Source organism: Vicugna pacos, chromosome 36 (genome assembly GCF_048564905.1).
Source record: "Vicugna pacos chromosome 36, VicPac4, whole genome shotgun sequence".
Taxonomy (NCBI): Eukaryota; Metazoa; Chordata; class Mammalia; order Artiodactyla; family Camelidae; genus Vicugna; species Vicugna pacos.
Window position 1 is genome coordinate 4,991,993 of NC_133022.1, and position 70,946 is coordinate 5,062,938.

A 70,946-nucleotide genomic window follows, 5' to 3' on the forward strand; every position below is an offset into this window, starting at 1 on the left:
GGAGCACTTGGGCAGCTCCCCCGCAGGACTCCGGGGTGCCCAGCTCCCCAGTTCACGTTGCGCCCAGGGGAAGCCCCTGCAGGTCGGAGGAGATTACTTGGTTTGGGGGGAAGGAGAGGGCCAGGCAGGGTCCTGGAGGCAGAGCGGTGACCCAGGTGCGGCTCTGATTGCACGTGTGGAGGACGAGCTTTTCACGTCCGTCCCTTCTGCGTGTTCCTGGTCCGCGCCGGGCCAGCTCCCGTGGAGCTGGGGTGGTGGCGAGGAGGGCTGTCCTGCCCAAAGGGGCTGCCTGTTGTGAAGGCGCTGCTTTTGTCAGAGTGCTGGAAGCTCTGTGTGCATCGTCGCAGGCAGGACCCTTGGCTTCGTCCACTTGGAGACACCGGCGACGTCGTGCGGCGCCATTGTTGCCCCCCGTGTCCTGCTGCGCGGCCCGGGCTGCCGGCTGCAGGCCCCAGAGGGCTGGGTGGAGCGTGGGGCACTGTGCTGCTGGGTGGGCACCCGGCGGGGTGTGGGGAGGGTGCCCGGTGCCGACAGCTGATGCGTTGGGTTTCGGCTTTTGTCGGTGGTCGCTCCGTTTCTGTCGCCTGACACGGCTCTCCCTTCTGCCCTGCAGGTTACCTTGCAGCGTCCCGGCATTTGCAGGGACCGGCCCGTTTTGCCACCAGCACCTGGGCCCCCCTTGGGCCCTGTGCAGCCTCGCTCACCAGTACCGGATGCTCCACTGGGTAAGATGAAAGCGTCCATTCCTCTGTTTGTTCCTTGCGTCACTGCAGGAGAAGGGCAGATCGCTCTCCAGGTCCCTCCCAGGGCATGGGCCACCCTGACTGGGCTGTCGGCCGTGCTCCCCTGGTCCCTTAGCGGACGCAATTGATGGACCGCGTCTTCCCCTCCCCCATCCTGCCCTGGGGAGGAGGTGTCTCTTGTAGAGTGCTACGGAGTAAGAGGCCTGTGACAGAAGGCAGGCGTGTCAGTTCTGCACACGGGGCTTCAACAGGGAGCACGTTCCGGGCTCCCCGAAGGAGAAGCCCACCCCTGCCATTGTCTGCAGCGTGTGGAGCCCTGACCTTCCACGGCCGTTGATCGGCTATGGAAGAGACACCTGAACCCGTGGCCTGTGGTGTCTCCCTCAGGGTCACGAGACCTGTCTCCCACTCGGTCTGATGCGGGGACGAGTGGGATACGGGGAAGGAAGGCTCACCAGGTTTTGTGTGGCTTCAGCAAAGTCTTCGCAGGCGAGCCTAATCCTCCATCCCTTCTGTGGTTTTCAGCCCACGTAGGACCTGGCCCGGCCCCGGCATTGGCCGGCAGCTCCCGCCCGCCTGCGGCGGCCCCGGAGGCCCAGGTAAGTGGGGTGGCCGTGCTCCGTTGGACGTCGTCCTGGGAAAGGTGAGCTTCCTGTTTTCCCGGAAGCCATTCCCGCCCTCATCTCCAGACTGTGTGTCCTGTGACGGGTCTGGCATGTCGTTCGCTTTCCAATTCAGTCTCCCCAGGGGCCAGTGGGCTGCTTGTCCCTGGAGCCCGTCACCTTGGCTGGTGCCTGCAGAAGCCATGAGGGAGTGCTCAGAAGCCGAGGACCGCAGACTTTGGCTGTGGGTTTGTCGAGATAGCGTGCGGAGGGTGAGCCCTCGCTCCACACTGGCTTCTCCTGGCTCTGCTGACTCCTTCCTGCCGACCTGCACCTGGGGTTGCTCCTGGGTCACTGAGGCAGAGTCCTGTGTCGTCACTCGTTTGACTTGTTTCCTTGCTGAGGCCAGGTGATTCTCCTGTTTAGCATGGCCATTGAAATGCTCGTAACTGAGAAAGGGGCAAAGCCCTCCCTCCAGCTTTGTCCTGTGTGCTTTGTGCAGCTTTGAGTCTACCTGTTTGGTGTGGGGTAAATGTCAGAACCCGTGACCGTCTGTTCTCGGGACGGAGATGTGCCTGGCCCGCTGCGTCCAGTTGTACTCTGGGTAGATGTTGCTTTTGTAGTAAGAAATAGAGGCTTGAAGGGAAAGAGCCCGCAGTGAAGAGGCCTACTTCCCTGCAGGGAATTGCGACGCGCAGCAGCGTCCTCCCATCGTGCTCCCCACCCCTGCGCCGGGTCGGGCCTGCCCCGGAAGCTGTCAGAGCTGCTCCTGGGCGTCAGCACGACACGTCGCGGGAGTTTGCGCACGGGCCTGTAGGGTCCTTTTGGTGTCAGTTGTGGGATCCAGACATCCCACTTGAGTTTGCCGAAGGACACAAGTAGTGCGCGCTTCGTAGCGCACTGAAAACCCAGACGTCCCTGAGGATAGCGGTGATTGTAGCGGAGCCTGACTACCTCCCGTGGGCAGCGTTGTCCCCTCAGGAGCACTTGGGCAGCTCCCCCGCAGGACTCCGGGGTGCCCAGCTCCCCAGTGCACGTTGCGCCCAGGGGAAGCCCCTGCAGGTCGGAGGAGATTACTTGGTTTGGGGGGAAGGAGAGGGCCAGGCAGGGTCCTGGAGGCAGAGCGGTGACCCAGGTGCGGCTCTGATTGCACGTGTGGAGGACGAGCTTTTCACGTCCGTCCCTTCTGGTGTTCCTGGTCCGCGCCGGGCCAGCTCCCGTGGAGCTGGGGTGGTGGCGAGGAGGGCTGTCCTGCCCAAAGGGGCTGCCTGTTGTGAAGGCGCTGCTTTTGTCAGAGTGCTGGAAGCTCTGTGTGCATCCTCGCAGGCAGGACCCTTGGCTTCGTCCACTTGGAGACACCGGCGACGTCGTGTGGCGCCATTGTTGTCCCCCCGTGTCCTGCTGCGTGGCCCGGGCTGCGGGCTGCAGGCCCCAGAGGGCTGGGTGGAGCGTGGGGCACTGTGCTGCTGGGTGGGCACCCGGCGGGGTGTGGGGAGGGTGCCCAGTGCCGACAGCTGATGCGTTGGGTTTCGGTTTTTGTCGGTGGTCGCTCCGTTTCTGTCGCCTGACATGGCTCTCCCTTCTGCCCTGCAGGTTACCTTGCAGCGTCACGGCGTTTGCAGGGACCGGCCCGTGTTGCCACCAGCACCTGGGTCCCCCTTGGGCCCTGTGCAGCCTCGCTCACCAGTACCGGATGCTCCACTGGGTAAGATGAAAGCGTCCATTCCTCTGTTTGTTCCTTGCGTCACTGCAGGAGAAGGGCAGATCGCTCTCCAGGTCCCTCCCAGGGCATGGGCCATCCTGACTGGGCTGTCGGCAGTGCTCCCCTGGTCCCTTAGCGGACGCAATTGATGGACCGCTTCTTCCCCTCCCCCATCCTGCCCTGGGGAGGAGGTGTCTCTTGTAGAGTGCTACGGAGTAAGAGGCCTGTGACAGAAGGCGGGCGTGTCAGTTCTGCACACGGGGCTTCAACAGGGAGCACGTTCCGGGCTCCCCGAAGGAGAAGCCCACCCCTGCCATTGTCTGCAGCGTGTGGAGCCCTGACCTTCCACGGCCGTTGATCGGCTATGGAAGAGACACCTGAACCCATTGCCTGTGGTGTCTCCCTCAGGGTCACGAGACCTGTCTCCCACTCGGTCTGATGCGGGGACGAGTGGGATACGGGGAAGGAAGGCTCACCAGGTTTTGTGTGGCTTCAGCAAAGTCTTCGCAGGCGAGCCTAATCCTCCATCCCTTCTGTGGTTTTCAGCCCACGTAGGACCTGGCCCGGCCCCGGCATTGGCCGGCAGCTCCCGCCCGCCTGCGGCGGCCCCGGAGGCCCAGGTAAGTGGGGTGGCCGTGCTCCGTTGGACGTCGTCCTGGGAAAGGTGAGCTTCCTGTTTTCCCGGAAGCCATTCCCGCCCTCATCTCCAGACTGTGTGTCCTGTGACGGGTCTGGCATGTCGTTCGCTTTCCAATTCAGTCTCCCCAGGGGCCAGTGGGCTGCTTGTCCCTGGAGCCCGTCACCTTGGCTGGTGCCTGCAGAAGCCATGAGGGAGTGCTCAGAAGCCGAGGACCGCAGACTTTGGCTGTGGGTTTGTCGAGATAGCGTGCGGAGGGTGAGCCCTCGCTCCACACTGGCTTCTCCTGGCTCTGCTGACTCCTTCCTGCCGACCTGCACCTGGGGTTGCTCCTGGGTCACTGAGGCAGAGTCCTGTGTCGTCACTCGTTTGACTTGTTTCCTTGCTGAGGCCAGGTGATTCTCCTGTTTAGCATGGCCATTGAAATGCTCGTAACTGAGAAAGGGGCAAAGCCCTCCCTCCAGCTTTGTCCTGTGTGCTTTGTGCAGCTTTGAGTCTACCTGTTTGGTGTGGGGTAAATGTCAGAACCCGTGACCGTCTGTTCTCGGGACGGAGATGTGCCTGGCCCGCTGCGTCCAGTTGTACTCTGGGTAGATGTTGCTTTTGTAGTAAGAAATAGAGGCTTGAAGGGAAAGAGCCCGCAGTGAAGAGGCCTACTTCCCTGCAGGGAATTGCGACGCGCAGCAGCGTCCTCCCATCGTGCTCCCCACCCCTGCGCCGGGTCGGGCCTGCCCCGGAAGCTGTCAGAGCTGCTCCTGGGCGTCAGCACGACACGTCGCGGGAGTTTGCGCACGGGCCTGTAGGGTCCTTTTGGTGTCAGTTGTGGGATCCAGACATCCCACTTGAGTTTGCCGAAGGACACAAGTAGTGCGCGCTTCGTAGCGCACTGAAAACCCAGACGTCCCTGAGGATAGCGGTGATTGTAGCGGAGCCTGACTACCTCCCGTGGGCAGCGTTGTCCCCTCAGGAGCACTTGGGCAGCTCCCCCGCAGGACTCCGGGGTGCCCAGCTCCCCAGTGCACGTTGCGCCCAGGGGAAGCCCCTGCAGGTCGGAGGAGATTACCTGGTTTGGGGGGAAGGAGAGGGCCAGGCAGGGTCCTGGAGGCAGAGCGGTGACCCAGGTGCGGCTCTGATTGCACGTGTGGAGGACGAGCTTTTCACGTCCGTCCCTTCTGCGTGTTCCTGGTCCGCGCCGGGCCAGCTCCCGTGGAGCTGGGGTGGTGGCGAGGAGGGCTGTCCTGCCCAAAGGGGCTGCCTGTTGTGAAGGCGCTGCTTTTGTCAGAGTGCTGGAAGCTCTGTGTGCATCCTCGCAGGCAGGACCCTTGGCTTCGTCCACTTGGAGACACCGGCGACGTCGTGTGGCGCCATTGTTGTCCCCCTGTGTCCTGCTGCGCGGCCCGGGCTGCCGGCTGCAGGCCCCAGAGGGCTGGGTGGAGCGTGGGGCACTGTGCTGCTGGGTGGGCACCCGGCGGGGTGTGGGGAGGGTGCCCGGTGCCGACAGCTGATGCGTTGGGTTTCGGCTTTTGTCGGTGGTCGCTCCGTTTCTGTCGCCTGACACGGCTCTCCCTTCTGCCCTGCAGGTTACCTTGCAGCGTCCCGGCATTTGCAGGGACCGGCCCGTGTTTCCACCAGCACCTGGGCCCCCCTTGGGCCCTGTGCAGCCTCGCTCACCAGTACCGGATGCTCCACTTGGTAAGATGAAAGCGTCCATTCCTCTGTTTGTTCCTTGCGTCACTGCAGGAGAAGGGCAGATCGCTCTCCAGGTCCCTCCCAGGGCATGGGCCACCCTGACTGGGCTGTCGGCCGTGCTCCCCTGGTCCCTTAGCGGACGCAATTGATGGACCGCGTCTTCCCCTCCCCCATCCTGCCCTGGGGAGGAGGTGTCTCTTGTAGAGTGCTACGGAGTAAGAGGCCTGTGACAGAAGGCAGGCGTGTCAGTTCTGCACACGGGGCTTCAACAGGGAGCACGTTCCGGGCTCCCCGAAGGAGAAGCCCACCCCTGCCATTGTCTGCAGCGTGTGGAGCCCTGACCTTCCACGGCCGTTGATCGGCTATGGAAGAGACACCTGAACCCGTGGCCTGTGGTGTCTCCCTCAGGGTCACGAGACCTGTCTCCCACTCGGTCTGATGCGGGGACGAGTGGGATACGGGGAAGGAAGGCTCACCAGGTTTTGTGTGGCTTCAGCAAAGTCTTCGCAGGCGAGCCTAATCCTCCATCCCTTCTGTGGTTTTCAGCCCACGTAGGACCTGGCCCGGCCCCGGCATTGGCCGGCAGCTCCCGCCCGCCTGCGGCGGCCCCGGAGGCCCAGGTAAGTGGGGTGGCCGTGCTCCGTTGGACGTCGTCCTGGGAAAGGTGAGCTTCCTGTTTTCCCGGAAGCCATTCCCGCCCTCATCTCCAGACTGTGTGTCCTGTGACGGGTCTGGCATGTCATTCGCTTTCCAATTCAGTCTCCCCAGGGGCCAGTGGGCTGCTTGTCCCTGGAGCCCGTCACCTTGGCTGGTGCCTGCAGAAGCCATGAGGGAGTGCTCAGAAGCCGAGGACCGCAGACTTTGGCTGTGGGTTTGTCGAGATAGCGTGCGGAGGGTGAGCCCTCGCTCCACACTGGCTTCTCCTGGCTCTGCTGACTCCTTCCTGCCGACCTGCACCTGGGGTTGCTCCTGGGTCACTGAGGCAGAGTCCTGTGTCGTCACTCGTTTGACTTGTTTCCTTGCTGAGGCCAGGTGATTCTCCTGTTTAGCATGGCCATTGAAATGCTCGTAACTGAGAAAGGGGCAAAGCCCTCCCTCCAGCTTTGTCCTGTGTGCTTTGTGCAGCTTTGAGTCTACCTGTTTGGTGTGGGGTAAATGTCAGAACCCGTGACCGTCTGTTCTCGGGACGGAGATGTGCCTGGCCCGCTGCGTCCAGTTGTACTCTGGGTAGATGTTGCTTTTGTAGTAAGAAATAGAGGCTTGAAGGGAAAGAGCCCGCAGTGAAGAGGCCTACTTCCCTGCAGGGAATTGCGACGCGCAGCAGCGTCCTCCCATCGTGCTCCCCACCCCTGCGCCGGGTCGGGCCTGCCCCGGAAGCTGTCAGAGCTGCTCCTGGGCGTCAGCACGACACGTCGCGGGAGTTTGCGCACGGGCCTGTAGGGTCCTTTTGGTGTCAGTTGTGGGATCCAGACATCCCACTTGAGTTTGCCGAAGGACACAAGTAGTGCGCGCTTCGTAGCGCACTGAAAACCCAGACGTCCCTGAGGATAGCGGTGATTGTAGCGGAGCCTGACTACCTCCCGTGGGCAGCGTTGTCCCCTCAGGAGCACTTGGGCAGCTCCCCCGCAGGACTCCGGGGTGCCCAGCTCCCCAGTGCACGTTGCGCCCAGGGGAAGCCCCTGCAGGTCGGAGGAGATTACTTGGTTTGGGGGGAAGGAGAGGGCCAGGCAGGGTCCTGGAGGCAGAGCGGTGACCCAGGTGCGGCTCTGATTGCACGTGTGGAGGACGAGCTTTTCACGTCCGTCCCTTCTGCGTGTTCCTGGTCCGCGCCGGGCCAGCTCCCGTGGAGCTGGGGTGGTGGCGAGGAGGGCTGTCCTGCCCAAAGGGGCTGCCTGTTGTGAAGGCGCTGCTTTTGTCAGAGTGCTGGAAGCTCTGTGTGCATCGTCGCAGGCAGGACCCTTGGCTTCGTCCACTTGGAGACACCGGCGACGTCGTGTGGCGCCATTGTTGTCCCCCCGTGTCCTGCTGCGCGGCCCGGGCTGCCGGCTGCAGGCCCCAGAGGGCTGGGTGGAGCGTGGGGCACTGTGCTGCTGGGTGGGCACCCGGCGGGGTGTGGGGAGGGTGCCCGGTGCCGACAGCTGATGCGTTGGGTTTCGGCTTTTGTCGGTGGTCGCTCCGTTTCTGTCGCCTGACACGGCTCTCCCTTCTGCCCTGCAGGTTACCTTGCAGCGTCCCGGCGTTTGCAGGGACCGGCCCGTGTTTCCACCAGCACCTGGGCCCCCCTTGGGCCCTGTGCAGCCTCGCTCACCAGTACCGGATGCTCCACTGGGTAAGATGAAAGCGTCCATTCCTCTGTTTGTTCCTTGCGTCACTGCAGGAGAAGGGCAGATCGCTCTCCAGGTCCCTCCCAGGGCATGGGCCACCCTGACTGGGCTGTCGGCCGTGCTCCCCTGGTCCCTTAGCGGACGCAATTGATGGACCGCGTCTTCCCCTCCCCCATCCTGCCCTGGGGAGGAGGTGTCTCTTGTAGAGTGCTACGGAGTAAGAGGCCTGTGACAGAAGGCAGGCGTGTCAGTTCTGCACACGGGGCTTCAACAGGGAGCACGTTCCGGGCTCCCCGAAGGAGAAGCCCACCCCTGCCATTGTCTGCAGCGTGTGGAGCCCTGACCTTCCACGGCCGTTGATCGGCTATGGAAGAGACACCTGAACCCGTGGCCTGTGGTGTCTCCCTCAGGGTCACGAGACCTGTCTCCCACTCGGTCTGATGCGGGGACGAGTGGGATACGGGGAAGGAAGGCTCACCAGGTTTTGTGTGGCTTCAGCAAAGTCTTCGCAGGCGAGCCTAATCCTCCATCCCTTCTGTGGTTTTCAGCCCACGTAGGACCTGGCCCGGCCCCGGCATTGGCCGGCAGCTCCCGCCCGCCTGCGGCGGCCCCGGAGGCCCAGGTAAGTGGGGTGGCCGTGCTCCGTTGGACGTCGTCCTGGGAAAGGTGAGCTTCCTGTTTTCCCGGAAGCCATTCCCGCCCTCATCTCCAGACTGTGTGTCCTGTGACGGGTCTGGCATGTCGTTCGCTTTCCAATTCAGTCTCCCCAGGGGCCAGTGGGCTGCTTGTCCCTGGAGCCCGTCACCTTGGCTGGTGCCTGCAGAAGCCATGAGGGAGTGCTCAGAAGCCGAGGACCGCAGACTTTGGCTGTGGGTTTGTCGAGATAGCGTGCGGAGGGTGAGCCCTCGCTCCACACTGGCTTCTCCTGGCTCTGCTGACTCCTTCCTGCCGACCTGCACCTGGGGTTGCTCCTGGGTCACTGAGGCAGAGTCCTGTGTCGTCACTCGTTTGACTTGTTTCCTTGCTGAGGCCAGGTGATTCTCCTGTTTAGCATGGCCATTGAAATGCTCGTAACTGAGAAAGGGGCAAAGCCCTCCCTCCAGCTTTGTCCTGTGTGCTTTGTGCAGCTTTGAGTCTACCTGTTTGGTGTGGGGTAAATGTCAGAACCCGTGACCGTCTGTTCTCGGGACGGAGATGTGCCTGGCCCGCTGCGTCCAGTTGTACTCTGGGTAGATGTTGCTTTTGTAGTAAGAAATAGAGGCTTGAAGGGAAAGAGCCCGCAGTGAAGAGGCCTACTTCCCTGCAGGGAATTGCGACGCGCAGCAGCGTCCTCCCATCGTGCTCCCCACCCCTGCGCCGGGTCGGGCCTGCCCCGGAAGCTGTCAGAGCTGCTCCTGGGCGTCAGCACGACACGTCGCGGGAGTTTGCGCACGGGCCTGTAGGGTCCTTTTGGTGTCAGTTGTGGGATCCAGACATCCCACTTGAGTTTGCCGAAGGACACAAGTAGTGCGCGCTTCGTAGCGCACTGAAAACCCAGACGTCCCTGAGGATAGCGGTGATTGTAGCGGAGCCTGACTACCTCCCGTGGGCAGCGTTGTCCCCTCAGGAGCACTTGGGCAGCTCCCCCGCAGGACTCCGGGGTGCCCAGCTCCCCAGTGCACGTTGCGCCGAGGGGAAGCCCCTGCAGGTCGGAGGAGATTACTTGGTTTGGGGGGAAGGAGAGGGCCAGGCAGGGTCCTGGAGGCAGAGCGGTGACCCAGGTGCGGCTCTGATTGCACGTGTGGAGGACGAGCTTTTCACGTCCGTCCCTTCTGGTGTTCCTGGTCCGCGCCGGGCCAGCTCCCGTGGAGCTGGGGTGGTGGCGAGGAGGGCTGTCCTGCCCAAAGGGGCTGCCTGTTGTGAAGGCGCTGCTTTTGTCAGAGTGCTGGAAGCTCTGTGTGCATCCTCGCAGGCAGGACCCTTGGCTTCGTCCACTTGGAGACACCGGCGACGTCGTGTGGCGCCATTGTTGTCCCCCCGTGTCCTGCTGCGTGGCCCGGGCTGCGGGCTGCAGGCCCCAGAGGGCTGGGTGGAGCGTGGGGCACTGTGCTGCTGGGTGGGCACCCGGCGGGGTGTGGGGAGGGTGCCCGGTGCCGACAGCTGATGCGTTGGGTTTCGGTTTTTGTCGGTGGTCGCTCCGTTTCTGTCGCCTGACATGGCTCTCCCTTCTGCCCTGCAGGTTACCTTGCAGCGTCCCGGCGTTTGCAGGGACCGGCCCGTGTTGCCACCAGCACCTGGGCCCCCCTTGGGCCCTGTGCAGCCTCGCTCACCAGTACCGGATGCTCCACTGGGTAAGATGAAAGCGTCCATTCCTCTGTTTGTTCCTTGCGTCACTGCAGGAGAAGGGCAGATCGCTCTCCAGGTCCCTCCCAGGGCATGGGCCACCCTGACTGGGCTGTCGGCAGTGCTCCCCTGGTCCCTTAGCGGACGCAATTGATGGACCGCTTCTTCCCCTCCCCCATCCTGCCCTGGGGAGGAGGTGTCTCTTGTAGAGTGCTACGGAGTAAGAGGCCTGTGACAGAAGGCGGGCGTGTCAGTTCTGCACACGGGGCTTCAACAGGGAGCACGTTCCGGGCTCCCCGAAGGAGAAGCCCACCCCTGCCATTGTCTGCAGCGTGTGGAGCCCTGACCTTCCACGGCCGTTGATCGGCTATGGAAGAGACACCTGAACCCATGGCCTGTGGTGTCTCCCTCAGGGTCACGAGACCTGTCTCCCACTCGGTCTGATGCGGGGACGAGTGGGATACGGGGAAGGAAGGCTCACCAGGTTTTGTGTGGCTTCAGCAAAGTCTTCGCAGGCGAGCCTAATCCTCCATCCCTTCTGTGGTTTTCAGCCCACGTAGGACCTGGCCCGGCCCCGGCATTGGCCGGCAGCTCCCGCCCGCCTGCGGCGGCCCCGGAGGCCCAGGTAAGTGGGGTGGCCGTGCTCCGTTGGACGTCGTCCTGGGAAAGGTGAGCTTCCTGTTTTCCCGGAAGCCATTCCCGCCCTCATCTCCAGACTGTGTGTCCTGTGACGGGTCTGGCATGTCGTTCGCTTTCCAATTCAGTCTCCCCAGGGGCCAGTGGGCTGCTTGTCCCTGGAGCCCGTCACCTTGGCTGGTGCCTGCAGAAGCCATGAGGGAGTGCTCAGAAGCCGAGGACCGCAGACTTTGGCTGTGGGTTTGTCGAGATAGCGTGCGGAGGGTGAGCCCTCGCTCCACACTGGCTTCTCCTGGCTCTGCTGACTCCTTCCTGCCGACCTGCACCTGGGGTTGCTCCTGGGTCACTGAGGCAGAGTCCTGTGTCGTCACTCGTTTGACTTGTTTCCTTGCTGAGGCCAGGTGATTCTCCTGTTTAGCATGGCCATTGAAATGCTCGTAACTGAGAAAGGGGCAAAGCCCTCCCTCCAGCTTTGTCCTGTGTGCTTTGTGCAGCTTTGAGTCTACCTGTTTGGTGTGGGGTAAATGTCAGAACCCGTGACCGTCTGTTCTCGGGACGGAGATGTGCCTGGCCCGCTGCGTCCAGTTGTACTCTGGGTAGATGTTGCTTTTGTAGTAAGAAATAGAGGCTTGAAGGGAAAGAGCCCGCAGTGAAGAGGCCTACTTCCCTGCAGGGAATTGCGACGCGCAGCAGCGTCCTCCCATCGTGCTCCCCACCCCTGCGCCGGGTCGGGCCTGCCCCGGAAGCTGTCAGAGCTGCCCCTGGGCGTCAGCACGACACGTCGCGGGAGTTTGCGCACGGGCCTGTAGGGTCCTTTTGGTGTCAGTTGTGGGATCCAGACATCCCACTTGAGTTTGCCGAAGGACACAAGTAGTGCGCGCTTCGTAGCGCACTGAAAACCCAGACGTCCCTGAGGATAGCGGTGATTGTAGCGGAGCCTGACTTCCTCCCGTGGGCAGCGTTGTCCCCTCAGGAGCACTTGGGCAGCTCCCCCGCAGGACTCCGGGGTGCCCAGCTCCCCAGTGCACGTTGCGCCCAGGGGAAGCCCCTGCAGGTCGGAGGAGATTACTTGGTTTGGGGGGAAGGAGAGGGCCAGGCAGGGTCCTGGAGGCAGAGCGGTGACCCAGGTGCAGCTCTGATTGCACGTGTGGAGGACGAGCTTTTCACGTCCGTCCCTTCTGGTGTTCCTGGTCCGCGCCGGGCCAGCTCCCGTGGAGCTGGGGTGGTGGCGAGGAGGGCTGTCCTGCCCAAAGGGGCTGCCTGTTGTGAAGGCGCTGCTTTTGTCAGAGTGCTGGAAGCTCTGTGTGCATCCTCGCAGGCAGGACCCTTGGCTTCGTCCACTTGGAGACACCGGCGACGTCGTGTGGCGCCATTGTTGTCCCCCCGTGTCCTGCTGCGCGGCCCGGGCTGCCGGCTGCAGGCCCCAGAGGGCTTGGTGGAGCGTGGGGCACTGTGCTGCTGGGTGGGCACCCGGCGGGGTGTGGGGAGGGTGCCCGGTGCCGACAGCTGATGCGTTGGGTTTCGGCTTTTGTCGGTGGTCGCTCCGTTTCTGTCGCCTGACACGGCTCTCCCTTCTGCCCTGCAGGTTACCTTGCAGCGTCCCGGCGTTTGCAGGGACCGGCCCGTGTTTCCACCAGCACCTGGGCCCCCATTGGGCCCTGTGCAGCCTCGCTCACCAGTACCGGATGCTCCACTGGGTAAGATGAAAGCGTCCATTCCTCTGTTTGTTCCTTGCGTCACTGCAGGAGAAGGGCAGATCGCTCTCCAGGTCCCTCCCAGGGCATGGGCCACCCTGACTGGGCTGTCGGCCGTGCTCCCCTGGTCCCTTAGCGGACGCAATTGATGGACCGCGTCTTCCCCTCCCCCATCCTGCCCTGGGGAGGAGGTGTCTCTTGTAGAGTGCTACGGAGTAAGAGGCCTGTGACAGAAGGCAGGCGTGTCAGTTCTGCACACGGGGCTTCAACAGGGAGCACGTTCCGGGCTCCCCGAAGGAGAAGCCCACCCCTGCCATTGTCTGCAGCGTGTGGAGCCCTGACCTTCCACGGCCGTTGATCGGCTATGGAAGAGACACCTGAACCCGTGGCCTGTGGTGTCTCCCTCAGGGTCACGAGACCTGTCTCCCACTCGGTCTGATGCGGGGACGAGTGGGATACGGGGAAGGAAGGCTCACCAGGTTTTGTGTGGCTTCAGCAAAGTCTTCGCAGGCGAGCCTAATCCTCCATCCCTTCTGTGGTTTTCAGCCCACGTAGGACCTGGCCCGGCCCCGGCATTGGCCGGCAGCTCCCGCCCGCCTGCGGCGGCCCCGGAGGCCCAGGTAAGTGGGGTGGCCGTGCTCCGTTGGACGTCGTCCTGGGAAAGGTGAGCTTCCTGTTTTCCCGGAAGCCATTCCCGCCCTCATCTCCAGACTGTGTGTCCTGTGACGGGTCTGGCATGTCGTTCGCTTTCCAATTCAGTCTCCCCAGGGGCCAGTGGGCTGCTTGTCCCTGGAGCCCGTCACCTTGGCTGGTGCCTGCAGAAGCCATGAGGGAGTGCTCAGAAGCCGAGGACCGCAGACTTTGGCTGTGGGTTTGTCGAGATAGCGTGCGGAGGGTGAGCCCTCGCTCCACACTGGCTTCTCCTGGCTCTGCTGACTCCTTCCTGCCGACCTGCACCTGGGGTTGCTCCTGGGTCACTGAGGCAGAGTCCTGTGTCGTCACTCGTTTGACTTGTTTCCTTGCTGAGGCCAGGTGATTCTCCTGTTTAGCATGGCCATTGAAATGCTCGTAACTGAGAAAGGGGCAAAGCCCTCCCTCCAGCTTTGTCCTGTGTGCTTTGTGCAGCTTTGAGTCTACCTGTTTGGTGTGGGGTAAATGTCAGAACCCGTGACCGTCTGTTCTCGGGACGGAGATGTGCCTGGCCCGCTGCGTCCAGTTGTACTCTGGGTAGATGTTGCTTTTGTAGTAAGAAATAGAGGCTTGAAGGGAAAGAGCCCGCAGTGAAGAGGCCTACTTCCCTGCAGGGAATTGCGACGCGCAGCAGCGTCCTCCCATCGTGCTCCCCACCCCTGCGCCGGGTCGGGCCTGCCCCGGAAGCTGTCAGAGCTGCTCCTGGGCGTCAGCACGACACGTCGCGGGAGTTTGCGCACGGGCCTGTAGGGTCCTTTTGGTGTCAGTTGTGGGATCCAGACATCCCACTTGAGTTTGCCGAAGGACACAAGTAGTGCGCGCTTCGTAGCGCACTGAAAACCCAGACGTCCCTGAGGATAGCGGTGATTGTAGCGGAGCCTGACTACCTCCCGTGGGCAGCGTTGTCCCCTCAGGAGCACTTGGGCAGCTCCCCCGCAGGACTCCGGGGTGCCCAGCTCCCCAGTGCACGTTGCGCCCAGGGGAAGCCCCTGCAGGTCGGAGGAGATTACTTGGTTTGGGGGGAAGGAGAGGGCCAGGCAGGGTCCTGGAGGCAGAGCGGTGACCCAGGTGCGGCTCTGATTGCACGTGTGGAGGACGAGATTTTCACGTCCGTCCCTTCTGCGTGTTCCTGGTCCGCGCCGGGCCAGCTCCCGTGGAGCTGGGGTGGTGGCGAGGAGGGCTGTCCTGCCCAAAGGGGCTGCCTGTTGTGAAGGCGCTGCTTTTGTCAGAGTGCTGGAAGCTCTGTGTGCATCCTCGCAGGCAGGACCCTTGGCTTCGTCCACTTGGAGACACCGGCGACGTCGTGCGGTGCCATTGTTGTCCCCCCGTGTCCTGCTGCGCGGCCCGGGCTGCCGGCTGCAGGCCCCAGAGGGCTGGGTGGAGCGTGGGGCACTGTGCTGCTGGGTGGGCACCCGGCGGGGTGTGGGGAGGGTGCCCGGTGCCGACAGCTGATGCGTTGGGTTTCGGCTTTTGTCGGTGGTCGCTCCGTTTCTGTCGCCTGACACGGCTCTCCCTTCTGCCCTGCAGGTTACCTTGCAGCGTCCCGGCGTTTGCAGGGACCGGCCCGTGTTGCCACCAGCACCTGGGCCCCCCTTGGGCCCTGTGCAGCCTCGCTCACCAGTACCGGATGCTCCACTGGGTAAGATGAAAGCGTCCATTCCTCTGTTTGTTCCTTGCGTCACTGCAGGAGAAGGGCAGATCGCTCTCCAGGTCCCTCCCAGGGCATGGGCCACCCTGACTGGGCTGTCGGCCGTGCTCCCCTGGTCCCTTAGCGGACGCAATTGATGGACCGCGTCTTCCCCTCCCCCATCCTGCCCTGGGGAGGAGGTGTCTCTTGTAGAGTGCTACGGAGTAAGAGGCCTGTGACAGAAGGCAGGCGTGTCAGTTCTGCACACGGGACTTCAACAGGGAGCACGTTCCGGGCTCCCCGAAGGAGAAGCCCACCCCTGCCATTGTCTGCAGCGTGTGGAGCCCTGACCTTCCACGGCCGTTGATCGGCTATGGAAGAGACACCTGAACCCGTGGCCTGTGGTGTCTCCCTCAGGGTCACGAGACCTGTCTCCCACTCGGTCTGATGCGGGGACGAGTGGGATACGGGGAAGGAAGGCTCACCAGGTTTTGTGTGGCTTCAGCAAAGTCTTCGCAGGCGAGCCTAATCCTCCATCCCTTCTGTGGTTTTCAGCCCACGTAGGACCTGGCCCGGCCCCGGCATTGGCCGGCAGCTCCCGCCCGCCTGCGGCGGCCCCGGAGGCCCAGGTAAGTGGGGTGGCCGTGCTCCGTTGGACGTCGTCCTGGGAAAGGTGAGCTTCCTGTTTTCCCGGAAGCCATTCCCGCCCTCATCTCCAGACTGTGTGTCCTGTGACGGGTCTGGCATGTCGTTCGCTTTCCAATTCAGTCTCCCCAGGGGCCAGTGGGCTGCTTGTCCCTGGAGCCCGTCACCTTGGCTGGTGCCTGCAGAAGCCATGAGGGAGTGCTCAGAAGCCGAGGACCGCAGACTTTGGCTGTGGGTTTGTCGAGATAGCGTGCGGAGGGTGAGCCCTCGCTCCACACTGGCTTCTCCTGGCTCTGCTGACTCCTTCCTGCCGACCTGCACCTGGGGTTGCTCCTGGGTCACTGAGGCAGAGTCCTGTGTCGTCACTCGTTTGACTTGTTTCCTTGCTGAGGCCAGGTGATTCTCCTGTTTAGCATGGCCATTGAAATGCTCGTAACTGAGAAAGGGGCAAAGCCCTCCCTCCAGCTTTGTCCTGTGTGCTTTGTGCAGCTTTGAGTCTACCTGTTTGGTGTGGGGTAAATGTCAGAACCCGTGACCGTCTGTTCTCGGGACGGAGATGTGCCTGGCCCGCTGCGTCCAGTTGTACTCTGGGTAGATGTTGCTTTTGTAGTAAGAAATAGAGGCTTGAAGGGAAAGAGCCCGCAGTGAAGAGGCCTACTTCCCTGCAGGGAATTGCGACGCGCAGCAGCGTCCTCCCATCGTGCTCCCCACCCCTGCGCCGGGTCGGGCCTGCCCCGGAAGCTGTCAGAGCTGCTCCTGGGCGTCAGCACGACACGTCGCGGGAGTTTGCGCACGGGCCTGTAGGGTCCTTTTGGTGTCAGTTGTGGGATCCAGACATCCCACTTGAGTTTGCCGAAGGACACAAGTAGTGCGCGCTTCGTAGCGCACTGAAAACCCAGACGTCCCTGAGGATAGCGGTGATTGTAGCGGAGCCTGACTACCTCCCGTGGGCAGCGTTGTCCCCTCAGGAGCACTTGGGCAGCTCCCCCGCAGGACTCCGGGGTGCCCAGCTCCCCAGTGCACGTTGCGCCCAGGGGAAGCCCCTGCAGGTCGGAGGAGATTACTTGGTTTGGGGGGAAGGAGAGGGCCAGGCAGGGTCCTGGAGGCAGAGCGGTGACCCAGGTGCGGCTCTGATTGCACGTGTGGAGGACGAGATTTTCACGTCCGTCCCTTCTGCGTGTTCCTGGTCCGCGCCGGGCCAGCTCCCGTGGAGCTGGGGTGGTGGCGAGGAGGGCTGTCCTGCCCAAAGGGGCTGCCTGTTGTGAAGGCGCTGCTTTTGTCAGAGTGCTGGAAGCTCTGTGTGCATCCTCGCAGGCAGGACCCTTGGCTTCGTCCACTTGGAGACACCGGCGACGTCGTGCGGTGCCATTGTTGTCCCCCCGTGTCCTGCTGCGCGGCCCGGGCTGCCGGCTGCAGGCCCCAGAGGGCTGGGTGGAGCGTGGGGCACTGTGCTGCTGGGTGGGCACCCGGCGGGGTGTGGGGAGGGTGCCCGGTGCCGACAGCTGATGCGTTGGGTTTCGGCTTTTGTCGGTGGTCGCTCCGTTTCTGTCGCCTGACACGGCTCTCCCTTCTGCCCTGCAGGTTACCTTGCAGCGTCCCGGCGTTTGCAGGGACCGGCCCGTGTTGCCACCAGCACCTGGGCCCCCCTTGGGCCCTGTGCAGCCTCGCTCACCAGTACCGGATGCTCCACTGGGTAAGATGAAAGCGTCCATTCCTCTGTTTGTTCCTTGCGTCACTGCAGGAGAAGGGCAGATCGCTCTCCAGGTCCCTCCCAGGGCATGGGCCACCCTGACTGGGCTGTCGGCCGTGCTCCCCTGGTCCCTTAGCGGACGCAATTGATGGACCGCGTCTTCCCCTCCCCCATCCTGCCCTGGGGAGGAGGTGTCTCTTGTAGAGTGCTACGGAGTAAGAGGCCTGTGACAGAAGGCAGGCGTGTCAGTTCTGCACACGGGGCTTCAACAGGGAGCACGTTCCGGGCTCCCCGAAGGAGAAGCCCACCCCTGCCATTGTCTGCAGCGTGTGGAGCCCTGACCTTCCACGGCCGTTGATCGGCTATGGAAGAGACACCTGAACCCGTGGCCTGTGGTGTCTCCCTCAGGGTCACGAGACCTGTCTCCCACTCGGTCTGATGCGGGGACGAGTGGGATACGGGGAAGGAAGGCTCACCAGGTTTTGTGTGGCTTCAGCAAAGTCTTCGCAGGCGAGCCTAATCCTCCATCCCTTCTGTGGTTTTCAGCCCACGTAGGACCTGGCCCGGCCCCGGCATTGGCCGGCAGCTCCCGCCCGCCTGCGGCGGCCCCGGAGGCCCAGGTAAGTGGGGTGGCCGTGCTCCGTTGGACGTCGTCCTGGGAAAGGTGAGCTTCCTGTTTTCCCGGAAGCCATTCCCGCCCTCATCTCCAGACTGTGTGTCCTGTGACGGGTCTGGCATGTCGTTCGCTTTCCAATTCAGTCTCCCCAGGGGCCAGTGGGCTGCTTGTCCCTGGAGCCCGTCACCTTGGCTGGTGCCTGCAGAAGCCATGAGGGAGTGCTCAGAAGCCGAGGACCACAGACTTTGGCTGTGGGTTTGTCGAGATAGCGTGCGGAGGGTGAGCCCTCGCTCCACACTGGCTTCTCCTGGCTCTGCTGACTCCTTCCTGCCGACCTGCACCTGGGGTTGCTCCTGGGTCACTGAGGCAGAGTCCTGTGTCGTCACTCGTTTGACTTGTTTCCTTGCTGAGGCCAGGTGATTCTCCTGTTTAGCATGGCCATTGAAATGCTCGTAACTGAGAAAGGGGCAAAGCCCTCCCTCCAGCTTTGTCCTGTGTGCTTTGTGCAGCTTTGAGTCTACCTGTTTGGTGTGGGGTAAATGTCAGAACCCGTGACCGTCTGTTCTCGGGACGGAGATGTGCCTGGCCCGCTGCGTCCAGTTGTACTCTGGGTAGATGTTGCTTTTGTAGTAAGAAATAGAGGCTTGAAGGGAAAGAGCCCGCAGTGAAGAGGCCTACTTCCCTGCAGGGAATTGCGACGCGCAGCAGCGTCCTCCCATCGTGCTCCCCACCCCTGCGCCGGGTCGGGCCTGCCCCGGAAGCTGTCAGAGCTGCTCCTGGGCGTCAGCACGACACGTCGCGGGAGTTTGCGCACGGGCCTGTAGGGTCCTTTTGGTGTCAGTTGTGGGATCCAGACATCCCACTTGAGTTTGCCGAAGGACACAAGTAGTGCGCGCTTCGTAGCGCACTGAAAACCCAGACGTCCCTGAGGATAGCGGTGATTGTAGCGGAGCCTGACTACCTCCCGTGGGCAGCGTTGTCCCCTCAGGAGCACTTGGGCAGCTCCCCCGCAGGACTCCGGGGTGCCCAGCTCCCCAGTGCATGTTGCGCCCAGGGGAAGCCCCTGCAGGTCGGAGGAGATTACTTGGTTTGGGGGGAAGGAGAGGGCCAGGCAGGGTCCTGGAGGCAGAGCGGTGACCCAGGTGCGGCTCTGATTGCACGTGTGGAGGACGAGCTTTTCACGTCCGTCCCTTCTGGTGTTCCTGGTCCGCGCCGGGCCAGCTCCCGTGGAGCTGGGGTGGTGGCGAGGAGGGCTGTCCTGCCCAAAGGGGCTGCCTGTTGTGAAGGCGCTGCTTTTGTCAGAGTGCTGGAAGCTCTGTGTGCATCCTCGCAGGCAGGACCCTTGGCTTCGTCCACTTGGAGACACCGGCGACGTCGTGTGGCGCCATTGTTGTCCCCCCGTGTCCTGCTGCGTGGCCCGGGCTGCCGGCTGCAGGCCCCAGAGGGCTGGGTGGAGCGTGGGGCACTGTGCTGCTGGGTGGGCACCCGGCGGGGTGTGGGGAGGGTGCCCGGTGCCGACAGCTGATGCGTTGGGTTTCGGTTTTTGTCGGTGGTCGCTCCGTTTCTGTCGCCTGACACGGCTCTCCCTTCTGCCCTGCAGGTTACCTTGCAGCGTCCCGGCGTTTGCAGGGACCGGCCCGTGTTGCCACCAGCACCTGGGCCCCCCTTGGGCCCTGTGCAGCCTCGCTCACCAGTACCGGATGCTCCACTGGGTAAGATGAAAGCGTCCATTCCTCTGTTTGTTCCTTGCGTCACTGCAGGAGAAGGGCAGATCGCTCTCCAGGTCCCTCCCAGGGCATGGGCCACCCTGACTGGGCTGTCGGCCGTGCTCCCCTGGTCCCTTAGCGGACGCAATTGATGGACCGCGTCTTCCCCTCCCCCATCCTGCCCTGGGGAGGAGGTGTCTCTTGTAGAGTGCTACGGAGTAAGAGGCCTGTGACAGAAGGCAGGCGTGTCAGTTCTGCACACGGGGCTTCAACAGGGAGCACGTTCCGGGCTCCCCGAAGGAGAAGCCCACCCCTGCCATTGTCTGCAGCGTGTGGAGCCCTGACCTTCCACGGCCGTTGATCGGCTATGGAAGAGACACCTGAACCCGTGGCCTGTGGTGTCTCCCTCAGGGTCACGAGACCTGTCTCCCACTCGGTCTGATGCGGGGACGAGTGGGATACGGGGAAGGAAGGCTCACCAGGTTTTGTGTGGCTTCAGCAAAGTCTTCGCAGGCGAGCCTAATCCTCCATCCCTTCTGTGGTTTTCAGCCCACGTAGGACCTGGCCCGGCCCCGGCATTGGCCGGCAGCTCCCGCCCGCCTGCGGCGGCCCCGGAGGCCCAGGTAAGTGGGGTGGCCGTGCTCCGTTGGACGTCGTCCTGGGAAAGGTGAGCTTCCTGTTTTCCCGGAAGCCATTCCCGCCCTCATCTCCAGACTGTGTGTCCTGTGACGGGTCTGGCATGTCGTTCGCTTTCCAATTCAGTCTCCCCAGGGGCCAGTGGGCTGCTTGTCCCTGGAGCCCGTCACCTTGGCTGGTGCCTGCAGAAGCCATGAGGGAGTGCTCAGAAGCCGAGGACCGCAGACTTTGGCTGTGGGTTTGTCGAGATAGCGTGCGGAGGGTGAGCCCTCGCTCCACACTGGCTTCTCCTGGCTCTGCTGACTCCTTCCTGCCGACCTGCACCTGGGGTTGCTCCTGGGTCACTGAGGCAGAGTCCTGTGTCGTCACTCGTTTGACTTGTTTCCTTGCTGAGGCCAGGTGATTCTCCTGTTTAGCATGGCCATTGAAATGCTCGTAACTGAGAAAGGGGCAAAGCCCTCCCTCCAGCTTTGTCCTGTGTGCTTTGTGCAGCTTTGAGTCTACCTGTTTGGTGTGGGGTAAATGTCAGAACCCGTGACCGTCTGTTCTCGGGACGGAGATGTGCCTGGCCCGCTGCGTCCAGTTGTACTCTGGGTAGATGTTGCTTTTGTAGTAAGAAATAGAGGCTTGAAGGGAAAGAGCCCGCAGTGAAGAGGCCTACTTCCCTGCAGGGAATTGCGACGCGCAGCAGCGTCCTCCCATCGTGCTCCCCACCCCTGCGCCGGGTCGGGCCTGCCCCGGAAGCTGTCAGAGCTGCTCCTGGGCGTCAGCACGACACGTCGCGGGAGTTTGCGCACGGGCCTGTAGGGTCCTTTTGGTGTCAGTTGTGGGATCCAGACATCCCACTTGAGTTTGCCGAAGGACACAAGTAGTGCGCGCTTCGTAGCGCACTGAAAACCCAGACGTCCCTGAGGATAGCGGTGATTGTAGCGGAGCCTGACTACCTCCCGTGGGCAGCGTTGTCCCCTCAGGAGCACTTGGGCAGCTCCCCCGCAGGACTCCGGGGTGCCCAGCTCCCCAGTGCACGTTGCGCCCAGGGGAAGCCCCTGCAGGTCGGAGGAGATTACTTGGTTTGGGGGGAAGGAGAGGGCCAGGCAGGGTCCTGGAGGCAGAGCGGTGACCCAGGTGCGGCTCTGATTGCACGTGTGGAGGACGAGCTTTTCACGTCCGTCCCTTCTGGTGTTCCTGGTCCGCGCCGGGCCAGCTCCCGTGGAGCTGGGGTGGTGGCGAGGAGGGCTGTCCTGCCCAAAGGGGCTGCCTGTTGTGAAGGCGCTGCTTTTGTCAGAGTGCTGGAAGCTCTGTGTGCATCCTCGCAGGCAGGACCCTTGGCTTCGTCCACTTGGAGACACCGGCGACGTCGTGTGGCGCCATTGTTGTCCCCCCGTGTCCTGCTGCGTGGCCCGGGCTGCGGGCTGCAGGCCCCAGAGGGCTGGGTGGAGCGTGGGGCACTGTGCTGCTGGGTGGGCACCCGGCGGGGTGTGGGGAGGGTGCCCGGTGCCGACAGCTGATGCGTTGGGTTTCGGTTTTTGTCGGTGGTCGCTCCGTTTCTGTCGCCTGACATGGCTCTCCCTTCTGCCCTGCAGGTTACCTTGCAGCGTCCCGGCGTTTGCAGGGACCGGCCCGTGTTGCCACCAGCACCTGGGCCCCCCTTGGGCCCTGTGCAGCCTCGCTCACCAGTACCGGATGCTCCACTGGGTAAGATGAAAGCGTCCATTCCTCTGTTTGTTCCTTGCGTCACTGCAGGAGAAGGGCAGATCGCTCTCCAGGTCCCTCCCAGGGCATGGGCCACCCTGACTGGGCTGTCGGCAGTGCTCCCCTGGTCCCTTAGCGGACGCAATTGATGGACCGCTTCTTCCCCTCCCCCATCCTGCCCTGGGGAGGAGGTGTCTCTTGTAGAGTGCTACGGAGTAAGAGGCCTGTGACAGAAGGCGGGCGTGTCAGTTCTGCACACGGGGCTTCAACAGGGAGCACGTTCCGGGCTCCCCGAAGGAGAAGCCCACCCCTGCCATTGTCTGCAGCGTGTGGAGCCCTGACCTTCCACGGCCGTTGATCGGCTATGGAAGAGACACCTGAACCCATGGCCTGTGGTGTCTCCCTCAGGGTCACGAGACCTGTCTCCCACTCGGTCTGATGCGGGGACGAGTGGGATACGGGGAAGGAAGGCTCACCAGGTTTTGTGTGGCTTCAGCAAAGTCTTCGCAGGCGAGCCTAATCCTCCATCCCTTCTGTGGTTTTCAGCCCACGTAGGACCTGGCCCGGCCCCGGCATTGGCCGGCAGCTCCCGCCCGCCTGCGGCGGCCCCGGAGGCCCAGGTAAGTGGGGTGGCCGTGCTCCGTTGGACGTCGTCCTGGGAAAGGTGAGCTTCCTGTTTTCCCGGAAGCCATTCCCGCCCTCATCTCCAGACTGTGTGTCCTGTGACGGGTCTGGCATGTCGTTCGCTTTCCAATTCAGTCTCCCCAGGGGCCAGTGGGCTGCTTGTCCCTGGAGCCCGTCACCTTGGCTGGTGCCTGCAGAAGCCATGAGGGAGTGCTCAGAAGCCGAGGACCGCAGACTTTGGCTGTGGGTTTGTCGAGATAGCGTGCGGAGGGTGAGCCCTCGCTCCACACTGGCTTCTCCTGGCTCTGCTGACTCCTTCCTGCCGACCTGCACCTGGGGTTGCTCCTGGGTCACTGAGGCAGAGTCCTGTGTCGTCACTCGTTTGACTTGTTTCCTTGCTGAGGCCAGGTGATTCTCCTGTTTAGCATGGCCATTGAAATGCTCGTAACTGAGAAAGGGGCAAAGCCCTCCCTCCAGCTTTGTCCTGTGTGCTTTGTGCAGCTTTGAGTCTACCTGTTTGGTGTGGGGTAAATGTCAGAACCCGTGACCGTCTGTTCTCGGGACGGAGATGTGCCTGGCCCGCTGCGTCCAGTTGTACTCTGGGTAGATGTTGCTTTTGTAGTAAGAAATAGAGGCTTGAAGGGAAAGAGCCCGCAGTGAAGAGGCCTACTTCCCTGCAGGGAATTGCGACGCGCAGCAGCGTCCTCCCATCGTGCTCCCCACCCCTGCGCCGGGTCGGGCCTGCCCCGGAAGCTGTCAGAGCTGCTCCTGGGCATCAGCACGACACGTCGCGGGAGTTTGCGCACGGGCCTGTAGGGTCCTTTTGGTGTCAGTTGTGGGATCCAGACATCCCACTTGAGTTTGCCGAAGGACACAAGTAGTGCGCGCTTCGTAGCGCACTGAAAACCCAGACGTCCCTGAGGATAGCGGTGATTGTAGCGGAGCCTGACTACCTCCCGTGGGCAGCGTTGTCCCCTCAGGAGCACTTGGGCAGCTCCCCCGCAGGACTCCGGGGTGCCCAGCTCCCCAGTGCACGTTGCGCCCAGGGGAAGCCCCTGCAGGTCGGAGGAGATTACTTGGTTTGGGGGGAAGGAGAGGGCCAGGCAGGGTCCTGGAGGCAGAGCGGTGACCCAGGTGCGGCTCTGATTGCACGTGTGGAGGACGAGCTTTTCACGTCCGTCCCTTCTGCGTGTTCCTGGTCCGCGCCGGGCCAGCTCCCGTGGAGCTGGGGTGGTGGCGAGGAGGGCTGTCCTGCCCAAAGGGGCTGCCTGTTGTGAAGGCGCTGCTTTTGTCAGAGTGCTGGAAGCTCTGTGTGCATCCTCGCAGGCAGGACCCTTGGCTTCGTCCACTTGGAGACACCGGCGACGTCGTGTGGCGCCATTGTTGTCCCCCCGTGTCCTGCTGCGTGGCCCGGGCTGCCGGCTGCAGGCCCCAGAGGGCTGGGTGGAGCGTGGGGCACTGTGTTGCTGGGTGGGCACCCAGCGGGGTGTGGGGAGGGTGCCCGGTGCCGACAGCTGATGCGTTGGGTTTCGGTTTTTGTCGGTGGTCGCTCCGTTTCTGTCGCCTGACACGGCTCTCCCTTCTGCCCTGCAGGTTACCTTGCAGCGTCCCGGCGTTTGCAGGGACCGGCCCGTGTTGCCACCAGCACCTGGGCCCCCCTTGGGCCCTGTGCAGCCTCGCTCACCAGTACCGGATGCTCCACTGGGTAAGATGAAAGCGTCCATTCCTCTGTTTGTTCCTTGCGTCACTGCAGGAGAAGGGCAGATCGCTCTCCAGGTCCCTCCCAGGGCATGGGCCACCCTGACTGGGCTGTCGGCCGTGCTCCCCTGGTCCCTTAGCGGACGCAATTGATGGACCGCTTCTTCCCCTCCCCCATCCTGCCCTGGGGAGGAGGTGTCTCTTGTAGAGTGCTACGGAGTAAGAGGCCTGTGACAGAAGGCGGGCGTGTCAGTTCTGCACACGGGGCTTCAACAGGGAGCACGTTCCGGGCTCCCCGAAGGAGAAGCCCACCCCTGCCATTGTCTGCAGCGTGTGGAGCCCTGACCTTCCACGGCCGTTGATCGGCTATGGAAGAGACACCTGAACCCGTGGCCTGTGGTGTCTCCCTCAGGGTCACGAGACCTGTCTCCCACTCGGTCTGATGCGGGGACGTGTGGGATACGGGGAAGGAAGGCTCACCAGGTTTTGTGTGGCTTCAGCAAAGTCTTCGCAGGCGAGCCTAATCCTCCATCCCTTCTGTGGTTTTCAGCCCACGTAGGACCTGGCCCGGCCCCGGCATTGGCCGGCAGCTCCCGCCCGCCTGCGGCGGCCCCGGAGGCCCAGGTAAGTTAGGTGGCCGTGCTCCGTTGGACGTCGTCCTGGGAAAGGTGAGCTTCCTGTTTTCCCGGAAGCCATTCCCACCCTCATCTCCAGAATGTGTGTCCTGTGACGGGTCTGGCATGTCGTTCGCTTTCCAATTCAGTCTCCCCAGGGGCCAGTGGGCTGCTTGTCCCTGGAGCCCGTCACCTTGGCTGGTGCCTGCAGAAGCCATGAGGGAGTGCTCAGAAGCCGAGGACCGCAGACTTTGGCTGTGGGTTTGTCGAGATAGCGTGCGGAGGGTGAGCCCTCGCTCCACACTGGCTTCTCCTGGCTCTGCTGACTCCTTCCTGCCGACCTGCACCTGGGGTTGCTCCTGGGTCACTGAGGCAGAGTCCTGTGTCGTCACTCGTTTGACTTGTTTCCTTGCTGAGGCCAGGTGATTCTCCTGTTTAGCATGGCCATTGAAATGCTCGTAAGTGAGAAAGGGGCAAAGCCCTCCCTCCAGCTTTGTCCTGTGTGCTTTGTGCAGCTTTGAGTCTACCTGTTTGGTGTGGGGTAAATGTCAGAACCCGTGACCGTCTGTTCTCGGGACGGAGATGTGCCTGGCCCGCTGCGTCCAGTTGTACTCTGGGTAGATGTTGCTTTTGTAGTAAGAAATAGAGGCTTGAAGGGAAAGAGCCCGCAGTGAAGAGGCCTACTTCCCTGCAGGGAATTGCGACGCGCAGCAGCGTCCTCCCATCGTGCTCCCCACCCCTGCGCCGGGTCGGGCCTGCCCCGGAAGCTGTCAGAGCTGCTCCTGGGCGTCAGCACGACACGTCGCGGGAGTTTGCGCACGGGCCTGTAGGGTCCTTTTGGTGTCAGTTGTGGGATCCAGACATCCCACTTGAGTTTGCCGAAGGACACAAGTAGTGCGCGCTTCGTAGCGCACTGAAAACCCAGACGTCCCTGAGGATAGCGGTGATTGTAGCGGAGCCTGACTACCTCCCGTGGGCAGCGTTGTCCCCTCAGGGGCACTTGGGCAGCTCCCCCGCAGGACTCCGGGGTCCCCAGCTCCCCAGTGCACCTTGCGCCCAGGGGAAGCCCCTGCAGGTCGGAGGAGATTACTTGGTTTGGGGGGAAGGAGAGGGCCAGGCAGGGTCCTGGAGGCAGAGCGGTGACCCAGGTGCGGCTCTGATTGCACGTGTGGAGGACGAGCTTGTCACGTCCGTCCCTTCTGCGTGTTCCTGGTCCGCGCCGGGCCAGCTCCCGTGGAGCTGGGGTGGTGGCGAGGAGGGCTGTCCTGCCCAAAGGGGCTGCCTGTTGTGAAGGCGCTGCTTTTGTCAGAGTGCTGGAAGCTCTGTGTGCATCCTCGCAGGCAGGACCCTTGGCTTCGTCCACTTGGAGACACCGGCGACGTCGTGTGGCGCCATTGTTGTCCCCCCGTGTCCTGCTGCGCGGCCCGGGCTGCCGGCTGCAGGCCCCAGAGGGCTGGGTGGAGCGTGGGGCACTGTGCTGCTGGGTGGGCACCCGGCGTGGTGTGGGGAGGGTGCCCGGTGCCGACAGCTGATGCGTTGGGTTTCGGCTTTTGTCGGTGGTCGCTCCGTTTCTGTCGCCTGACACGGCTCTCCCTTCTGCCCTGCAGGTTACCTTGCAGCGTCCCGGCGTTTGCAGGGACCGGCCCGTGTTGCCACCAGCACCTGGGCCCCCCTTGGGCCCTGTGCAGCCTCGCTCACCAGTACCGGATGCTCCACTGTGTAAGATGAAAGCGTCCATTCCTCTGTTTGTTCCTTGCGTCACTGCAGGAGAAGGGCAGATCGCTCTCCAGGTCCCTCCCAGGGCATGGGCCATCCTGACTGGGCTGTCGGCCGTGCTCCCCTGGTCCCTTAGCGGATGCAATTGATGGACCGCGTCTTCCCCTCCCCCATCGTGCCCTGGGGAGGAGGTGTCTCTTGTAGAGTGCTACGGAGTAAGAGGCCTGTGACAGAAGGCAGGCGTGTCAGTTCTGCACACGGGGCTTCAACAGGGAGCACGTTCCGGGCTCCCCGAAGGAGAAGCCCACCCCTGCCATTGTCTGCAGCGTGTGGAGCCCTGACCTTCCACGGCCGTTGATCGGCTGTGGAAGAGACACCTGAACCCGTGGCCTGTGGTGTCTCCCTCAGGGTGACGAGACCTGTCTCCCACTCGGTCTGATGCGGGGACGAGTGGGATACGGGGAAGGAAGGCTCACCAGGTTTTGTGTGGCTTCAGCAAAGTCTTCGCAGGCGAGCCTAATCCTCCATCCCTTCTGTGGTTTTCAGCCCACGCAGGACCTGACACGTCTCAACTTTGGCCTGGCCCCTTCCTGACACCTGATTCCGATGTGGAGGCTCAGGTAAAGTGAGTGTTCATAACGTTCGATGTCTCTCTAGGGAATGTGTTGTTTTTGTTTCCCTTGCCTTTGTATTATCCTCTTCTGTAGACATGTGTTTTTAGACAAGTGTTTTGTGTCATTAGAATTTCAAACTGTTGCCCACGGGCACAGTGGTCTTCTCCCCTCAGCCCTATCACCTTCGATGGAGCCTTCAGAAAGCATCAGAGTTCTTACATGCTGAGTATCGTAGACTTTGTCTGTTTGTCGAATGTGGGTCTTCAGTTTGAGCCCTTGCTCCACACTTATGTCTCTTCGCTTTTCTGTTTCTTCCCTAACACTTTCTTTTCTGATTGTTGGTGTTTAAGTTATCGAGATTCCTGTTGTCCTTCTTTGGTTTCCCGGCTCAGTCCAGGTGATTCTACTGTTTTGCATGGCCGTTCAAGTCCTCATGACTGGGAAAGTGCAGAGGTCTCCCTCCAGCTTTGTTCCGTGGGCTTTGTGCAGCTTTGAATCTTCCTGGGTGGGGTAAATGTCACAACCCACCTCTGTCTTTTCTCGGGAGGGAAATGTGCCTGGCCCGCTGCCTCCAGTTGTACTCTGGGTAGAAACGCCTGACTCTCAGAATTGTTGCTTTTGTAGTAGGATGTAGAGGCTTGAAGGGAAATAGCACACAGTGAAGAGGCGTACTTCCCTGCAGGGGAATTGCAACACTCAGAAGCATCCTCCCATTGTGCTCCCCACCCTGCACTGAGTTGTTCCTGCCCTGGGAGCTGTCAGAGCTGATCTTCTGATTCAGCATGAGATGCCGTGGGATTTTTCGCACGGGCTAGTAGGGTCCCTTTGGTGTCAGTTGTGGAATCAAGACTTTCCTCTTCAATTTCCCAAAGGACACATGTAGTGTGTGCTTCGTAGCACAGTTAAAACCCAGACATCCCTGGGGATAGCGGTGATTGTAGCGGAGCCTGACTACCTCCTAAGGACAGCCTTATCTCCTCAGGATCACTTGAGCAGCTCCCCCATAGGACTCCAGGCTGCCAAGCTCCCCAGGGCTCTTTGCACCCAGGGGCAGCCCCTGCAGGGTGGTGGAGGGCCCTACATGAGGAGGGGGCAGAAAGGGCCTGGCAGGGTGCTGCAGGCAGAGCAGTAACCCAGGTGTGACTCTGCACGTGTGGAGAATGTGTTTTAACATTCTTTGTTTCTCTGTGTTCTTGTTCTGCAGAACATTACGTGTCGTTGGAGCTTTGGAAGATTCCTTAAAATTTTGTTCTCCATGGAGAAGTTTCGTTTTCATAAGGTGAATATTTGTCAATTTGCTGGAACCTCTATGAATTTTTTATCGGTTAGGACCCTTGGCTGCATGAACTTACAGAATTTGTTGGTGACGTGCAGCCTCCGTGTCGTATCCCTGTGTCCTTCTGTCGACCCAGGCTGGGTGGAGCATGTGGTAGTGCTCTGCTGTCTGGCCACCTGGTGGAGGTGAGGGTGACAGGTGATGACAGGTGCTGCATTATGTTTCTGGTTTTGTCTGTGTTTATCCTTTTGTCTGTCATTCAGCAGATCTCTCTTCTGTTCCACAGGGCACTGTGGATGGCAAAGCGCCCCGTTCTTACTCAGGGCCAGCTCATGTTTCCCCCTGTATGAGTGGCCCAACGTCACCCTTCATGGGCTATTCGCCACCTCCACCTGGACCACCCTCGTGGCCTCTGGGTCCTCAGGCATAGGCAGAGCCACCAGTTTCTCCACTTGGTAAGATGAGAGCATGTTGTCCTTTTCCATTGTTGAGTCTTTTCTGAAGGGGAGATGGCACTCCAGGGCCTTGCGTTGCCTGAGGAAACCTATCTTGGGACATTATAATGTTCATGTAGTTTCCTAGCACACACATTTGATGGGCTTTGTCATTTCCCCATCCTATCCTGGGAAGCAGGTGTCTCTTGTATAGTACAAGAGACTTTTGACAGAATATCAAATGAGTTTTAAGTCCCTGTTTGGCAGATGTGCCTCCGGCTTGGACCATGTGATGTACTTTTTTTTTGATGAAGCGCACCACTAACTTTTGGGGTCTCAGGGTGTTCCTTCGAGGGTTGAGGGAGAGAGACATTCAGCTTGTCATCACCATAACAGACGTGCCAATACAAAGCCCCAAAGTGCAAAAGAGGGGCACGTGAGCCACACAGGAGTGAATAGGACGGTGTGAAGGGGAAGAAAGAAATTGAGGCGCCCAGCGAGGGTTTGTTGGAGCTGGAAGGTCACTCCCAGCTGGGAGGGCAGTCAAGGCAGGCTTTCTGAATGCAACGTGAGGTCCACTCAGAGCCACGTGTGAGTGCAGGGGACTCAGTGCAGCCATGCACATATCCCCGTCAGAACCCACTGCCTCCAGAAAGCCCTCAGTTCACAACGTCATATACAAATGATTGTTCTCTTGGGTTTCTGAAAGTCCTAGATCTGGATGAAAGAAATCTCTGGATATCAGAGAAAGTGAAATTTACCTTGTTTTTTTCAGAATATTTTGTGTGGCTAAAGTTTTCTTCTGCCCCGGTGATTTGAAAAGTACAGGCAGGATTCAGATAAGCTGAGCACGTGCCTTGCCCTTCAGCATGAAGCAGGTTCTTTAGGGGAAGTCAGGAGTGGTCAGGAGACCCCCTCCAAGACCCCGTCCCCACACCCCTGCTCCCTCCTGTCACCATGCCCACTGCCAGCTTAGCATCTCTATGTTTATGTGTGAAGATCCAATTTCTGATTCTTTGTTTGAATTCCTGCAGTTCAGCCCCCAACACCAAGACCCATTGGGGCCCCCACAGGGTCTCAGCTTTGTTGTCTGTGAGCCGGGGGTAACACTGGCTCCTGATGTCATTGTGAGGAAGATCAGGTGAAGCACACACATTGTTTTGCAATATGACTGGGACATATTTCTCACTCAGCATTCTCATAGTTTAAAAGAAAGTGTCTGCACACAGAATCATCAAAAGAGACCTCGGGAAGTACATTAAATTAAACTGAAGATCTAAGAGCTCAGGCCCAAAGCTTACTATTCTCTGCTTTAGAGATAAGGTGAAGGGTCACTTTCTTCTATTAAACCTCTGGTCCTACAAGTTAAAGAAGGAAATGTAATAATGAGAATGTGCACATTTTCAGATCTGTGTCCGAGATGTGAAAACAATTATTTCCATTATATATAGACATGGAGCTGCACCCACAGACTGCAGTGTCTGTCAGAGGCCATGCATACGTTAGAGAAGACAAAATCGGGAAAAAATAAGATCCTATTAAAATAAATATTTCTTTTTGCCTTACAGCCCAGGAAGTTTGAAAGCTGAAGGGGACCCCAAGCTGTGGCAACGATGTGTTTAGAGATGATGTCGGAGGTGCATTACGGCCTAAATGTCTCCCTGCTCCATCCTGCCACCTCTGCTATTGTCTCCTATTGTCATCCCTAATGAATCTGTCACAGTTCTCTGTGTCAGTGTCTGTTTCCTGGAGGACCAGTGGTCACACACTCTCGAGGGCACACAGTGATTCACAGGCACACAATTCACAAACCAGCAGGAACTAGGATGACAGGGCGGATGCAAGGTCACCCCTGTGGGGCAGCAGTGATCATAGGGGCCCCGGGGCTGCTTCTGGGCGGCGGGCACAGCCTGTGTCTGATCCAGTGACGGCTGTGCAGCTTCAGTCTGCAAACACTCACTGGGCAGGTGGACCTGTCAGTCACAGGGGCATCTGGTCGTGAGCCAGATGATCAGAATGAAGTGGCCGTGTCTCATGATGAGGAACAGATGAGGTGCAGAAGGGGCCACGGGCATCTAGCGAGAGGCCCCGCACTGACCAAGCCCGTGTCCCCACGCTGCGTGTCATCTGCCCGGCCGCCCCGGCTCCAGGTAGGCCCTGAGGGGGGCTGAGGGTGGCAGTGCTCTCAGTGAGCCCGTGAGCGCCCTTCATCCTCCCACAACCTCCTAACTCTGAGGTGGGCGGGGCAGGGTCAGTGGGTGGGGCGCCACCACTGCCAGGGAGGTGGTGTTGGGTATAAAATGAGTCCACTCCACTCTGCACCAGCTGTCCCTGGAGCCCACGGGGCCCTCCCTCCTTCCAGGTTGGGGAGGCGGCCAGCCCTGCAGCAGCTCTAGGGTCCAGGCTGGGCCACCAACAGGTCAAGGTGAGACTGCACTGCCTGGGAAGGGGGGGAACAGCGGTGCAGCAGTAAATGCCAGTGAGAGCAGCTCTGTAACCGGCTCCACCTCTGTGAGCAGGGCCAGGGCTCGAACTTGGCCGTGAGGGTGGGAGGGCTGGGAGAGCTGGGGCCCTGTGACCCTGGACAGGGCTGAACCTTTGCTCAGGGCCGGAGGGCCTGGGGGAGAGACAGAAAGACACAGGCAGGGAGACAGAGGGTGTGAGTGATAGAGAGGTGGGGGTTAAGTCCTAGAGAGGGACAGGAGGTGATGGAACACCAGGTAGGGGGAAGCGGACATGAGGAGGAATATCCACTTAATGTTAGGTGTGGTGTTGCTAAGTAAGGTCCACATTAAGTCTTTTCCTGTTTTTTCAGGGTTTTTTTTTTTTTTTGCAGCATAATAGGAAAATCCTGCTTCACACAGGTGCATGTAGCAAACGAAGCAGTACACAACCTGCACGCCTCGCAACGCTTGGCTGCTCCTGACTCAGGGTGCTCCAAAAATCATTTCCTGAAAGTTCAGTGAAATTTTGCTTCACCTGGGAATCAGATGTTAAATCAATCAGGCTCTCAAAGTTCCATGCCACTAATGAGGCTGGTTTAAGTTACTGTAGATGGATTTCTAACCCAAGCACTCTTATCCTTTGTTACAGGAAAATATTAACAAAACAGAACACAAACCCCTGGGGTGCTGCACAGCAGCCCTGCGAGTGTCTCCATCAACCATAGGACTAGTCACTGAGTGTAGGAAAACAGCTTTCTTTTGATGATAATTTATCAAATACTGTAAAATCTGTCACATTTCCCCCTTGCATTGACAGAGTAACCTCATATAATTTAGTAAAAATATCTGCAAGATATACAAGTCTTAGCAACCACTATGAATTTGTTAATCAGATCTTCAAAAAGCAGAATCCACAAAAACCAATAGTTCATGACGAAGCTCACAAAATCTTACAAGAACTTTACATCGGGAAAGACACCTCACCTCTGTATTTAGAGGTGCTGTATGCTGGGCACCCAATTCTTCACATAAAATTGTTAGTAGTCTGGACCGATGTGGCTGAGCTTTAATATCATTGATGATTTGGACTGCCTGATCAAGCACGTTTTCCAGAGATGCAGGTATTATTTTAACTGCAAGTGCATGTCTGTATAACAGGTGCTTTCGGGAGCCACATATTTTATCCAGGTGACAGCCCCAGCAATTTTCCCTTCCATCACCCTAGAAGCATCACTACGAACACCAGCACATTTTCCCCATTCAATTTCACATTTTTCCGTAAAGCTGTGGACACAGTTGAGAATGTCCTCACCAACGGCATTCCCTGCAAAGATCCACGTAAGAGCAGGTCGTCCTCAGTGCACTCGGTAAACCTGCAACGAACAAGCATGAGCAGCACAGCACGTCCTGAGACTTTGGCTGGTTCGTGGAGCTGCAGTGAGAATGCGCTGCAGGTTTTCCGTCGACAAACAGGCCCTTCCTTCTTCAGTGGCAGCAGCTAGATCCTCAATTCAACAGCAGTGCTGTCTGACAGCTGCACCGCGTCTATTTGTTTCTACTGTACTGTCCGTCACACACCCGCATCACGATGTCTTTTGCACAAGGCTTGCTGAGCAATTCTCTGATGCGTGAGCCTCTCCGCTCGGGGCTGCATGGTAGTTGACACTGCATGATGCTTCTCTAGTGCTTCCATGATCTGTATCGACAATTTTAGGTGCTGGGGGTTTATAGTTTTCAGGTGAATCAAGATGTTGCTTGAAAAAGATTATGTTTTTGTCTTTATATGCAGCATGTTTGGTTTCCAAATGTCTTCGAAGCTTAGTAGGGGCCAAAGAGCTTTTCGATAAAATTTGCTTACATAACACACAATGAGCATGAGGTGTAACTCTATTTCCAATGTATGTAAATCCAAAAGACAAATAACTTTCATCATATTTTCTTCTTAGTGGTTTCTTACTAAATGTTATTTTGTTGGAATTGGACATAAAATTGGTCCTGGAAATCTCACTTCCTGAATTTTTAGAAATGGAAGGCTGCAGTGCTCATCTTTACTTTGTAATATTCCGACCTTTTGATCACTTGATACAGACACAATTTGATAACAAAAAATATTCTACTTCTTGTTTAAGACTTCCTTGTTTCAGCAACACATCCATAGGCAATGTGTTTGTGGTACAAAACAAGGTTAATTTAGAATAAACATTGAGTATCACAAATGTGTTGAAATTATAAGACAGGGCACAGAGGATGAGCCATCATCAAAGAGATGCTACCAAGCATCTCGTCAGTGTCTGTGTGAGTGCTGCCTGGGCACCAAGGCACAGGTGGAGCACCGCATGCTCATATATCGGGCGATCTCTCACTCGATGTCCTGGTGCTCTCAGGCTTGGGACATCTTTTCATAAAGGTAGGTTATCACATAAAAATAAAAGCCATAGCAATGAGTTTGGTAGTCTTAAATTTTATTTTAAAATAAACTACAAAGGGAAAACTACTGTTAGCATGGATCTTTTCCCCACAACACTTATTAAGTTAGACAATATTGTGCAGAAGACAGTTTGGGAACCATTGGGCTAAGAAATAATGAAGAGGTCATAAGTGTATTTTTAAGGAAGGGACTTCGAGGTTCTATGGAAGGGGCTGGCAAACGTTTCCTGTAAGGGAACATACGGTAAATATTTTTTACTTTATTGGGCCCCACGGTCTGTGTTGCAACAACCCAGCTTTGTAGCTGTGGCAGCAGCCACAGGCAATACGGTAAAGAATGAGCACAGGGGTGTCCCAATACATCTCTGTTTACAAAACCAGGATGGGGCCAAAATTTACCATCCCCTTTCATGGATACAGTGTCCTGGAATCTCTTTGAGCTTTCTGCTGCCTGCTGCCATTAGACACACTCGTTGTTGACACCATTATACATCTGAAGGCTCCTTTCAAGGGTAGCAACTGTTCTGATGAGCTACGTCAAAAACACACAAACATAGTTCAAAGTTTCGCAAGACACAAAATTCTGCTGTATCCTAATTATCGTGTGTTCACATTGAAAAATAAACTATAAACTGAAAGTTAGTTACTATTTCTCTGGACTTAAAATTACATAAATATTTACAGTATACAGAATAAAACTCATTGAAAGTAATGTATATATTTTACTGATTACTCTGCATCCCATTACTTTTTACTGAGGGCTAAATGAAGACCTAATGAAAACAAAATCTCTCATTTTAATAGGTTTATTCCTCATAGAACAGCTTTTAAAATGCATAATTAAATGGAAAGGTAATGCAAGTTTTAGGACCTCTAAAGAATGCTGGCTTTATAAGTTAAGGCATTCACATATTGTGTCTACCTAAATAAAGCTACTTTTGATTTAAACTTTATGATTTGACTACTGAGTAAGCAAGGGCTTCTCATGTCAGAGCCTGACTCCGAATGGCTTTCCTAGTGACAGCTACAGAGTAAGTTACCTGGAATGAGGAGCCCTCCCTTCTGTAATCACATTCTCTCATTGGCAGCTTGAAATGCAGACTCTTTCAAAAAATAAAATTAAGGGATAGGGTGGAAGGGGAGTAACCAAAAGCCTAGAATGAGAATAAATTAAAATTAGACACTGCAAAGCAGAACTAACTACAAACCTCTCAGATGACCATTCCTTACAATTTGTTTTAGAACCAGGCAGCGCAAATGATTCTTCACCGCAATGCAGACCTTAAGAGTGAAGTAGAAGGGACCTAGCATAGAAGAAACACTAATGTTTTTGTTCTGTTTACTACCCGGGTTATCTCATTGTTTGGAAATGCTCCCCCATCCACTGACTTCGTAGAAAGACATTAAAAACTCTCAGAAATGAAACCTAACTCTTAAAAGTACAGCCACACCTTAATGTCTCTAAAACTAAGCATTGAAAGTAATCTGAAATGGAATTATACATGGAAGTGTTACGCACCGTGACTTTTTGCTATAACTCTTGTCTCAGTCAAGCTCCTAAGGTTACTAATGTTTGAGTGACCATTATTTACTATGTGCCAGGAACTGCTAAATCTCTCATAGATTGGCTCATTTAATCCTCAAAACAAACCTGAGAGTCAGGGACTATCATTAATCTGCCCCCACCAAGCAGGGATAAAGAAATAGACACAGAGGTTAAGCCACCTGCTAAGTTAATACATCTGTGAAGAACTAAGAACAGAACCCAAAAAGCTCACCTACAGAGCCCACGTGCCTAGTCACTGCTGTGTGTCCCTGAATACTCTTAACTTCCCAAGCACTCGAAACACCTGGTACCAGGGGTTGGCTGGTGCAGAGAGAAATGACCAACGATGGAGCACAGCTGCCAGGAAGCCGAGGGCCTCCAACTGGTGGCAGCAGTGGCAGCAAGGCCTGCTTCTCCATTGCTGGGAGCAAATGAGACTGTCCTTCCACAGTCCCGAATGGGATTTGGCGACAGAGAACTTTATGGAGCCGTTCGCTGGGTGACCTAAAAGCTTAGGATCCATCTCCTTTGCTGCCCGAGAAGGATGCAGCAGAGTAGGAAGCTTTGTTATCAGGAAGGAGAGCCTCACCCCCACCTTTTTAGAGGTGCTTCCCCAAATCTCTGGAGGACAGAGATTGTCCTCTCTAGGGAGTAAAGTTTCTATTTGACTCCCTGAAAAGGGCAGGGTGTGGGACCCTCAACTTTTGTCTCTTCCAGTTAAGCTGACAGCACAATCCACTCACCCCCACCTCAGGTGGTTCAGGCTTTGAACAACACCCTTGGGGGCAGGAAGGCTGGGGAAGAGCGCAGTCCATTCACAAAGGCAGGGGTGGGCACGGACACCCCATCCAGCATCTAAATGCTTTTTTCAACAGTCACCTCAACCTGCAGCCTGGGCCAGCTGTCCCTCGGCTTCTCCTTGGCACAGGTGCGTGCTGCCCGCAGCCCCTGACAGCTGGGGGCTGGCTTCATATTGGAGTCCACCCTTGACTGCAGAGCTCCTCTCGCATCCCTGGATGGTGGCCTCAGCTAACAACCACAGGCAAAGGACACTGTCTTTCTCCTTCATCTCCATCAGTGATGGGGAGAACCGTGCGGCTGGGCTGCGGAGCCTGTGGCCGCCCTTTCACAGAGCACAAGGCAGCCGTCTCGCCAGAGAGCACTGCTGGGCCGCTGCGGGGCTCCGGTCCCCACCACCCCTCCACACCCGCACCCAGGCCTGAGCAGGGTCAACAGCCAGTCCTTGTGGATGAGCTGGGGGAGGGGAGGAAGGAAGCAGGAAGGGGGAGGCAAGGGGAAGGGGGGAAATGAAAAAGAAAACGGAGGAAAGGAGGATTCGGGACGGGACCAGGTGATGCTCTCAGCTCGGGGGTAGTGCCTCTGCCTTCTCTGCAGACATCCATTCATCTGAAGACACATTTGGCGCTCTGGGGCACCCAGCTTCCTGTCTTGCACTAGCTTCTTGAACTCACCAAGTTTTGTGATCCTGGCAGCACTAAGTTCTCACACCTCAAGGGCGAAGTCCTTGTCTTCAAGGCTCCTGATGAGGCTGCGACACCAATAATCCCATCCACACACACCCCCTCCCAGAGAAGGGAGAAGAGATGGTTTAAGGACATTCTCCCGAGAGTGCAAACGGCGTTTCCATTTCTATCTCTGAGGGAATTTTTGTCACTTGACCACATACAGAGACCTTCAAAGGAGTCTGGAAATTATGATTCCTTTTTTAAAAATTGAAGTAGAGTTGATTTGCAATATTTGTTAGTGTCAGGTGTACAGTATAGGGATTCTGTTTGCTGGCCTTTTCCTTACAGATTATATTTCATTATGGATTATTACAAGATATTGGGTATAATTCCCCATGCTGCACAGTAAATTCTTATTGCTTGTCCATTTTATGTTCGGTAGCTTGTGTCTCTTAATCCCATGTGCCCAATTTGCATCCCCCTTTCTGGCAGTCATAAATTTGTTTTCTATGTGAGTCTTTTTCTGTTTTGTGTATAGTTTCATTTCTATTATTTTTTAGATTCCACATATAAGTGATATCATATAGTATTTGCCATAGAGTGTTTGTCTTTCTCTGTCTTAATCTGGGTGTATTGAGACTTGTATTTGAGATTCAGTTTCTAAAGGTGAGGTGAGACTAGTTCAGAAAGCGCAGTCTTAAACATGCCCATCAAAGAGCATTCCTCACACCCGTGTGTTCTGGGTACCTGTGGCTGCACGCTAAAGCATCCCAAAGCAATGATCCTCTCTGTGTTCAGGATCCATGGGTCAGAACTTTAGGTAGGACTCAGCTGAGTGATGCTTCTGCTCCCGGGGTTGGCTGGGGTCACACGGCATTCAGCTGGCAGCAGCCAGTCCCTAGCCCGAAAAGGCTTTTTCCACGTGCCCAAGACTCTGGTGGGCGCAATATGAAGGTCGGCTGGGTGGGCGCACTGTCCCTCTCCACGTATTCTCAGGGCTTCTCCACACAGTCTCCCCCGCGGGTAGCTGCTCTCCTACCTGGTGGCTTAGATGCCGAGTGGGCGATCCATGTCATAGGGAAGCTGTCGAGCTCTTAGCAATCAGACTTTGAAACTGACATGACAAGCCTTCAATGCAAGAGAAGAGACGCGGGATACAGACGCCCCGTCCTGCGGGAGGGACGGCGGGACAGCGCGTGGCCATCCTTAACCCGTCCTCCGGGGGGCGCTCGGCAGGGTCCTTGTGCTCACTCCTACGAAATCCGAATCACAGCGCTCCAACTGTAAAGTAAATAGATAAATTTTTAAACATCAGGTTTAAGAAATACCCTGGAGAGTTTCCCTAGATACAGATGACTTATAAAAAGCTAAGCTACTGGTTGTATCTACATTGTAGGATTTTTCACAATTTAAATTTTAGGTTCTGGAAGTAATTACCAATGTTCAAAAATATTTATTGTCCTTTTGAGTACAAATAGCCTGTTATCTTCCTCTTAAGTTAGTCTGAGAGAAAAAAATTCTAGGGTCACACCTTTCTAAATATAGTTTGGATACCAAGCAACTGGATGTTCAGGGTATATGTTGTGTGTGTGTATTTCTAGTTTAGGAAGAGATTAAAAGGACAGGTGAGTGGTCTCACATCAGTGTGCCATTCCTTCTGGGATGAAAATGAAATTTTAAACTTCTAATTTGGTGTTAGATGCAGAAAACAAAACAACCTCAGAATAAAAATAGAAAGCTGACCAAGTGTCATCCAAGACCATTACAGCTCCAGAGACACCCCATAAACCATGTAATCTTCTTTAGTTAAATACACACCCAGAGAGTTCATTCTTTGCTGACTGGACAAGTCTGTTATAACTTTGTAACTAATAAAAGAAGAAAGAGGCCACTTCCAAAAGTTTTATTTGGAGATCCTGAATTTATCTTTAAACCTCCATTCTTAATTAGAGGTCACCTGTACTCTCCATTATTTCACACTTTAATTTTACTTTGAAATAATTTTAGACTTTCAAAAAGGGAAAAATATTACAAATATTGTCCATTAAGCCTTTACCCAGCTTCTCCAAAGACGAATGACTTATAAAGTCATAGCACAGTCATCAAGACCCAGGAAGTTAACAGTAATGAGACGTCACTGACTAACCTACAGGCTTTATTTGAGCTTCACCCTTCAGTCACCAATGTCCCTTCTCTGGTCCGGGACACACACTGGGTTTAGTCATCAGCTGTCCTCAGTGTCCTCCAATCTGGGGCAGTTCCCAGCCCTCCTGTCCTTCATGAACTTGACACTTTGGAAGAAGAGAGGCCATTTTGTGTATTTTCCCTCATTTGGGTTTGTCTGACATTAATCAGTTTTATGTTTAAATTGCCTTTTTTTTTTCAAAAACACCAGAGACGTGGCTCTGTGCCCTCCTCAGTGCCTCATACTGAGGTGTGTGTGACAGTGATATGTCTCATTATCTGTGCTGTTAAATGAAAGCTTGACTAAAATGATATCCAGCAGGTTTCTTCACTACAAAATTAGTTTTTCTATTTATGAAGTATTTTGGGGGGAGACACAAACATGTGAAAATATCCTTTTCCCCATTATACAGAAATTTTGGCCACAAACTTTGGCATCCATTGATGGTTTTTTTCCTGCAAAAGTTATTACAGTGGTATATGCCAAAAAAAGATTTTCTATTTCCATTATTTTGATACATGTATTAATTGGAAATACTACTAATTGCTTAAAGGAATTCTGGATTTTATTTCCCACTCTACTGTGGCTTGATGATAACAATGACTAAATTTGAAAATAATACTGAGTTTTAGGTTTTGTTTCCTCTCTGTTTTGGGGTAGCTATTATTAGCCTTACTTTGTTTTATTTGTGATTAAGGCCATTTTGCAGGGAAGTATTAAGGCTATTCCATCTTCTTTCTATCTGTCTTTTCCTCTTTGTCTCTAAAACTTTTTATTAAAACCATACTACCTTTCTATTTTCCACTTTTTTTCCCTCTATCATCTTTCATGTGAAAGATACTAACCATAATGTAGAAGCTTCAGTTGTGCTACTATTTGAAGAGAAGTAAATTAATTAACAGAAGAGAAGAAAACAGTGTTTTATTTTGATTTTATTTTTTGAGGCAGAAAATTGACACCTTAGTGAGATGAGAGAAAGCAGCTTGACATGACCAGAATGATCAATAACTTCCACAGCCCCTGGGAAACAGGTCGGAGGCAAAATTCAAACAAACCAAGGGGCCAGTAGGAAAGGAATTAAGTACACAAGTTCAAAACAGAATAACTGGCCCCTGGAGGATTTTTAAAACAGAAGAATTTTAACTGAATCTTGAAATGTTTCTGACATTCTTTGAACAAGAGGAGAAGTAGCCCTCAGGCCACAGATGGAGTGTTTCGGGGAGACTGGGAGGTGTCCCTTGGGAATCCCGCTGCCAAGAGCAGAGTGAGGGCAGGTGCTTGTGAAGACGTGGAGCTGGCCTGACTGGGACTCAAAGGATGGTGGTGGAAGAGTGGTTTCAATTGAAAGAGGGAAAAGACCTGTAAAGTATGTTTGTTTTCATCTGAAGAAGAGTTAAGGACATGTATCTAACTAACTCACTAAATAAATAAATAGAACAACAACAACAAAAGCAATGAATATACGTACGTTCATGTCTAACTGAACAATTGTGCTCCACACTGAAAATTGACACAACATTGCAAACTGACTATAACTCAAGAAAGGAAGAAAGAAAGAAAAGAAAAGAAAAAAGAAAAGAAAAGACAGGACATGTGTCACATGGTGATATCACCAGTCAAGCTCATCTTAAGGGAGAAAACACACCATTTTGAGGCAGCAGCCCTTCTGTGTCATTTTTTTCATGGGTAGATGGTAGGCATGATTTATTTTATAATCTTTCTGAGGAAGGCAAACAGCCCATAAGCTAAGTCATAGCTGAACATCGGTCCCAGTCTTCACCTCGACATACTTCTGGTCACCATCTGCACAATCTAAAATGCAAATGATTGGCACATGAACTGGCACCCCTCGGCAAAGAATTCCAGACTCCCAGGATAAACTCCAGCCCACACAAGAGTGGTGGGTGCAGGAAGTCTCAGCTCCTGACACCTGCTGCTTCAGTGCCTTCAAACTGTGTAGCTCTCAGTGGACCAGCTCTGCCCCAGCCTTGGGTGGGAGAGACCAGCAAGCTCTGGGAGGAAGAAAGGGGGCTTTGGATCATGCTCTCAACCATGTGCATTTTATTTTATTTTATTTTATTTTATTTTATTTTAATTTAATTTAATTTTATTTTATTCTTCATGTACATTTTAAACGCAGCTTTCCAGAACACAGTATCCCACTTCCTAAATATTTCGTCCTGCACTAGTTTAACAAAAACTCCCACATTGTTGTTTCTTGAACATGTTGAGATGTTTTACCCAGAGGGAAGAGTTCTGGGATGAACAGGGTACTAGCGAGCCCAGAGCAAGCCAGTTTACATCCCTGAATAGACCCACATTTGTGACTTTGGGCATCACACCTGACAACACTTAATGTGTAAGTTCTCCCTGTTTGCAGTTACTTTTCTGAGCACTATTTTTCCTGTGCAAATGATCACACAAATCCTTTTTTAAAAACTTTATAATGTAGGTATTATTGTGACTCCATTTTCATGAGAAATAAAAGGGAGGGAGGAGAGAGGGATAACTGGGAGTTTGGGATTAACCAATACAAACTACTATGTACAGAATAGATTAACAACAAGGTCCTGCTGCATAGCACAGGGAACTTTATTCAGTGTCTTGTAGTAACCTGTAATGAAAAAGAGTATATATATATGTATATGTGTGACTGAATCACCATGCTGTATGCCTGAAACTAACACAGCACTGTAAATCAACTCTAAGTTAATAAAAAAGAGGGGGAATGAGGCACAGAAGTTAAGCAACTTACCCTCTGTCATAGGGTTAGCAAGTATGGAGGCCAGGATATGGCCCCAGAGGTGTAACATAATCTAAGTACCCCAACTTTTATTTATTTATATTTATTTTTATGGAAGTGTAGTGGATTTACAGTGTTAGTTTCAGGTGTACAGTGGAGTGATTCAGTTACACGTATACATACATATATACATTTTCTTTTCAGGCCCTTTTCCATTATATGTTATTGCAAGAAACTGAATATAGTTCCATGAGCTCTACAGTAGGTCCTTGTTTATCTGTTTTATGTGAAGTAACGTGTGTCTGTTAATCCCCAACTGAACTTCCTTTGATACACCTAGTCTTCATTTATAAGTTACATATATTTCTCTACCACCAATGAGCACCATTTATGAAAAAGAAACACATGTACTCACATATCCACTTTCCCTCAATATTTTGCGACTTGATGAAATGTATAATTCATGGAACGTACCTTTGTATGTTACCTAATGTTGTTTTTGAGTGGGAAAGGGAAAATCGTATTTGATAAGCAGCGGAGGCCGAGGAAACCTGGGAGGGACTGAGTCTGAGTGGGGAGGGAGAGGTGGGAGACAGGGGTGAGTGACACACACTGCCAGGAGGGAGCCCAGCGGTGGTGACAGGACACAGAGGAGGGGACAACTACAGCGGCAGTAAGCTGACTATAAACTACTATGTTCTGCACATTTTTTTCACTCTTGGCTCATGGCTTATTCCATAGTGGTGTATTATATTAAAATGTGATTTTTCTAATTATGTCACTGCTACATGCTCATGAAAAAGACACGAGGCTTTTGAAACCTCTCATAGATGCACCCACAAAGAATGCCAGCTGCCACCTCATCACACGACATTCACCTCTGTTAACAATTTTGCCAACAGGCAGTGAGAAGAGTTAATATTCTGACTGCAGTCTGGGACCCAGGGAATTCTCTGGGACACCAAATGACATTTGCAAATCCTGGGCTGAAAGCTAATGGCAAAATACAGAAAGCCAATAGAGCAAGACCAATAATGACAGGAATTCAAGGACTGAAAGTTTGGATCACTTAACAGTCCTGCATCAGCGATACATTTCCTAATTTGACAATTGTACCAATGTTAGGTAAGAAGGTGGTCTTGTTCTTACACAAAATCTGTCAAATCATTTAGTGATAAAAGAGCATAAAGTTCCCAGTTAACTCCTGAATGGGTCAGAAAGTGCAATAGGAATACACATAAATGTAGAGAGAAAGATGAAAAAATAAATGGAACAAAAGTGTCAGGAACTGGTAAATCTGAGTGAAAAGACATATGGGACTTTGTACTGTTCTTGCAACTTTTCTATAGATTTGAATTCTATCAAAATAAAAAGTTTTGGCCAATGACCATTTGGGTCAACTGACCATGTAAAGGAGTTTAGATCGCTTCACTAGGTAATACCTGGCTGAGTCCACAGGGTGCTGAAACCAATCCCAGAAGAGAGAGGCTGTAAACTGTGAGTTCTGGCCGGCTGGCAGAAGCCCCACCAAGATGGAGTGAATTACTCGAGACTCTGCGGAAAGTCAAGAGAGAGAGGGAGTCCGGAGGCCACTCCCTGAGACTCTCAAATGCTCCCATGCTTAGTGTTACAATCAAAGGGAAAATCACTAACAGGTGTGAGGGAATGCAGGCATTCAGGGAAAGACAGGGTGGGCTGGAGACTGTAGAAGCCACAATGAGTACAAAGGCTTTGTTTATCTGTAGGGGAGTCATGGGGAGATGGGCACAAGGTACATCTTTAGATATGTTAGTTACAGAGCAGAGCCCAGCCCCGCCAGGTCCCTGTTTTGGGGATAACAGACTGTCTAACAGCAGGCACGCCCAGCGTTTATAGATAGCTGAGGGCCTGGGTCATTGCTGTGCCATGAGCAGTGTGCTATCTAACACGTCAACTGTGCAAGCAAGGCATTGTCTCTGCTTTTTGGGGCCAGGACACAGGGTTGCGGACACACTGGTGCCTGCTTGCAAAGCAGTTACTAAGCACAGTTCTTCGTGGTGGCTGGGGTCTGTTACAATTTGTTAACCCTGTCATGGGCTCCCACAGTAAATACCAGTGACAACCAGGCAACCAGCTCAGAAGCGAGGACTGAGGGAAATGCATGCCCACCCTTGTTACTCTTTAATACAAGGCTCCATACTTCAAAGGAGGATATCAAAGGGGGATTGTGACTGAAAAATAAATAAAACATCATCACTCAGAGTTAGAAGAGCAGTGTATGGAACTATCTATAAGTTGAAAAACGTGGAGTCACATCTTGTACAGATTTGTGAGTGAGGTGTTGACACACAGAACTTACTTGACTCACAGACAACAATTCAACCAAGGTTTTGAGAAGGTATCACTTTCAAAAGAATCGCTTGAACTACAAGAGGCTGACTGTTCAAGACTTAAAACGGCCTTTTTGATGGCCATTCCCTAACTTCTGTAAACAGGAAGCAGGTTAGAAGTCTGCATTTGCCCAAAATAATATATTCTGCAGTGTGTTCTCATCTGTGGTTGAGGAGAAGAGTATCTTTCAGAAGATGGAGTCACGAGTCCTAGAGAACCAGGGGTTTAGGAGCCCCACCCTCAGGGCAGGGCCTGCACGTCTTCCCAGCGGGATCACAGACTTGCTCTGTCCCAGGATGGTGCTGCTCCCCCATCATTTCCTTCTGAAAGGGAGTGTTGATTATGGTTTTCTGGATTTGTGCAGCTCTTGCTTTTGTGTCTGTGTGAGCAAGGCAGAAAAATTGTCTTTATAGTTAATAGGTTTACAGAAAAAGAAGATCCGCGTAGAGACAGTGTTAAGATGCTCACCAATCCTAGCGCTGGGGCTTTGGGATTAGCTCCTTGGAGAAGAGGGTGAGAGTAGCTCTTGTGCATGGCAAGAAAACCAAGAGGGCAACTGGGTTAGATTGTATTACTGTCAAAGTATGCCCTCTCCTGATGAGTCCATCGTCACAAGACCTCACCCTGGGCCAAGCAGCAGTTTGGGGCCAAGAAGTATTTGTAGAGATGATGTGTGCTCCTTCTGAGAAAACGCCTTATGAGCTATCAGGTGGTTGTGACGCCACCTGCTTTGTTGTGCCAAGACTGCCGTAGATATTGGCTACTGATCTACCCCACGTCCATAAGTGAAGTGGAGGGACAGGCAGACTTTGGCCAATGTTAAGCCTATGTCTCTGTTTGCCACTGAGATTTTGAGACTGTTTATCACTGCAGCACAAGGTAGGAGAATCTAACCAATGCACCAAAAAATTAGTAAGGAAGAATCCATGTCTATACCACAGGCAATAAGGCTGGTGTTAGTGGTGATAATCACTGAACATGGAAAGCAGGTATGTGACCTGTCCACTGATTCAACCAACACTTACTGAAGACAACAACTGTATTCAGGAACTGCGCTATTATTGTTATGATTTCTGATGTCCAGAAATGCACATGAGCAGGTTTTCTTATTGTGAAGCACTGGAAATTAATGATCTAAGACTAAAAGAAAAATAGCTTTGCAAGGGATATATCAAAATTACTGCGTCATCGTGGGCAGCATGTGCCGCTGGGAACCAAGTGTAAAAGTACGCAGGGTATTTCAGGTGAGAGTCGAGAACCTGTCATTAAGTCTGGTAGTAATTTGGAAGGATGCCCCACATAGGCAGCTTGCAGATCAATCTGCAGAAGGCCTAGCCAGCATGTCTTTTCCTCATGGATTTGAGGTTCTGTGGGTCACATGAATACACACGGGTTTAGCAGGTCCCAAGGAAAGAGCCATGAATTCCCATATGCTAAAAAGCAGTTGGTTGGCTTAGAAGAAGTCCAATGGCATCCCTCATTCTTATACTAACATCCTTTTGAAAGAGACAACAGACAGAGAGGGCCCCAAACTGACGTAAGACACACAGCATGTGTGGAGGTGATGAAGCTCAGTGCCCTAGTGAGTGTGAGATAAATGGACATCGTGGCACAGAGACCAGCAAGTTGTGACATTTGGTGAAATCCTAAAGAGGGAAATGCTCATGTGGCCAAACATCAATATACTTCTATTAGCTCATTTATATAAGACAGTGGATTGAATGACTGAATTAAAAACACACAAAGAGCAGACCCCATTTTGATTTTGCAAAAAGAATTATTAGAAAATATAATTTTGTAATGTGGGTGGTACTAAGGGGACTGCAGACAAAGCTACTAGGCAAGTTCCAGGGACTTAAATACAAACTGCAGAGAGAGGTTTTCTTTAAGGATTGAGGTGAGAATCTGGAGACTCAGGAAGAGACATTGGTGTTATTTAGGAGAAACAGACACTCTGAGAGGAATTTCATAAGTTCCATTACTGTAAACAAAGTAGCATGAAGAGAAAGAAGACAGACTGGAGGAGATCAAGATGGTGAAGTGGGAGGTCAAGGAGCTCACCGCCCCCCACCCCCCAGACACAACTAAAATATACGTCTGCATGTGGAGCAGCTCTCACTGAAAACAAACTGGAGACAGGCAGAAAGACTCTTCTAGAACCAAGGCTGTAGAAAAGGATCCACACAGAGGCAGGTGGGGAGGGAGGGGAAGCAATCAGTTTGGGACCCAACTCCTAGCAAGTGACACAGAAGAGGAGGGATGTCATGGCCGTGGACTCCTCACTGGAGAATGAGGGGTCCAAGCACATATTGGGCACCCAAGCCGTGGGGTCCGACACCAGAAGGCAAGTCCCCTTAGCTGGTTTGAAAACTGCTGGGACTTACAGGAAGGCTGTAAGAAGCCTAGACTCTGCTCTTAGAGAATGGGTACACACAATTGCTTACTCTCCAGAGCAATCTGCAGAGGAAGTGGACTGAAACTGCCCGGGGCTCTGGCTGGTGTCTTGGGATGGCCCCAGCACCTCTCCTGGCCACACTGGGCATGCACTCCAGCCCCTCTTGCTCCAGGGCAGCTTCCCACTAGGGTGATGGCTGCTGTCACTGAGGGGAGTGAGCATTTGGAGGGGATGGGGCTGACTGAGACCCTGCACTGCATCTAAACTGGGCAAGGACAGCTGTTGCTGGAGCTTAGAGAGTGGCAGATCAGGACCAGCCTGGAGCTCTGCCTGATATGCTGGGACCCAGTGTCTGCTCCAGCCCCTCTTGTTCCAATCCTGCACCCCACGGGGGCAAAGGTGCCATTGCTGGGAGTGGGGAGAGTGCATGTAGATGGATTAGGACCAGTTTGGACCCTACCCTTATGACTTCTGCTCCAGCAACTTGGGACCAGGAAGCTGTGACTCCCACTGAGTAGCAGAGAAGCCCTGGCTCACACCTGCCTCTGGCTCTAGCCCCTCCATCTCCAGCCCCACCTCCCACCAAGGTGATAGCTGCTATCACCCCTGAGGGGAATATGTGACCCATACGCACTCCAGATCCTGCTCCCCGCCAAAGCCACCAGGTCCAAAGGCTGCAGAGAGAAGCTAGCACACAAGGACACTACTTCAGTACCAGGAGAGGTCACTGCTCCTTCTAATTTCATAAAGACAGAGTAAGCTCAACAAAATGAGAAGACAGAGAAATTTCTTTCAAACAAAAGAACAAGAATAAATCCCTGAAAGGAACGACAAATGAAACAGATAAGTAATCTACCAGGTAAAGAGTTCAAAGCATTAGTAATAAGAATGCTAAGTGAATTTGGGAAAAGAATGGATGAAAACAGTGAAAATTTTAACCAGGAAAATATAAAAAAAGAAAATATAAAGAAGAATCAGTCAGAGCCGAAGAATAAAGTAATTGAAAACAAACAAACAAACAACAAACACTGGAAGGAATTAACATCAAAGTCATACAGAAAAATAGAAAAATATTTTGATCTGAAATATAGAATAATGGAAATCATTCAGTCAGAATAGCAAGAAGAAAAACAAATTAAAAAAAATTGAAGACCGTTTACGGGACCACTGAGACAACATCATGTGAACTAACAAGTGTGGTACAGGGGTCCCAGGAGGAGAAGAGAGGGCAAAAAGTGTAGAAAATGAATTTGATGAAATTATGGCTGAAAATTCCCAAAGCTGAAGAAAGAAACAAATTTCCAGGTTCAGGAATCTCAGAGAGTCCAAAACAAGATGAACCAAAAGAGACTCACGCCAAGACATGTCACATTTAAATTGGTAAATATTTAACTTAAGTAGAGAATTTTAAAGGCAGCAGGAGAAAAACAAAGAGTCACATAGAGGGAACTCCCAAGGCCATCAGCAGATTTTTCCACAGAAGCTTTTCAGGCCTGAGGGGAGTGCCATGTTACATGAAAGTGCTGACAAACCCACAGCCAACATCATACCCAACAGTCGAAAGCCAAAAGCTTTTCACTTCTTACAAGGAGCAAGGATGCCCAATTTTGCCACTTACATTTAACATAGTACTGGACCACAGTGCTAGCCAGAGCAGAAAAGAAAAAAATACAAAATGTATCCAAATTGGAATGCAGGAAGTAACATTGTCATTATTCACAGATGACATGATACTATATGTATAAAACCCTAAAATCTCCACCCAAAAAGTTATTAAAATGAATAAATGAATTCAGTAAAGTTGTAGGATACAAGATTAATATACAGAAATCTGTTGCTTTTCTATACACAAATAATCAACTATCAGAAAGAGAAATCAAGAAATCAACCCCATTTAAAATCAGAAGAAGAAGAACAACAACAAAAAAACACCTAGGAATAAACTTAACCAAGGAGGAAAAAGACCTATACTCTGAAAGCTATGAAACACTGATGAAGGAAACTGAAGATGATATAAATCAATGAAAAGATAGCCAGTGTTCATGGATTGAAATGGTTAATACTGTTAAAATATTTATACTACCCAAAGCAATCTACAGAATTAATGCAATCCCTATCAAAATATTCATGACAGTTTTAACAGGAATAGAACAAGTAACCCTAAAATTTAAACAAAACACACACACACACACACACACACACACAAACTCAAGAGCCAAGGCAATCTTGAGAAAAAGAACAAAGCTGGAAGCATCACACTCCCTGCCTTCAAACTATACTACAAAGATACAGTCATCAAAAAAAGTTTGGTGCTGGCACAAAAACAGAGAAGTAGATCAGTGCAACAGAACGGAGAGCCCAGAAACAAACTCACACACTTGGTCAATTAATCCATGACAAATGAAGCATGGGTATTCATTGGGGAAAAGACAGTCTCTTCGTTAAGTGGTGCTGGGAAACCTGGACAGCCAAAGGTAAATGAAACTAGAACATTTCACAGCATATACAATAATAAACTCAAAATGGCTTAAAGACCTAAATATAAGACTAGAAGCCATACAATTCCTACAAACATTAGGCAGATAATCTTTGGCATATATCACAGCAATATGTTTTTGGTATCTGTCTCCTCAGCAAAGGAAATGAAAGCTAAAATAAACGATGGGATCTAAATAAACTTAAAAGATTTTGCATAGCAAAGGCAAACATTAACAAAATGAAAAGACAATCTACTGAGTGGGAGAAAGTATTTCCAAATTATATGATAGATAAAGGGTCAATATCTGAAATATATAAGCAGCTCATACAACTCAAAAGTCAACTAAACCCAAACAACCCAATCAATAAAATGGGCAGAAGATCTGATGGACATTTTTCCAAAGGGGACAAGCAGATGCCAACAGGCACTGAAAAGGTGCTCAGCAGCACCCGTCATCAGGGAAATGCAAATCAAAACCACAGTGGGATATCACCTCACACCTGTCAGAATGGCTAGAGTCAGTAAGACCGCAAATAACAAATGCTGCTCAGGATTTAGAGAAAAAGGAAAAGATATGCACACATCTCAGTATTCATAGCAGCCTTATTTACAGTTATCAAGATATGGACGCAACCTAAGTGTCTGTCAACAAATGAATGGATAAAGAAGATGTGGTATAAGTATACACACACACACACACACACACACACACACACTGGACTATTTTTCATTTATGAAAAGATTGAAACTTTGCCATTTGCAACAGGCAGTATAGATGGATCTGGAGGGTATTATGCCTACTGAACTAAGTCAGACAGAGAAAGTCAAGTATTGTATGTAGAATCACACATACGTGGAATATAAAAAATAAAGCAAGCAAACTGCTGAATATAACAAAACAGAAACAGACTCACAGATATAGAGAACAAAATCATGGTTACCAATGGGGGAGGGGAGGGGAGGGCATGATAGGGCAGGAGATAAGAGACACAGCTACTAGGGATGAAATAAATAAGATAGCAGGGTACACTGTACGACACAGGCAATGTAGCCAATGTTTTATACTAACTTTAAGTGGACTGTAACCTATAAAAGAATTGAATCACTATGTTGTACACCTAAAGCTAGTATAATCTCCACAGATATTTTTAAATGTCAGAGAAGAATACATAAGCTGGTTACTTACAAATGCAACAAATTGCTGAACTGTCAGACTTTCACAATGCAATACAGGTGGAGAGCGGATCTTTCAGTGTATATTGTTGTTCCACAGCATTTCATGTCAGACAGCCTTTTGGCAGTAAATAATAGTACTCATATCTATTCTCAGTTAGCTTTTTATGTATTTACAGGTGATAAGAACTAAGGAAAAGCTTCTTGCAGTGTGAAAAGACTCAAAGCTAATAACAGCCATTTGCCCCAAGTCAAGACTCTGCTCTGTGCACAACAGTAGAAAGACACGTGGTCTAGTAGGTATCACTTCTGACCTCTTCCTTAGACTGTACTTCATCATGAGATTCTACTCCAAAAATAGTGGGATATAACGAATGTTCAGCAACAAATAAAAAGGTTATGAAGACCAGAGAGCTGTCCTTACCCTCCCCTTTACAACGAATGAATCCATTACACTTCTGCTTTGAAGAGTAAAGCAATGTATGTCAAAATCATTTTGGAGGCAACAACATAAAAACAGGGTCACAAATTTCTTTAAAGGTCACAGGATTTCTGCATCCCTATTGCTTTCTAAGTGTCCTTGCTTTCTTGCTTCACTCTAAAAAAACAAACACAAAACCCAAAAACTGAAAATCAGAGTGATGTAGGGTGGGTGTAGTTTATGCAATAAAGACGAAGCAAAGAGCTAAGTCGAAGCCTTTCGTCTCTAAATCAGAAAAGATGCAAGTTAACATATTTCAGGGTTATATAAAATTTATATAATAGGTATGTGTATGTGTTTTGTTTTCCACTTTACCTGACTTTTCTAATTAAGCTATGACTTTTCTAGCCTGGTATTGTCAAATAATGCGATCTATAAAACACATCGCTGGCTGCCGCGGAGAGAGCGCGCCCAGCCCGCCGTGATACCCGCGAGCTCAGGGCGCCTCCTCTCGCCGCGGCCCCGGGTCCGGTCCGGCCGCCCCGCATCTGCTACTGGGGCTGCTGAGCCGGAGCGGGCGCTGGGGCGCGCGGGCACAGGAGCCGGGGGTGGGGGGGGTGCAGCGTCGGACAGGTCCCCCCCAGACGATGGCGGGGACGGGCAGGACCCGCACGCCAAGCACCTGTACACGGGCACGGGCACGCGCGGCATCCAGAGCGCCGCGCACTGCGTCATGTTCTCCGCGCCCTGGTAACTGGCTGCACCGCCGGCCTGGGGCTCCACGGGCGCGGATGGGGCGCGGGGAGGCGCGGGGTGGGCGGGCGCGGTCCGGGACTGAGAGGGAGAGGGCTGTCCCTGAGTGCCCAACCGTTAAAGGCCGTCCCTCAGGCTCCTGTAACCCCCACCCTTCCCCGCTATACTCGCACCCAGGGAAGGGGAGGGGGTCGTCGCCCCTCCTGGTAGCCGGGAGCCCAGAACACACCTGTGCCCCGCGCCCCAGCCTCCAACTTCTGCGCAGGCGGGAGGCAGCAGCCTGATGTGAGGCTGGGACCCGGGGACCATGTGCGGCCGCCCAGCAACCGGGGGTCCGGCATGGACATTTGGACTTTGGATCCCCTTAGCTCGCCGCCAGGCAGATCCCCAGATTGAGGGTTTAATTGCAAACCAGGAACTCGCGAAGGCATGATTTCCCACTCTGTGCGTTCCTGAGGTGGGAAGAGGGTGCCTGCATTCCCCCGAGTTCTGGAGGCCCTGCCACAGCTCCACGTGGGAGGGAAGCTGTGCTTTTGGTGACAGGACCCACTGGCCCTGGACCCAAGGTTGTCCTCTGGCACCTGCTCCCCTCTGCTCTCTTGGAGCCTGGTCATCTGCAAAGTGTAAGATGGGAAAGGTCACCACCTTGAATTTATGGCCCCTCCTAGCATGGCTCTCAGGTGGGGCTTCAGTGTGTGCTCCCTGCCAACCCCAGAGGCCCTGTCCTGGGACTTGTCCTAGGAGAAGGACTTCCTGCCATTCACACCTGCACGGGGAGTGAACGCCTTGCTCTCAGGGCCTAGATGCCCGGGATGAAGGAGGGTCCCCGTGGGCCAAGCCGACAGCCAGTCTCGCGGCCCAAGGCCGTTTGCAGACTTACGCAGAACTTGGCAGCCCTCCCCAGAGTGGGAGGGGCCCCTTGAGATGTGCCGAAGGGAAGCAGGAAGGGATGGAGAGCAGACGCCCAAGAGAAGCAGCCTGTTCAGAAAACGCGCTGGTGGAGGGTGGAGGAAGCGTTTCCTCTTTCTCCCCATATTCTGGCTCTTATTTCAGTTCATTTGGAGTTAAATCAACACGTTTTGGTCAGGGCCAGAGCTGTCATTTATTAACAATGTACTATGGGATCCATTGTGTTTCAAGTTCGCAAGAACAAACCGACTTGAATTTTTAGACCTGCCAGTGGTATAGAGAATAACTTTGTGGCATAAAATAACTGATACGGATAATTTCTTTGTGAAGGCTTATTCTCAGATTAGCTATTCCAACTAAATATACTAGTTAACGGGAGCCAATTTCAGTGGAATAAATCTGTCCAGGTTTTTTTTTTTTAAAGAGTAGCTGACATGTAGACATAGTAAGTCCATAAAAAAAAAAAAAAGAAAACAAAAAACAAAAAAACTCATTGCTGGCAGACCTAAAGTGAGGCTGGAGCTTCACACAGTGGTGGCAGATTATAAATTGGTCAAAGGTTTTTAGAAAACATAATGCCCTTGGAAATATGAGTACATTTTGAGCATTTCTAGGCATATCTCCTAAGGAAATAATTCCTTAAAATTTAGAGAAAAGATTTCATGTAAAAATGTTTAAAGCCGACCATGTGTATACATCATGACAAATCAGTGGACTAAATGATGGTGGCAGAAGTAACACACACACACACAGATATAGACATATGATCAAATTTTATGCAGTTATTGAAGTAAATGGAATATTAAACAGCATAGAAAAAAGTCCTAAAATAATGTTTAGATGATAGAATAGGTTACAAACCTGTATATTGAAAATTATTCCAGTAAATGTAATAATAATTTGAGAAACATCACCAAAACATATTGTTGGATGCTAAATGATTTTCGCTTACTTTTCTTCATAAGGTTTTACTCTTTCTCAAAATTTTTAGGTGTATAATGTTTTTGAATCAGAAAAAAACCTAAGGTTTGAAATTATTTTATACTACAATTGTGTGAAAAAACATCTTGATAGCTTTATTCAAATGAATAATTAGACATTTTTCTAAATTTAACATTTTCTCCCAGTCTGAGAACATTTTGCACTGAGAAGTTTGGGAAGAAGGTGCAGATTTTCTGAAAAATAATTTTTATTCTCTGTAGGACCTTGTCTCTGTAAGCCTAGGTAAGATATTCTAGAACAGAAAGAATATGTGTCAAAACTTTGTACCAGGAGCAACTAGTATAGATTAAGAACAAAGAAGGTAGAATTAAGAGCTCTTCCAAGACTTCAAATAATGAATAGCTCCGTTTCCTCTTTTGTAAAATGAGGGATTTTGACTGATTAATCTACATATATATTCTTTCATTTCTGACAGAGCATGCTTCTACCGTATTATCTCCAAAACCTGTAATTAGTTTCCAAATTTGCCTCTGCAGAAATAGTCCCTCTGGAGTTACTGCTGTGGGGGGAGGATGAAAATCCTGGTGCCTTATGAATGCTCTTCATTGCACAGCCTTTTCCCCTGTGGCCCACAGTCTCCTTCCAAATTTCTCAATCTCACCTTTCAGAAGTTTTTACTTTTACAAGAAGTGGAATTATTTTAAACGAACCATTTGTTTAAGCTTCAAGAAATTATCATTTTGATTTCAAACCACATAATTTTATTCTTGCTGTTTCACTTTGCTTTGTCTTCCTTCAGATATGAGAGCAGAGCGCATTTCCCTCGTTGTGTCAATTATTTTGCATTCCAGTCACTTATTGGTGACTGTTGGGGGCTCCACATGTGTTTCACATAAAGTTGCCTGGTGTGAAGGTCCTCTGGTGTGAAATGACAAACTCCTTGAAAGTTAAAGACAAGGTGCTTGCACTTTGTCTAAAAACAGACATAACTGGAATGAACAGAAATTTACAGCAGCCGAGGGTACATCCTAACAGCAAACCGTGCAGTCGTGGATGAAGGAACAGTGGTCAAGAGCAACTCTCTCCACAGAGAGATTCCAAAAAACAGGACATAACTTCTCTAAAAAGCCTCGCTCTCCCCCCAACCGCACTCATGCTTTTTAAACTCAGCCCCAGGACCCCTCACCACTCTAATCTCCTTCCCATCTCTTCCTTTTTCGAGGGAGAACCCATCTGACGGTGCCCCAGCCCCACACCCGCAGCCCCTGAGCCATCACCCGTAGTAATGCCCAAAAAACCCCAGGAGTGACAGCTGCCAGACAACAAAGCCGTCCTCCTGGGAAGAAGTGGGCAGAGAAGAGGGCACACACCGGTTAGTGGTGGCTTAGTTATTTCCTTTTCTCTCGTCCCCTCAGGGACATGAATGCTGGTTTTGCTGCTGCTGCCCTGGCTACGGTTCCTTCCAACTTCTGTCTCCTCATCACACGGTCACGATGCTGAAAACAGCAGCGTGGTGACCAGATGATGTCATGGCCCCGGTGGGGCTGTGGGCACCATCCAGCCTGGTGCAGGCAGCGCAGACTGGACAGCTGTTGAGAATTTTATAGTTTTACAAAAGACACTAAATTTATTTTGCTTTCTGCTGTCACTGCATAGTGTCAATGACAACTTACCCTCATGCGGGGCCACCATGTACACCAACCCCACTGGGGGTCACTAGTGCCTGGAGTCTTCGCTCGCCCCTGTTAACTAGGGTCCGTGGTTCTCCAACTATGTGGGGAAAACAGAGATGTCAGGGGAGGAAGTAACCACGTGCTTCACTTCATGCAAGGTCGCCTTCTGTCTGGTGTTGAGTTGTGTCTACTCAGTGCTTCCTGCCCGCAAAGAACTCAGCTTATTTATTGAGTTAATCGGTTTCTTTTTGGGGAGGAAGAGGTAATTATGTTTGTTTGTTTATTTAATGGAGGCACTGGGGATTGAACCTGAGACCTCGTGCATGCTAAGCATGTGCTCTGCCACTGAGCTACAGCCTCCCCCAAAACTCAGTTTTTTAATCTTCTGTTTATATTGAAATATCCCAATGCACGTACAACCAAATGGCTTGCTACTTGCTTTGCACCTTAACAGGGTATGGACATTTTCACAGACTTTTTTTTTTTATTTGAATAGGGATAGCATGACAAAAAACAGTAGTTTTTGTTTTATTTTTTGCCTTGGTGACACAGGTCTATCTAGAGACTTGCTTGCTATGGAAGATTTGTTACAAACAGTAGTGTGGAAGTGTGGGTGTGTGTGTGTAAATTTGTTGGGCCTTTTTCTTTTTTTCTTCCTTAAACCCTATTTTCCACCTTTGATGAGCCAGGAAAGAGTAAATTCCTCATAGACCAATAGCTCTTCTACATGTAGGAGATTTATAAAGTGTGAATTGGAGGTGTTGTGCCCATATAGAAATGGACTTCTTTAGGCTGAAATGTTTTAAATTTTAAAAATCTTCTTCAGAAAAAGTTTGCCATGTTTGTGTTTACATTTCAATAAATGAGGAGAAATACAATTTTCATTTCTGTCTTATTTTTGTGAAAAAGCGCCCTTCGAGATGTAGTCTTTTTTTCTGACCATCTGAGAATTTTAACTTGTGTCACAAGTATTGGAATTTAGCATGTAGAATCCAGAAGTTGCCTTAGAGACGCAAGGCTTGTCACATGTCTCCCAACAGGGTCAGAATTTTATTTTATTCTGCAGTCAGCAACGTGAGAACAGTTAACCTGCAAGTTACCAAGCAGTAAGACTTCTCTTACGATATGCTGTTTGATTTGGATATGGAATACTAGGAAGTAAATTGTAACTCAGGGGTAGAGCCCGTGCTTAGCATGCACGAGGTCCTGGGTTCAATCCCCAGTACCTCTGTTAAATATAATAATAAATAAATAAGCCTAATTACCTCCCCCCAGAAAACAAAGCACTGACCTCCTAGGTCCACTCCAGCTGCAGTGTGAGCGCGGGCAAGCCCTCCGAGCCGAGCCTCCATGCTGACATCTATGCTGCCCAGCAGGCCCTGCGCACCAGGTGAGCTCTGCACTGCAGCGGGTTAGGGGAGGGCAGGCAAGCATTGCCTTACAGGTGACCAGACCAGGTGTAACCAGGTGGTTGCAAGGTGCGCCCCTCAGGCACTCAGGCTGGCTTCCTTGGGGAGGGAGGAAGCCCAAGGGGGTGGGCCTGTAGGAAAGGGAGCCTGTTTGTGGCCACCCTGGGCCACAGGGCAAGGCCTGGCCTTGTGTGTTCTCTGTGTGGTGACAGCCAAGTGCGGGGAGGTGGGTGGGCGGGCTTCAAGCGTCCCTGGGGCTGGCCCCTCCTGGGAGCCCCTTGCCTGAGCGGAGGCGGTGACAGGGCCTGGCACTGGTCTCCATAGGAGTGGAGGCTCCACTTGGATGGAGAGGGGTGGGTGTAGGCCCCTCCCAGTTCAGGAGGTGGTGTGTGAGGCCTGTGTGAAAGGGCTCAGCCCCACCCCCCAACCAGGCTGTGGTAGCTCTTGGGGGCGGGGTAGGTGGGGCAGGGCCTCTGTGTCAGGTGCTGGTAATGGATCATGGTCACATCCTGAGGGCAGGGCTCCTCTGGGCCTGGAAGGCTCCCTTGGGCAGCTTAGTACCCAGCACAGAACTGGTGGCTGGTGGGAGGTCAGCGAGCAGAAGCTGGGTCCTCCGCGGGCATGGTGTCCAGCACACACCCACGGGCCTAACTCAAGACAGGGCCATTGTGGTCTGGTCTACACATCCTTCCCTGGACCCCACCACCCTGGTCATGCAGACCCAGGCGGACTCTTCCACCCCTGTGCTCACTCACCGAAGCACAGTGGCTCCGTCTCAACCAGCATGTGCAGAGTGCAGAGTGTGGCCCTGCGCCCCGGGCTGCTCTAGAGGGAGACGCACCCAGCCCCCACCCTCCTGGAGACTGTGCCCTCTGCCTCCACAGGGCTGGCTGCCCCAGCTCTGCCCTGCCTGGCCCACTGGAGTGACCAGCCCGTGCCAGGACCAAAGCCCACCTGCCCTGGGGAGGCGGGGGCCCTGGTGCCATAGTGATGCCCTAGCAGTCCCTGATGCAGGCCCTAAGAGTGGGGTCCCCTGGCAGTGGGGACCTGTGCTGGGTGGCATGGTGCAGGTATGTGTCCAACCTCGGCTGCTTCAGCCTCTCGCCGCTGGCTCGGGGGGGGGTCACTGCAGAATCACACCCCACATAGGGATGAGAGTTCTGAGTTCCATCTGTTGGTCCTTCTACCAGCCTTGACCTCCAGAGACCAAATCCCTCAGCCCCAACAGCTGAGAATAAGCAGGAGGGAGGGAGGCTTGGGCCCGGGCCATGATCCGGGGCTGGGGAGGCCTGGAAGAGCCAAACTATCCGGCACCTGCCACGTTTGTCCAGGTGGAGATGGCCAGGTTGCAGCTGGGGGTCCCTGCCTGGAGCTGGGTGATTGGACTGGGCCAGGGCTTGGCACAGCGGTGCTCACAGTGAACCAGAGAGCCGGCCTGGGAGGAACAGCCAGGGTAGTGGGCACAAGACCAAATGGCATCCCCGAGGCCTGGAGGTTTGTCTGGGGGTTTGGGCCAGAGGACAGGAACACTGCAGATGGCCCCTGGGTGGACAGGGAGATGGACAGTCTGGCTGCCCAGGTGAGATACAGCCCTTCCCTGGCCACTGAGAGGAGAGGCTCCTTTGGGATCAGGGTCATGGGTGTGTGGGAGGAAGGCCACAGAGACCTCCAGCACTGGAAGGTGGTGAATGGTCCTCGTGTGGTCAGGAAGGAGCACCTGGTGGTATGGTGCTGGATCAGCCGTGCTGGTGTGGGGCTAGGGGAGCTTGGGGTGGCGGGTGGGCCCCAGGACCTGGCCACTGGTAGGGGAGGGGCCCAGAGAAGGAGGTGGCAGCCACCCATTTTCCCTCAGGAGCCGTTGTTCCTGCTCACCTGTGTTGTACTAACCTAACTGGGTATGGGGACACTGAGGGGTTGCAAACTCGCTGAGGCATCAGAGGATACAGCTGCCTCCAATCGCCACCCCACAGCTTGCGAAGAGGGTGGATGAGGGTGGGGGTGAGGGCTGCTGGAAGACACGCCCCCTTCCAGTGCGACCAGGAAGGGCTGTCCAGTTCAGAACAGCAGAGACAGGAAAGTCCCAAGCAGGTTCTGCATGTGGCCCTGGTCAGGCATGTGTAGGGGTGGGGACAGCTGGATGACCAGGAGGAGCGGGTGGGGCCCTTACAGGTGCACTGCCCAGGTGTGATCAAGTAGATACTCTCTAAGAAACGTCAGAGTGGGGTGGCTGTCGGCCAGCTCCCCTCACACCTATCTGGGTTCTACCTCCTGTATTGGTCCGACCGCCTCCTTGGTGTTGGGGTTGGGGGTCAGGGGAGGGTCCTGGGCCGAGCCTAAGCGTGGAGAATAGGGGACTGCCCCAGGAGGGCGGGCAGTGGGAGGGGTGTGCGCGCGTTGTGTCCCAGCTGATCCTGCCCCCACCGCTGCCAGGTACGGCATCAGCCGGGACAGCAACATCCTGTAGGGGCAGAGCATCCGCACGGTGCCCGCCGTGGACCTGGCTTCACGCTATGAGTGCGCCATGGTGGTGCTGCACCTCGGGCATGCGCATCGCCTTCCCCGACACCAAGAAGACCTACTACTTAGACGCGTTCCCCAAGTGAGCGCGGGGCGGGGACCCAGGGGGCGGGGCCTCAGCGGGGGTGGGGCGCGGAGGCCTAACGTGACTCCCAGACCGCACAGCATGGAGAAGGGGCCCAAGCTGACGTCGCCGGTGCTCATCATCCACGGGTTGGAAGACGAGGTGGCCGACTTCTCGCACGGGCTGGCGCTCTACGAGCGCTGCCCCAAGGCCGTGGAGCCTCTGTGGGTGGGGGCCTCCGGGCACAACGACATCCAGCTCCACAGCCAGAACCTGGAGCGCCTGCACTGCTGCATCTCCCAGGAGCTGCCCCAGCCGGCGCGCCTAGCCTAGCGGCCGCCCAGCCACACCCAGACCTCAGCAGTAAGGAGGGGGCGCCAGGACCCCGCGCCGTTCCCGGGGGGCTGCATGTGAGCCCCCGGGTGCTCCACACCCTCGAAGCAACCGGCTGGCAGGAGTCGGGACCTACCCCAGCCCAGGGACCGTGGACAATGTACAGGCGACGGAGCTATGCTCTCATTTCCTTTTGGAAACAGAACGATAGAAGAACGTGAAAGTGGAAATTAAGGATTTAAAAATTTTAGAATAATAATAAAATAAAATAACATAAAAGGAAAAAAACCTAGTTGAGTAAACCTGAATGCAAATAAAAGGATAATAAGATGTAAGAGAGACACACGCAAGGCTCTACGTAAGGTATCACCCACAAAGGAGCACTGGGAAGACTGCAGAACAGTGGTAAGAGTGTAACAGTGAGAAAATCTAAGAGCATGAGAGGAGGATCGTACCACATATGTGGATAAATGAGACATTTGTCAGATACTCAAAGGACAAGATAATAGTGTGTAAGAAGCAGGCTAAGACATGGAGATGGTAATTTAATAAAACGGAGGAAGAGCCAACCTTAATCAGACAGCTCCTATCGTGTAGTATTTAGCATTCATCTGTAACGTTATCTATAGCCTGTCCTTGGTGAAACTGATTTTTGTGAATTTTGCTTTTTACACCACTCCCCACAGGTAACAGTGCATTTGTCATTGGCTTCCCTTATGGAGTCTCTCATGGGTGATTTTGACAAGGTGACTGCTCAATTTAATTACTGTGTAATGAGACATAATTTTTTAATGTATTTGTATGGTGTTCTGATATAGATTTTTCAATGTGTTAATTTACTAATACCTAAAGCTTATGCACTTAGGGAACTACAGAAACTGGAGCAATGTCCCTCCTTCCACCCAGAATGCTTAAATTTTCCATATTATCTTCCTAGTCCTCGTGGATGTTAGCCAAACATAAGCTAGTGTTTGATACAAAATATAAAGCTGTGAGACAGAAAATGTGTGTTTTGTCCCCAGTTCCCTGTATGTATGAGTTCAGATAATTCCCTTAACGTCTTCATACTTTCATTCTCACTAATGTAACAATAGAGATCATGCTCTGTACATATCTCTCAAGGCAGGAAGAGTAAACAAAACACAAGAGAGTACTGTCAGCCCTTCTGAACACATATCAGTCTGAGGTACAGCTGAGCCTGACTGTGTAACCCACCTTTTAGAATGCTACCACCATAAGTCAATGACTTGTGATGCCAGGAACCTCACATCCCCTTCTCTCCTGGAGTGCAGCTGAGAGAGGAAGCTCTTCTTGTCTGTGCAGAGGGGAGGCTATCTTTTTCCTTAGATGGCACTGTGCTGGCCATAAGATTTCTGCTCATCCCTAACCCCTACCTCCACTCACCCTCCCTAGTACGGTATTTGGTGTGCAATTGCAGGCTGGTTTTGAATGACCAGGAGGCCAGTGACTGGAAGGCAGCATGGTTGGAACTGGAAGCTCTCTGACCTGGCTCTCCGCCTGAGCACTACACAGCTCAGACTCTTAAGCAACATCATCCTAAGAGTTGAAAAATGCCCTAAGAGTCTCTGAAAAATGCCCAGAAAAGTGCCCAGCCATCCACATTCACTGGCCAGCAAAACGCCAGGCATGTGGCCAGTTTGAATGATATAGGGAAGGCACATGGAGAGGGATGGCTCTTTCCTCCAACAGGCTTTAGAGCTTCAAAGGAAGAGTCTGTTTGATTATCATTATATCAGCCAATCCCCCAACATCTTGGACCCCCTACAGTTCATCAGGCACTATGCCTGGCACTAGGACAAATAAAAAGAGAGAAGACCTATCTCTAGCACCAAAGGATTGAGACTAGATGGCAAAACGCCTAACAAAATAATTACCCACAATAGTCATAAATAATAGCAATGATGGTTGTTTTTGGAAATCCAAGAAAGGAGAGTATGTGTCAAAATACTCAGGGATGGCTTCACAGAAAGGGTTGGAACTGAACCACCTTGAGGGCTGGATCTGTTTTGGACAATTAGAGAGGAGTTAGGGAGCAACAGTATGAACAAAGCTTTTTCTGGGAATGTTCCTAGAAAGGCAGACAATAATTAGGCAGTAAGAATGGCAACAGGGTTGGCAAGATGAGTTAGAAAATTGTTGTTTAGTGGTGTATTTAACAACATCCACTCAACATTTGCTGTAAGTGAGGCATCGTACTGGAAGCTGGTTATAAAGTGATGAGCAAAACCGACCAAGTTCCTGTCCACTTAGTGCTTATCTTCTAGTCAGGGAGGTAGCCAACAGGTAGGTATGCCAGCGCGTAAGCAGTCATTCTAAATTGCTATTATCACAGTGCTATGGAGAAAATGCTCTGTTGCAGGAAGTTCAGAAACCTAGCTGGCTGCCCTGGGGGTGGCTGCCCAAGATGAGATACTTACTAAACTGAAAGCTGATGGATGACAAGGATCCAGTCACTGAAAGGGTTGAGCATAAGCTTATTCCAGGCAAAGACAACAAAATACAAGAAGGTCCAAAGAAGGGAAGAGTTTGGCATATTTCATATATTAAAAGGAAGCCAGGGAGGTTAATTGCATAGTCCTGATGATAACATTCTTGACTTATTTCTTATCATGTAGAATTCTTGGCATCTAAGTGTTGGAGGACTCAGGTAATTGGTACTGAGCTTGTTAATGAGGACTTCTACACGTTATTGTGTAAATTACCTAGGTAAGTGGAAGTCGAGGCAGTGAATACTACCTTGACCATCCAGAATGTGAGAAGGAGAGTGAATCAATATACATTTACTTTAGTTCTATTTTAACTTCTATTTAAAATCCCTTTATGTATAAAAAAATTTAGATTCTCTGGGCATGTCTAACATGCAGGCACTCTGACACAAGATTGTAGAGTATTACTACTCTGCCAACTTGGACCTTATTCAAATTATATTGAGGCAGTTTGTGATTCTTTGATTCATTATCTGTAATTAGATTATCCCTATCTTTTTAGAAAAGGAAGCCATATTTATTAGAATGTGCATAACACACAGGAAAAGGAAGCACAGACCTATTGTTACAAGGTGCTCTAAGCCTTGTAGTATCTGAAACTTTTAATGTCATATATGTCATTTTTACTTGACTATGATATACCTTGGCTACGAGCACAGTAAATGGATTTCATTGTGTCAGGTGGTACCTGCAGTGTGAATGAGGTTGGAACAAAATAAGGACACCCCTCGGGAGGTGGCAGCTGTTGTGGGGTTCTCTTTTATTTTGTTGACAGTAATACATGGTTCTGTAATTACCAGAAGCTTTTCTGGTGATGTCATATGGGGAAAGTTAGCATTTATTCTTTTTTTAATGTTTTACTGGATCTTTATAGAGTTTTATAAAACAAGTGTTTACTACTTAGTAGCTAAGCATTTCCCCCTCTTTGTTTCTTTGATTACTGTATTGATCTAAACCAAATCTATAGAAACAAGCTTATTGGGACAGATGGCCTGTGCTCCTTCAAGAGATCACTGCTACACTTCTCCTTCTTCAGCACATAAAATATGGACAAAACTGCAACGTGCAGAGGCAGAAGAATCCGTTGAAGACTTTTGGCAGTAGTGCCTTAAAGATATTTCAAAAATAATTGTGCTTTGTCACTTCATCTGTGCTATTATATATAATGAGGATTTTAAAAAGACCAAATACAGCTCTCTGATTTCCATTTAATGGAAGAGGTAACAAAGTTTAATTGTATACTTGAGCATGGGGCATCATTTCCAGCACGTCTGATCGATAACTCATAGACTGGTTTGGGCTCAAAGTAATATTTGGAAGAAAATGCAGCTGCTGGGAGTTTATCTAGCCCAAGCTTCAGCATCTCTATTAATTATGTTTTCCCCAAATTTGCATCATTAGGCTCCCAAAGTGACAGCAGATGGCGAGCAAACTGAACAGGATGCTGAGAGGACCAACACGAGAGCAAACTCCTAAGGAGAGTTCACTAAGTACCTCGCCCAGGATGCGGAAGGTATTAGAGAAGTCACAATGTAATCTTCACTTCTCCCAACCGAAAAATAAAGGGCATACTCAGGCCTGGAATTTATCTTGTAAGAGATGACGTTTCTAAATTTGGGAATTGGATTTTTAAAAAGTGTTTTGAGCTAGATATTGAAGGGCATTATTAGCTGAGAATCTACAGCCCGCAGTGTTAAACTAGTGACAACAGTCAGTGAATTAAGAATCATGAGAACAGAACAGCAGTAAGTTAAATGCATCCCTTTAGGGTTCTTGAGAACAGGGTAGTATGATCACATGGGATTAAATTAGTTAACAGACAACATATGTTCTGCTATTGTGCTGTTTTTGTATTTAAACCTAAAAAAAATTTTTTTAACAAAGTTAATCTTATTTTCCTTGGCACATTCAAGCAGCATTTAAATTTCTCAAAATGGCTTTTAAATATTTGGCACTGGTTTGTAATGAACATCTGCTGCTTGGGATCTGGGTGTGCTGCCTTACCAGAGCTGACTGCATTTAGTCCACAGTTCTCTAGGAGCTAATTCCTGGCATCTACCAATCTGATGTGAAAATCAAAGTGGAAGCCATTTTGGGGCAAAAGCCCAGATGAAGAAACTCAAAGAAAACAGATGAAGCTTAAACAAGCAAATAAGACCCCCCAAAACAAACAACAAAACATTAGTTCTTAAATATCTATTAATATTTATATAATATAACAAACATGCACGCGTGTTGAGAAAGTAGGAAAAATGGTTTTTGCTTTAGAAAAATAAAACGTTTTAAATTGCTCTACAATGTTCTATATACATTTCACATATTTTGCTTGGCTATATAGCCAAATAAATCAGGACACGAGATAAACTTTAAGGCAGATCCTGACAGGTAATCCTCAGGAATCACTGGCTAAGAAGAGACAGAAACTTCCAAAGATTCCCCACCAGAAGCAGCAAACAGTTTTAACCTGCGACGTAACCTCAGGCAAAACATGTCAGAATCTGAAACAGTTGTTGCTCCTACTAAAGAATTCTCAGTTGACTCACTGTGGTTTGTCCTTTGCTAGAGGAAGCTGTGCTTTCCCTGATCTTATTTTCCATTAATGTTACTTGAAAGTGTCTACCCCTCCCCCCACCCTCCCACAACAGTCAATCAATCAATCAAAACACCGTGATGGTTAGAATTAGGAGATATGCAAGAGCGAGTGTTCAGAGCAGATCCATAATGAGGAGCAGCTAGAGATTAATGTTGTTATGAGCGATGTGACCATAATCATCCTGCTATTGTACTGATTACCTAGTGTGAATTAAATTTATGCTGATTGGTTTCTTTTTCCACAATTTTCCCAACAAGAGGTAATAAGGCAACTACTCTTATTATTTCCATTCTATAGCCAAGGAAGTTGGGAAAGCAAATTGCCCAGGGTCATGTTGCTAGAATGTATTACTCAGCAAACCTGTGTCTGAATTCAGGTTTGAATTGTCTTAAGCACCATAGAACAGAGCCTTACCCACTCTCTGTAATTATATACATTTATGTTTAAGTTAATGTATACAATTCTCATGCCAGCATTAGGCTCAGACTTTTCCAAATATCTTTTCAAAGATTCAGATTTAAAAATCATCCGTCCAGGTATAGTTATTAGTATGACATCCATATGGAATACTCTGTGTTCTGATCAAAACGTTGATACCTGGAATTAGCACAAATTGTCCTTGTTACAGGAATATATGTTAAGGAAAGTATTCCTTATGCACATGCTGCTCTCGTAGTATTTATTATGATCACTTAAAGTCCCTCTTCATCACCAAAGAAACCCTACCAATATAAGCATATGAACTCAACCACCAAAGACATCTGTTCTACTGAAGCAAAGCAAAATGACTTTTCAGGTGAGAATACCTTGAACATCTTAAGTTCTTTTTTTTGCTGGTTCTTTCAAGCTGATACGAATTGTCCTTTGTAATCTGTGGCCTCTGAAAATAATTGGTTTTCTTAAAATCGTTGTGATGGCATGGTTAGCGCGACATCAGCTATGAGAGCCAGCTAGCCTGCTGCTCTTGTACATAGAATGCTACCCCTAGGCTTTTAGTCATCATTTTCTCCTAAAGATTTTTCTCTCCTATTGAGTAAGAAGAGTGGATTCTTACTATTTACTTTGTCCTTAAGAAAGAAATGCCCCAAATGATTGCCTATAAATATGATTTTATTTGATTGCTTATCTCTGAGCCTTTATGTGGAATCTGTGAATGGCTGTCTGATAAACTAGGTCTTCTCTTCCTTTGTGACTTTCCTACACTGCAGCCCAAGATCATTAAAAAGATTTTTCTTTTAGGCAGAAGATTTGTTTGCGATTTTTTTTTGGGGTCTTGTATTTACCTAAAAATTCAGATGCAAAATTATTCATTGTTTTCTTTTACTATGAAAACAATGTAATTTTTTTCCTGCTTAACTTTTTTCAAAACTCAGCTGAATTTCATCTTGTGACTTGAAGAAATAGATGTCCCTCTTTTTCCATTATTACACAGAATATTTTTCATTATTTTGGAGAACAAGCAAATACAAAAGGGATGTGAATATCAGTGGAAGAGAAAAAATTCAAAGCAATTATTTTCACTGGTTGAAATTAACCCTACCAAAGCTACTCTCTTTCTGGAGCCCTGGTTCTCAAGTATCTGCTTCTTTCTTCATTTTTGCTCCACTCTCCTCTGAGGAAAGAGTTTCACTACTTAGTCATCTCTACATCCTAAAGTGTGGGCCTCAAGAATCCACAGGGCCTTTCAGTTCACTTTCTACCTACTATGCATAGTTAGTCTTGATAGAAATTCTTGAGAAACATAATATCGGTTGCTGACTAGTCAAGTCATTTCCTTCTATTAGATGAATTGTTCACTACTGGTCGTTAGTCATGGCCAGGATTATGAGGTCATAAGTTCTTCTGAATAGTCCATTTGGGACTTGGTGGCACCCAGGCTTATTTATATTATATGATCATTAAGAACTGTGACTGGCTAAAGAGATAGAGTACTTGTCTTTGAGAAGATTACCTTTTTGACAGTCTTTAAATACATCTTTCATTTCAAATAGTTAGCTATCTGTATAAAGGAAACACATTTCAAATATCTTCATGGTCTTATCTGACCTCACCATACCTTTAAGGTGTCTTGACTCATTCATATTCAGGACCTTTCTGCTTCATTAAAAACAGTTGCCGAGGACACTTCTTACCTTTCTCCTAACTCTACTCCTGTTCCGTGTTTCCCATCTGCCTGGCACTTGGCCGTAACACTCTTCTCTCATAGACACCACTTGTGCAAGTAGTTGCTGTTCGTTTCCTTAGTTGGACCAGAAGCTCTGTTCCTCTGGCTCTTCCTTCTTCTTGCTGCCTTGGATAGAGTGCTTTGTTTTAACTTAGATTCTAAGACCCAAAACTTCACTGTTTAGTCATTTTGTGACTATCTTGACTTCTTTCAAGTTTCTAAACCTTGTTTAGATAATTCACGTGAGTGTTATTTTCAAATTATTTCTGTGATTCCCCAGTTTCTTTCTAAGGAGAGCTAATGAGCACTCTTAATGTTAGAGGCAGTAGATTGCTATAACTTCATTGGCTATGTCTAAGAAGTAGAAGAGAGAATATTTTCATATTTGTTTTCTGGCATATATGAATGAAAATCAAATCAGCATTTATTTAGGTAGAAAACACATGAGACTATTTGGATGAAAAATCTAGAACAGAAAAATCTTCTGGTTGGAGAGACATTTTAAGTAGAAGAGTATCTTTGGGGGCTAAAGAGATGAGTTAATTCTTAGCAATTTTACACATTCTAACTTTTGACATTTGACCTGGGCAACCTATGAGGCTGATAATGAATCTCTAGGAAAATCAGTCATTTCAAAGTTTTCTTGCTGGCTTCTTAATAGATTCCCCATTGCTCTTTTCATCCAAGGAAGACTTAATAATATATCTGAGAGTCTTAACAGAAGTATCAAAGCACTGAATGTTCTTCAGTTCCAGTCCTAGATTAGAACCCGACACAAGATACTGTTTTCCCAGTTCATTGGAATATTAAGATTTTTGAGGTTTGATTGCCTAGGAGCTGGTTTATTTGGACTAGTAAGATATGAGAAAGACTTTTTAACACAAAGAGGTAAACCAGTGGTAAGCTCGCTTCCCTTTACATATCACCTGTTACCTCACTGTGAATTATGGCCTTGTACAACTTCTAGAATTACGATTTTAAAGTTTATAAAATCGCTGAAAGCTAATTTCTTTAGGTCATGTTTGTCCTGAGACTGAAGGTGTAGAGAAGTACATGCCTGTAGGGAATGAAATTCTCTAAACTTCTGCTCGCTGATAATTGATCTTAACTCTATAGATCAAGAACACCAGAGTGGGACGGCAGCACAGGACACTGCACGGCTTCAGACATAACCCATCCTGGATGTTCAGATAGCTGCTATTTCAGTTAGAAATTTGTTCAATGTACACAATTAAATGTGGTTTACATTATTATGTTTACCTACATAATGTTTTTCATATGAGTAAACTCAGAAGTCAGAACAAAAATTCTTTACCTATCCATGTATCCTGGCATTTATTTTAAAAATATTATCATTGCAGCTAATGTGCATTCATGAATATATGTTGGAGAGTAATGCAGACAGTTTGTAAGCCCCTGCAAAGCTCTCATCCTAGCAGTCTTGGGAAGAGATGACCAAGATCATATGAAACTTGGAGTAAGCCTTACTTGCTGCAACCTGATGGAATATTTTATTTTTATTCATTTTCTTCTTCCTCTATTGTTATGCACTGGCACCCTAGTGCTATCTAGAAGTGAATTAAATGGCTCAGAAGCTGTGATTCTGCAGCTACCAAGATGTTAGAATGGACACTACTATCTAGAGGTGTTTGCATATATAATGTACTCATGTCCATTTTAACCTAAGAAGTTTGCAGGAAGCTTTTTTTAACACCATCAAGCATTTACTATTTCTGCCTGTATGCCTTCTGAATCGCTGAATAATTGGTTTTTTAAAGTAGAATTATAAATAAAGGCAATATGACAGAGGAGAAATAACATGTTTCAAGTAAAAGGCATGAAAATTCATATTTAAGCAGCTGGAACAGGTAAGGCAGCTCCTCATTCCTTGTATACCAGTTTCCTTTGTGTGCTTAATGGCCCAGGCCAATGTGAGGAATCTACATCAAAGGACTTTTAAATATTACTCCATCTTATAAACACTTTTCAGAATTGGTTGGAAGGTAAAAGTGAATTGTATTTGCATGGGGCAGAATTTTAAACTTTTTCTATTATTTTCATAAAAATCTGTTTGTTCTCAACCACAGTATCTCTAATAGTATAAAAAAAAGTAGGAAATCACCAGAGTACTTTTATCATTGAGTCTATTCTAAATCAGGCTATAATTCTGTATCGACCCCACAGTGCTCTGAAATTGAGTAGTTTCCCTCCCTGAAGCCAGCACAGAATTAACCTTTCTTCCTTCCTCCTTTGATCTTCTTTGTCTCTCCCTTCCTTCCTTTCCTCCTCTCCTTACCCCTCTTTTCCTCTCTCCCTACTCCTACTCTTTTTCTTTTTATTCACCTCTCACTTCAACCTTTTTGATTTCAAACATTTATTAAGCTCTTGTGTGGCAAGCAATAAACACATTACCAGAGACAGAAAACCTAAGAAGTAATTACTGACTTTGAATTATATATAATCTAGAAAAATGATTTCACACTTTTTTTTGACTGGGCTCACAGCAAGAAATACATTTCCTTGCAATCCAGTACACACAGACACACATGTATTAGTTACTAGGGCTGCTGTTAACAGAGTATCAAGAACTGAGTGGCTTATAACAACAGATATCTATTGTCTCCCAATTCTGGAGGCTGCAAGTCTGAAGTCAAGGTGTGGGCAGCAGTCCACGCTCCCTCTGACACCTGTAGAAGACAATCCTTCCTTGCCTCTTTCTGGCTTCTGGTGGTTTGCTAGCAATCCTTGGCACTCCTTGGCTTGCAGCTCCAGCATTTCAATCTCTGGTAGGGATCTCACATGGCATTCTCCACTGATGTGCCTTCTTTCTTTGAGCCTCTTCTCTTCTTATAAAGGACACTAGACATATTGGATTGGGTCTTACCCTACTCTGGCATAGCCACATTTTAACTTAACTAATTACACCTGCAATAACCCTATTTCCAAATAAGGTCACATCCTGAGGTACTTGGAGAGTATTTTGGGGGGGACACAATTCAACCCATAATAACACATACACAATGAAACAGTAGTTTTATGAATCAATATTCAGTTTTTTACTGTGTAATTTTTTTGTTCTATCTTATTATGAAAAAGTTTGATTTTTGACCCACTAAATTTATTAGCAACACACTAATAGATACAAGCCCTTGCTGGAAAAAGATTGTTCTAGAAAGGGAGATAAACATACTTAAAATTGTTGTATTACAGGTGCTAATAGAAGAATGTATAGCATGAATATTCTAGTATGGGGATAAATTTGTTTATGAAAGTAATGGAAAGCTACATAAAGAAGTAACCCCTACTGAGTCTTAAGGGATAAACAGGAGTCACCAGTGGTGGGCACTTTGAGGAAGAGAAGAAAGAAGAAAAAAGTAGCTGTATAGGATGACTGACCCTTGGAGGATGAATAGGAGTTCATGAAACAGTGAGACCAGTTTCTAAAAGTTCTTCTATACAATGCTAAGGCATTTAGCTTTTATTCCATAATAATGCAGGATTTCAGACAGAAATAAAAGTGGTGAAATTTATGGGTGAGAATTATTTGAATTTATATCCCAAAGTGACCTTGAGTCACTTTGTTTTTGCTTTGGTTCGCTGATATATAATTGGGAATAACAATGCCACCTGCTTCATTGAGTTGTTGTAGGAATAAATGAGTTACTATATAAAAAGAATTGCATCTGGCTCATAGTAAGCCACAATAAGGGTTAGTTACTATTATTATGATACAATTGAAAGCTTTTAAGCAAGGGAATGAAACAAGGTGAGCAAATGCTACTGTACAGTTTGAAAATCATTGCAGATAAATCCATGGAAGATGGAAGCCACTGGGTGAAAAAACACAATAGGTGCTACACAACAGTTCCAAATATTTGGCTTCACTCTCCCCACTTCCAGGTTAACTGGAATAATTGATTATTAGGTGTTCTTTAGGTATAGGTCAATAAAATATATTTCACTTTAGACAGTTCTATTGACAGGAGTAATTTCTTTGTCATTTTCATAGTTTAAGTGCCAAAGTGAGGGCACTGTCTTTGTATCTTACATTTTTTTCAAAGAAAGGTGTTGGGGACCCATACATACACTTGGAGTCACAAACAAACAAAAATTTTATTTAAAAAAATAAGGCAAATTTCAAGTGAACAAAATTAATTACTACAATTTTTATGTCACTTTGTTTTGTGTATTAAACTGAGTGTAATATAATAAAACACTGCAGAATATTTAGCTAGGTCTTTGATCAAAGTCAAATAAAAATAAAACGTTTTACCACCAATTGGGATTAATGTTGGAATTAGATTTGGAGGTTTATTGTAATTTGACTTTTTCTTTTGTTTAAACCACCTTCATTTTATCTCCAGTCCCCCATGGCTGTCAAGTTATAAGGACAGAAAAATCTAGGCTCACATTAGTAGTTGTTACAGCAGCTGCACTGTGTGTGGCAAATATATCTGGGCAGAAACCTGTGTCTTAGTTCCATCCCAGAGCAGCTGCCTTCAAACTGAGCCAAAATCCGAGCCAGCCAAAGAACCACAGCGATGAGTGGATATCAGAAAGAAGGAAAGAAGAAGCCAGCCTGGGAACTTGGGGTCAGCAAACAAGGAGTGATGAAGTCCTTCCAAGCCGGCGAGGAGAGCTGCCCCCGCGGTCACTGGGTCACTGCATCCGCTCAAGTGCGCTGCGGCCACTGCGCGCGGCCGCCGCTGCTGAACCCAGATCCTAATGCGAAGCGATACCCACCGCACACTGATGCGCCCCTGTGAACATGCCCACAGTCCTGCTCCACGGCGTTGGAGGGAGTTC

The 70,946-nt window shown here is 51.2% G+C and overlaps 1 long non-coding RNA gene and 1 pseudogene across 1 annotated transcript; both read left to right on the forward strand.

Moving 5' to 3' along the window:
* Positions 1-26,848: 26,848 nt before the first annotated feature.
* Positions 26,849-28,642, forward strand: LOC140691619 (uncharacterized). The gene is made up of 3 exons (XR_012067367.1): positions 26,849-26,923; positions 28,122-28,196; positions 28,480-28,642. It is a non-coding gene; the product is annotated as an uncharacterized lncRNA (long non-coding RNA).
* Positions 28,643-46,072: 17,430 nt separating this feature from the next.
* LOC140691662 (alpha/beta hydrolase domain-containing protein 17A-like) lies at positions 46,073-58,876 on the forward strand (annotated as a pseudogene).
* Positions 58,877-70,946: the final 12,070 nt, after the last annotated feature.